The 60,948-nt window shown below is 35.1% G+C and overlaps 8 protein-coding genes across 8 annotated transcripts; 6 read left to right on the top strand and 2 right to left on the bottom strand.

Moving 5' to 3' along the window:
- The first annotated feature begins 1,502 nt into the window (after positions 1 to 1,502).
- LOC125186220 (prohibitin-1, mitochondrial-like) lies at positions 1,503 to 4,234 on the top strand. The gene is made up of 5 exons (XM_048082569.1): positions 1,503 to 1,686; positions 2,065 to 2,181; positions 2,695 to 2,865; positions 3,430 to 3,642; positions 3,827 to 4,234. The coding sequence occupies exons 1-5, from the start codon at positions 1,510 to 1,512 to the stop codon at positions 4,019 to 4,021; spliced, it is 873 nt and encodes a 290-aa protein (XP_047938526.1). The 5' UTR covers positions 1,503 to 1,509; the 3' UTR covers positions 4,022 to 4,234.
- A 1,361-nt stretch (positions 4,235 to 5,595) lies between these two features.
- On the bottom strand, positions 5,596 to 8,442 carry LOC125186887 (protein ECERIFERUM 16). The gene is made up of 4 exons (XM_048083371.1): positions 7,774 to 8,442; positions 7,303 to 7,412; positions 6,787 to 6,891; positions 5,596 to 6,269 (listed from the first exon to the last, which is right to left on the bottom strand). The coding sequence occupies exons 1-4, from the start codon at positions 8,177 to 8,179 to the stop codon at positions 5,763 to 5,765; spliced, it is 1,128 nt and encodes a 375-aa protein (XP_047939328.1). The 5' UTR covers positions 8,180 to 8,442; the 3' UTR covers positions 5,596 to 5,762.
- A 6,555-nt stretch (positions 8,443 to 14,997) lies between these two features.
- LOC125187274 (zinc finger protein NUTCRACKER-like) lies at positions 14,998 to 17,997 on the top strand. The gene is made up of 3 exons (XM_048083829.1): positions 14,998 to 15,266; positions 15,363 to 15,759; positions 16,738 to 17,997. The coding sequence occupies exons 1-3, from the start codon at positions 15,167 to 15,169 to the stop codon at positions 17,528 to 17,530; spliced, it is 1,290 nt and encodes a 429-aa protein (XP_047939786.1). The 5' UTR covers positions 14,998 to 15,166; the 3' UTR covers positions 17,531 to 17,997.
- An 8,115-nt stretch (positions 17,998 to 26,112) lies between these two features.
- On the bottom strand, positions 26,113 to 30,068 carry LOC125186320 (receptor-like protein kinase 5). Its single transcript, XM_048082671.1, has 3 exons — positions 29,502 to 30,068; positions 26,740 to 28,922; positions 26,113 to 26,662 (listed from the first exon to the last, which is right to left on the bottom strand). Exons 1-3 carry the CDS (start codon positions 29,945 to 29,947, stop codon positions 26,310 to 26,312), a joined length of 2,982 nt encoding a protein of 993 aa, XP_047938628.1. The 5' UTR covers positions 29,948 to 30,068; the 3' UTR covers positions 26,113 to 26,309.
- A 5,837-nt stretch (positions 30,069 to 35,905) lies between these two features.
- LOC125187459 (beta-amyrin 28-monooxygenase-like) lies at positions 35,906 to 37,739 on the top strand. Its single transcript, XM_048084057.1, has 4 exons — positions 35,906 to 36,419; positions 36,518 to 36,958; positions 37,052 to 37,221; positions 37,306 to 37,739. The coding sequence occupies exons 1-4, from the start codon at positions 35,933 to 35,935 to the stop codon at positions 37,603 to 37,605; spliced, it is 1,398 nt and encodes a 465-aa protein (XP_047940014.1). The 5' UTR covers positions 35,906 to 35,932; the 3' UTR covers positions 37,606 to 37,739.
- Positions 37,740 to 47,595: 9,856 nt separating this feature from the next.
- LOC125191313 (beta-amyrin 28-monooxygenase-like) lies at positions 47,596 to 49,349 on the top strand. Its single transcript, XM_048088837.1, has 4 exons — positions 47,596 to 48,022; positions 48,128 to 48,568; positions 48,654 to 48,823; positions 48,916 to 49,349. The coding sequence occupies exons 1-4, from the start codon at positions 47,764 to 47,766 to the stop codon at positions 49,213 to 49,215; spliced, it is 1,170 nt and encodes a 389-aa protein (XP_047944794.1). The 5' UTR covers positions 47,596 to 47,763; the 3' UTR covers positions 49,216 to 49,349.
- Positions 49,350 to 53,466: 4,117 nt separating this feature from the next.
- Positions 53,467 to 54,343, top strand: LOC125191257 (protein DMP7-like). Its single transcript, XM_048088772.1, has one exon. The coding sequence runs from the start codon at positions 53,598 to 53,600 to the stop codon at positions 54,189 to 54,191; it is 594 nt and encodes a 197-aa protein (XP_047944729.1). The 5' UTR covers positions 53,467 to 53,597; the 3' UTR covers positions 54,192 to 54,343.
- A 5,847-nt stretch (positions 54,344 to 60,190) lies between these two features.
- Positions 60,191 to 60,661, top strand: LOC125188223. The gene has a single exon (XM_048084985.1). The coding sequence runs from the start codon at positions 60,191 to 60,193 to the stop codon at positions 60,659 to 60,661; it is 471 nt and encodes a 156-aa protein (XP_047940942.1).
- Positions 60,662 to 60,948: the final 287 nt, after the last annotated feature.

The raw sequence follows: 60,948 nt of genomic DNA, 5'->3' as shown, positions 1-60,948 counted from the left end.
ATCTCATTCATATAATGATGGATAACCCTCCTTCTTATAAGGCATTTTAAAGGGTGAATGACCCATTTTCTAATATGGTATCAGAGCGGGCTCAAATCGATGATGGATTTTATCTCTTTATCTCTTCTCTTGTCTACCCACGTGATGGAAGTCCGATGTGCCATTCCGGCCCACACGTGAGGGGGCGTGTTACAACTATTAAATCTTGTTCCATATCGACTTGATGATGATCCTATCTCATCTATATAAGAATGGATAACTCTCCTCCTTATAAGGCATTTTAAGGGTGAGTGACCCATTTTTTAATATGGTATCAGAGCGGGCTCAAGTCGATGATGGATTTTATCTCTTTATCTCTTCTCTAGTCTATCCACGTGATGGAAGTTCGATGTGCCATTCCAGCCCACACGTGAGGGAGCGTGTTACAACTATTAAATCTTGTTCCACATCGACTTGGTGATGATCCATGCTATCTCATCTATATAAGAATGAATAACTCTCCTCCTTATAAGGCCTCTCCTCCTTATAAGGCCTTTTAAGAGGTGGGCGATCCATTTCTAATATATTCAATTAATTGGAATGAATTATTCAGCACGAGGTATTGTTACTGAGTATGCCGACCCTTGGTCTAATATAAAAAAAATGAAATAATGTGCTCTTAGCTTATCTCCTACATTTATATTAAACTCAAATCCATTTTAAATATTAATTTATTACAATTATTTACACTAAACTTAAATTTTATATACCATCTTTCAGTATATATGAATCACAAATTTTTTGCAATAGCTACAATACACACCCTTATTTGATATTGTTTCGTAAAAAAATGTAAAAATGAATTTTGGTTCGTTGTATGATTGGATTAGTTTTTTTACAAGGAATTTTGATTCAATTACGTTTCTGAGGTGTTGGATCCTTCAATTTCAATATCGCCCCCCTTTGTATTTGGTTCCTGCTGAAGCAGTCTCTGAGCATAGTTTCTTTTCATTTTTTAAGCTCAAAATTAAGGATATTGTTAACTGGAAAAATCATATGCTTAGGCTCTCTGTGTTGGTTGTGTAATGTGATGATCGGCTCGTCCTTTGACTGCTAAAATTGGATATGGAAGCCGTTTGAACTCATTGCATAATTGTTCGATCTGTCTTCCACTGGCAAGGAACCCTATTTTAGTGTTTTTTTGTTTTAAGTAGGAGGTTTTTTCAATTGGACTTAATAATGCGATGAGAATATGAGATTGTGCATGATCTGTTGAGTTTTTGTATATACTGTGTATTGCTCATAACACTTGTTTATAGGCTAGTGTTCAAGCTATACTAATAATCAACCCTGCAATTATGTAGTACAATTTGTGACTGTTAATCATTGATTGCTATGTAGCTTTATGTATCATAGGTGGTAAACTTGAGGATTTGTTCAGATATGGCTTTTTTCCTTGTATTTGATCATCCTATTACATGGAAAACGAATTGATGACATGTCTCTCTCTAATATGCAGCAGATTAAAAGATGAATTTCAAAAAGGTCAATGTTCCCCAGATGCCTAGTGGGAGTGGGGCATCCAAGCTAATTTCCTTTGGGGCTATCGCTGGGCTTACTATATACGGACTTAGTAACAGTCTCTACAATGTTGACGGAGGGCACCGCGCCATTGTTTTCAACCGCCTCTTGGGGGTCAAGGATAAGGTATTGTTACATTAATCTCTGTGAGACTTTGACCCTGAATGCTCTTTTTATAAGATTATGCTTCCAATTTCTTTTTCCAATGCTAAGAATTGTTGCCTCGGTGTGCTTGCTGTCTCATCACTGTAACTGCTATGGTACATTATTTATGGCTAATAGGTGAATCCTAGTCAACCCTTAGAGATTGAGATTCTTTGGTAAAGTCAATCCATGTGAAGTGTTGACATATATGGAAGACCACTGCCTTGTTATTTGGTAATGGTGTGGTCAGCAATATCTCCCCCCCCCCAACCAAATAATAATAATAGTAGTTACATTAACCTCAAGCAAAGCACATTTCCGAATCCCTGATTATACTATTTTTTAATAAATGACTTACAGGTCTATCCTGAAGGGACACACATACTGGCCCCATGGTTCGAAAGACCAGTAATCTATGATGTCAGGGCACGACCTCATCTTGTGGAGAGCACATCAGGAAGTCGTGACCTTCAGATGGTAATCCTTATTCTCTGTGTGTGCGTCTGAGTGAGTGCATGCATACCTCTCCTCATCTTTCATTGACATCCACCCTAACACTGCCTCTCTGCCTGCATGTTCACATAAGCCTTTGTTACTCTGGTTGTCATCACTTTTTTGGAGCTAGAGAAAGTTTGCTTTTCTCTGTCTATCTTGACACCTTTCAGAAAACAAGCTGTAACAAATATTTAGTTTGTACGGCACCATTACGTATAATCCCTGTCACTCTGCAGCCATTTTCTTCTGTTGAGAGGAAAGGGTTCTTGCCGAAGTTGTATCATGTGACTATGCCCTTGCAGCATGATGGCCTCCCAATTTCTAGTCACACTCCATACTTTCCTAGGTTCCTCTATTCCTCTTGTACCCTCTGAAGATGGTTGCTGTCAATGCTGTCATATCTATAGTGCTTGGATTGTACTTTTCATACTATCAGATCAATGACTGACTACAAAGCACCTAACATCCACTTGGTCCACTCTATGCTTGCTACAGGTCAAAATTGGTCTCCGAGTTCTCACCCGTCCAGTTGCTGATCAGTTACCAACTATTTACCGAACCCTTGGTGAAAATTACAATGAGAGGGTCCTACCTTCAATTATTCACGAGACTCTGAAAACTGTTGTTGCTCAATACAATGCTAGCCAGCTTATCACCCAGAGAGAGGTATAGTATGGCGAAAAAATTGGAGAAATAGTCCTTTGTTTATATATTATGTTTTCTGTATCTTATATCAGCAGAATAGAGTCTATGAATGATTCACGACTTCCTCTTCCCAGGTCTTTACTCTTACTTGACATAAGTTTCAACTACTGTTTGGTGAATGGAGTACTTTATTCCTTCATATAATTGATAAACTAGAGAATAGGGAATATAATTGATGAACTAGAGAATAAATACTTGGTTGATGACATCTCCATATCCGAGTCTCAATACTACCTGGATAAAGTAATGGTAATTTGTCTATGGATGTTATAACCTTGAGCGATACATAGTATAAGAGCTGAAATTCCCAGTTGATAGGACTTTTTGGAATGGAGTTTGAAATGAAGACCTTTTAGTATGTAACTTTGAAATGTTTTGAACAATGAATGCCTTTTTTTTCACCAGTAAATATAGTTGAGTCTCATAATTAGTGCTATAAGTGCTATATTGATCGTAATATAGCACTTAGGTTGATTTCATGTTTTCACTATAAGTGCTATATTGATCGTAATTTGCTTGGTGTAGAATGTCAGTAGGGAAATACGGAAAATTTTAACAGAGAGAGCTGCCAACTTCAACATGGCACTGGATGATGTGTCAATTACCAGCCTGACCTTTGGAAGGGAATTCACTGCAGCCATAGAAGCTAAGCAGGTAGCTGCACAAGAAGCTGAGAGGGCCAAATTTGTAGTTGAAAAGGCTGAGCAAGACAAACAAAGTGCTATAATCAGAGCACAGGTAAAATGCCTACCACTAAATAGAATTTTTTCTTATCAATTATACTTTTTCTTGCTCTCGGATAGATAACAACACGCTCTATTTTTTGGAATCTTCTTGGTTCAGTAAGCTTCATTCTCTATGTAACATTGAGCTTTTATGGGAGCATAAAGTATTAAAATCTCACCCTCATTGTTGTTTCCAGGGAGAAGCTAAGAGTGCTCAATTGATTGGTCAAGCCATTTCCAACAACCCGGCGTTTATCACACTGAGGAGAATCGAAGCATCCAAGGAAGTCTCACACACTGTTGCTGTTTCAACCAACAAGGTGTACTTGAACTCTGATGAACTGTTGCTCAACCTTCACGACCTCAACCAAGAGCAAACCGCTAGGAAGTAAATAACCCTCGAGATGATCGAGCTTCATATTTCGTTCCCACCAGGTCATATTATAGGAGTCTCACTAGGGATGCTATTAACAATTGGATGTTCTCTTCTTCTACTCTGCATCACGTTTTTGCATCTGATGCTTAAATAATGTAGTCTCTTACTGCTGTTCTTGGGGGTTTCCAGCTTTTGCCTGTGTTACTTCAGTTTGCAGTTTAGCTTCTCAGATAATCGTGTTTTCTTAATTGCATCCGGAGTAGCTTCTTCGATATGAACGAAGCTCCATGCTTGATCTAAATATGCAGTGTATTCAAAGTTCACAAGCTTACTTGAGCTGTGCTCCGATGCCATTTTCTGATGGAGGGCGTTGTCTCCTCCACTGTTACCTTCAGTTTTCTTTTCGTTTTTTTTGCCTGAACTGAACTGAATCAGAAAACCTAAATTTTCTTAAAATTAAAATCGAATCGGACCAAATTGTTTGAAAATGGAACCCATAAACTAAATCTGAACATGGAGCCATTTAAATAGTACTCCCTCTGTCCTAGATAATTCGACCCAGTATTTCATTTCGGACCGTCCCGTATAATTTGTCCCACTTTACTTTTACTATTTTTGGTAGTGGATACCATATTCCACTAACTCATTCCTACTCAGATTTTATTATAAAACTAATACTTTAGGACTCACATCCCACCAACTTTTTCAACTCACTTTTCATTAGATTTCTTAAAACCCGTGCCGGTCAAAGTGTCCCAAATTATCTGGGATGGAGGGAGTAAATTGTTATTTAAATCACAATTTTTTATTGATTTTTAGTTAATCACCTAATTTTCAAAATCAAACATTTAAATCATAATTTTTGTGTATTTGTCAATTTGTCTCGTACGATTAAATTTTTTTTATCAAAATTATCCTTTAAATAATAATATTTGGTTTTTCTAGATATTTAGCATTGTTCTATGTTGTGATAGTCGGTGTCTATATATTACTTCATCCGTTTCACCAAAAATAACTCACTTTACTTTTTAGTTTATCTCTTTATCTCTATTCTTTCTCTTTTACTTTATTCTTTCCACAAAACACAGCATAAAATTTCGTGCCATCCAAGGAAGAGTTCATCTTCCTTGGAACGGAGGGAATATTTTGTAAGCAATAATGATATAACAACGAAAAATATACCAGTTATAACAAATTTTATAAAAGTTTTAATCGTATGAGACAGTTGAAAAATGTACAAAAGTTCAGATTTAATTAGGTAATTTTGAAAGTTATAAAATTAAACATTAGTCAACTAAAAGTTTAAATTGTCAAAGTTATGATTTAAACGACAATTTTTTCTTTAAATTATTGTCTACACTTCTTGGGGCTAAATATAGTTGGGCTAAATATAGTTATATTTCATTGGTGCTTCTGCAACATGGTTTCGAAAGAGAGAACAAAAAAAGCACTTACACCAACCTAAGACATTCCAATAGAAAATATGAACTTAGGTACATACTTATCATTTTTGCAAAATAGCTACTAATACAAATGTCTCAACTTTCAGTTGAATGTTTCTGGATTTAAAATTTTGTTTGTATAAAATGGTGCATACAATAAATTGTAAACCATAGAGAAATCATTCAATCCTGACTTGGAATTGATAGTTAGCCTTTACATTAGCTCGACAACATCTAAAGGATATTTAAGAAAACCGAACAAACAAAATAAGGTTACAACAAAGACAGCCTTGTTGTTTGCATTTTGAAAAAACATTAAATGGTATCTAACCATGAATCAAAATCATCAAAAAATTCAGATTTTGATGTTGGATTCTTACTGGATGATATAGTTGCAATGTGTGCCTTGGACACTTGCGGTATCTGCTGGTCTGCAATGGTAAAACTCGAAGTTTCCTCAATAAGAATATCAACAGCATCGCCAGTCAACGGAATGCTTCCACCCGACTCCTCAGGAACTGGAGCCTCGCCGAATGAGTTCAGAAGCATGTCAAGTTCTGCTTCTGCAGTGGCTGCCTCAAATGTGGATGGCTTCCCGGAGCTGGAATCTGCAGGGTGTTCAGAAACTGGCTTTGGCGAAATGCTTCTGTTGGTTGCTTGCGGCTGCAAGATCTGATCTGTCGTTTTCTTTGTAGGATACGGTTCTTCAGAGGTTTGAACAAGAAGATCTCCTGTGGTGGTTACTGCCTGATCATTAGTGAGGGATGAAGACGATGCAAGAGTTTGAGGATTATGTTCGTCTTCATCGCATGCCTCGTCTAGCTGGAAAAATTGCAAGGATATAGCTTGTGAACTTTGGTAAAGATACAACTCAAAGAGAACAGAGAGTAATAAACATTGGAGATGAAGCTTGTCATTTGGAATAAGAATTTAGACCGTCTATTGTTTTTTTTCGTTTCTCCTGTTCCATTCTTCTGATGGCACTAGTTCATACAAATTTTACTGAAGTGGAATCAGCTAATCTTAGGATAATAGCAAACATGAAATTTACCAGTTATAGCAGATAGGTATACATAGAACTAGAGCCCAGTCATCAATTCTTAAGCAGGAATGTTGAAGCAGTTTAGCAAGTATTAGATGTAGACGAACTTGATCAGTAGATGACTCATGCAATCAGATGCAATAAATATTAAAGGTCAATTGTCTTGATAACTAAGAATAAATTTCTAAATTGATCTACCAAACAACTGAAGACAAGTTATGTTAGTGACTCCATTTAGATCACCAACATATAAAAAAGCGAACAAAAATGAGCAAAAAATGAAAGAAATCATGATACCTGCTCCACGAGTAAAAGGTCTGATTGTAGATATAACCTCTCTGACAGCTTTGCTTTTGCAAGTTGTTCGGCAAGTGCATCTAGATTAAGGGAAAGAAATGGTGGCTGCATGACCAAGAGAACATTGAGAAATATCATCAGACATAATATCTCATGCATGTCCTCTTACAGACAACTAAAAGACAGGTTTTGGGATACTAATGAAAGTATAGCAATCAAAGTTAAGAAAAATGATCTGAAGAGGAGAAATATTCTGATTGCCATAGGTTAATTTACGTGGGCTGGAGTATTAATGATTTTTGTTAAACAAACAAGAAAAATAGTAACACTTTTAAATGGCATATCTTAACAGGTCATTCATTCTATGATCCTGCCATGAATTAGAGCAAAGAATATTGTCAAGAAAACATGCTGCAGAGTTTATTCAGGATAATTTTGACAATTATTAACGAAATATATACTGCTCACATTCATTAACAACGGCTAGATTACCAGCTAAAGCCAAAAGAAAATCACCTGAGGTGCGATGCTTGCCTTGTCTTCAAACTCAAAACTATCATCCGCAGTCCACGAGAGCATGCTTTGCCCCTTGGCAGCCAGCATTGGACCAAAATCCTGCATAAAGTCTTGAGATATATCGTTATTAATCACCTGCTAATATCTGCCAAAGTAGTCATTTCTGTGATTCTATAGAGTTTATCACTAGACTCATCCAGAACAGTTTATGTGAGCTCGATACGTAGTGGTTATTTCCACAACGACACATCATTCGAGAAACGTAGCAACAACACATCATCATACTACAAATTCTTCCTCGAAAAAGATAGCTTAAAGTCACGGTTCATTACCACATTTATGCATAAGTTTCAATCTATGATTTTCAATGCAATCAAACTTCACAATCATCAATCCAAACAGGAACTTTACCACACTAGATTTCAATCAATAAGCCATATTGCCAAATAAATTCAAATACAAACGACATACCGCCAATGAAATCATCGAGCAGAGGCAAATCATCTGAAGAATAATGCGGCTGAGATTGAGCCTTTGCCTCTGAAATCATGTGAGCATAACCCGCACCTTTACTCTTAGGCATCACAAACTCAGCTAACTGACTCGAGCTCGCCTGTGCATTTCCAGATGCAGAATCCAAATCTTCATCATCGTCATAGCGATTCCAATTCGAAGGAAGTGCCCTCGAGCCTTGACGTTGCGGAGTTCTCTCTTTAGTCTGCTGACCCTGAGATTTCTCAGGTCCTTCACTAGTCTTCTTCGCAGCATCCGAACCAACTGAAGGTGAAGGCACTTTCGACCCGTGGTGTGAATGGTGCTTCTTCTTATGATGCAGAGAATGAGCTCTTTTCGATTTCGCCAACGCTTTGGAATCCATCTTATCCTAATTTAAGGTGAATTGAATTGAAGTTCCGAGATACAGAGGATTGTAAATCAACAAAATCCCTAGAAACGTGGCTTTCCCCCAATTCAATTTGTCAGTGAATACGTATATTACTTCACATCAATTCTTAAATTCAGCCGCTCCAAAACAGAAAAAACGCCTTAGCGTAATTTTCCTCGGCGCCTATGTTGCTGCTGCTGTCTCCGGCGAAGGACGGTGGCCGTAGGCGGCGATTTTGGGAGGCGATGATAGGTGAAATGAGAAGAAGGAAAACTGGAGTGAGAGAGAGAGATGGGTTTTATATGTTGGGCTATTTTTAAACACATTGGGCCTTTAACCGAAATAATCTAATTGGGCCTATAAATAAAGCTTATTCTTTTGGGCTATGAATGAAATTGGGCCTTTAATGGGCAGGTTTAATCGGGCATAATAAATATTTTTCTATTTTACGAAATATTGATGTTGTTATTTGCATATATTCCGTCCGGCCTAAGCTAAGAGCATCCCCATCGGTGTTTATGGGGAAGGATGGCGTCCGTGCCGTTAGCACGACATGCCCCTGTCCGTCGTTGTGCTCTTGCCAACGGCACATCCCTGATCGATGTATAGAGCACGTCCGTGCAGCTGAACAGGGCAGCATGACACGTTTTTATTGGCCGTTGGCATTTTCTTTCAATTTTTTTAAAAAAATAAAAAATAATACCAAAAATAAAATTTAAAAAAATCCGGATTCGCAAAAATATAGCCGTTTTATTACCCTTTATTTTATTTTATTTTTTAAAAAATTTAATCCCAATATCATCTATAAATACACACACATTCATCATCTATTTTTCCATACAAATTATGTGGGTATTTTTAATGCATTTTAATATTGTGAAATTTTTGTTATTTAAATTGAATAATTGAATAGTGGGACTCTTGAGCATGTTCTTGCGGAAGAGCATAGATGTGAGTGTTGTGCTCTTGGGAAAGAACAGAGAGTAAAAAATGAATAAAAATGGGTCCAGACCCACTTCCATGCTCTTGTCAAAGAGCATGGATGAGAATGCTCTAAATAATTCGTATTTCGTTCTATAACGTCCTAAGATAAGTGATGCATTTCCTCTTCAACAAAAATTAACTCATATTCTTTCTTCCCTCTCATACTTTGTTATTTGTAAACACTCATTTCTTAATCTCGATATCTAAAGAATTGCATCGTTTCACTTTGCTATTGATGTTTGAATTTTGAAATATTGGGATGTTTGCTAAATATTTGTATATTCAAATTATTTTAAAAGTGGATCAAAAAGTTGGAGCATAACATATGATTAACTAATTTTTACAATAAGAGTATTTAAAGAATAAAATACTAATGATAATATAATTGATCTGATTTTCAATAATTTAAATAATTAAAGCGAATTAAAAAAGAAAATGCCACTCTTGAGACTGGCCGACAAAAGGGAGAGTCCATAATATTGTGGTGACATATTGCATTTTGAGAAAAATAATTTCTGTAACTATCGTAGGACTATAGTATAGTATAATAGTATTAATTTGAACATAATGCTGTCTTAATCGATTTTGCTTTTTATATTTATCTTTTTTAACCAAAATATCAAATTTAGCCTAGCTAGGCAACATCTTCCTAGGTTTTAGTAGCATTTTATAGTGGCAATTGGACCCCTCTTTCATAATTGATTATGACATTCCCATAAATATAATATTTAATTTTATCATGAAAATAACAAATTAACTGAACTTTGTTATCCATCGACTTTTTGACTTTAAATCTACATCATTAGGAAATAATTGTGGGATATATTGCAATTAATTTTACGCCAATATACTCGCATTTATTACAAGTATAGTGATATTTAACTATATTATAACTGAAATATAAAATATCTGGTTAATTTCTAATCCGCCCCAAATTTTATAAGAATTTAAAAATAAATCACCAAGTTTATGAGATACTACCATTTGCAATAATTCGATTCTTCTATTTTCTGGCGAATTACGCGTTGATTTGACGATCGGATTAAAACACGTGAACAAAGTATTGAACACAACGACAACGTCTAATTAACGTGTTTCTTTTTTATTTAGGGATACACGACTAGATAAGCAAGTTATTGAGAACAATATAGAGGGTGGACCATGCACGAGAGACAAATTTATGATTGTTTTGGTAATAAAATTACCTCGATAGATCAAAATAAAGTATATACATACTTGAGAAATCAACCATTAATTGTCAATTTATTTGATCAAACCAATTTTCCTTCCCCGCCAAAAAAACAAATTACAGTTATGTATAGGGCTATTACTAGATTATATTTGATGTAGAATGAAAGTGGGAACTTTATAAAGCATAAAAGGGACTTTTATTAATCTTTTTAGATTAGATATGAATAATGATTGCCTTATCATTGTGGTCATTTAACTTATTTTATTTCATTGCCTAAATGTCCATGACAATTGACACACTACTTTATGGTCCACGAAAGTAATTAATTGAAGCTTTGATTGGAAATCATTCGAATAAGTTTGCTCTCTAAGTATCATATGGTGATTTTTAAGAATTAATTAATTAACAAAGATTCGTATGATTAGTGTTTGATTGCTTTTTCTCCCTCGAAATAAATCTTTGTTGATTGCTTTGTCCCCCTCTCATATACAGAGCATGCATGGGATGCTAAAAATTAGCATAAATCCTTATTTATTAGTCTAGCCTAAAATAATTAGTAAGTTGTAAATATATACCCCACACATATGTATCGATCTTGCAGTATACATCAAAATGAATCAAGTGACGCCCGTATGGCAAACGATACAAACGTCGTACTTTCGAAATGTCATTGAATTCGTTGTTTTTCTTAAATATCGTGTGTGGCTAAATTTCTTCGCACGAATTTGCAAACACTATACTTTTTGTTTAGCAATAAATTTATCAAAGTGAAAAAAGTAAAAGAAAATATAGTCCCTTAGCTAAAGAGGTAGGCAACTGTGTTGCGCATGTGATGGCCTAACGACGCTTAAGATAAAAAAAAATCTCGAATTCAAGTTAATCGTGACACAGTCTTAAACTTATCGTCACCTCCTGGATTCGAAATGAAAAAAAAAGAAAAAGAAATAACTTTTCTCAACAAACACAAAGTAGAACATACACACATTTTAGTCAAAATTTTGAGCACAAACTAACAAAAGTCTCCATGCATATATGGAAGTCTATAACCTCGTATAAATAACCTCATGTCATACATTCCAAATCCTAGGATACAAATACAAACGCATGGAGAGAATGAATAAGACACTACTCAAATTTAGCATTGAAACTCGAAGATAACAAAGAACAAATAATATTATAACATCCAACATCCAATTATATACTCCTATTAGATAAGAAGACGACAATTAAACCCTAAAAAACAAAGAAGCAACATTAGTTATTTAGATTTTCGAAGTGCAAGAACTTGGACTAAAATACATTAACTAAAAGACAAATATGGGAAACAAACATGCCCTTGATGACAAGGTTTTACTTTTCCCTAAATACATCATGTATACCTAGATAAAGAGAGTAGTTACAGATATACCTTTACAAACTTTTAAGAAATAAATTCTTATTCCTATTCAAATTTAACATATTTTCTCGATGTAGTATAAACGCTCTGGTCATGTAAATGGCGGACGAAGGAGGATATTTAAACGACAACAAACCAAAGCCCTAAACTATGTCAGGGGACAGTTTTTGAGAATTTAAAAGTGTCTTATGTCAAGCCAGTTGGCAACTACAAGATAATTTAATTGCAATATGTAGCGTACGAACACAAGAAAACAGAAGCAAACAGGTAACACATATCTTGGCGTTATCCGTCGACTCATCCACCAGACTGATTGGTCTCACAACAACATTGAGCTAAATGAGAGGAATAAGAAGATCTAAACAACAATCACTAAACACATAAAGTAAACAACAACCAACAAAACCTTAAATTGTGTCCCATTTCCAAAAATTTAATAGCATCATATGTTGAATTAGTTGGCAACTACTAGGAAATGTAACATAGCAACACAAATAACTTTTAATGCCATAACTAACAATTCCAAAAGTTTCTTTATATATAGATTAATTAACACCTTATACACATGCACTTTACTTCTCTATCTTAATTTGTTCAGATCAAATCGAATATTTCTTTTGATTCAATTTCAAAATTCAGTGTACACTGCACATGATCATGAAACATGGTGGATCAACCAAGAGAGAGAGGGGAATAATTGAGCAGTATATATGCATATATATATTTAAAAAGTATGTATGGAAAAGCAAGAGTTGGATCTTGAAAGTCGAATTAGCAGGCTGTGAGAGTAGTGTGGGAGATGGGAAAGAATATTCGAAAATCACTTAAATTCAACAGCTAAACTCCAAAGATTAAATTCTAAACAAAGGCATAAAGCAAATGCACACATCTATATAATTATTAGATTATGATTAAAGGGTGTGTGCTGGAAAAGTCAGCCACAACTACTAAAATTTACGAAATTTATATTCTTTACAATATCACTAGGAATCTGTATTTTTAACACTTTAAATCTCATTTTTTCAAGATATAAGTATGATTTCATTATGCTTGCGAGAACCAAAAAATTCAATAGATTATGCATCCGATTTAATTATTTTACGAGTCATAAAAGTAATTCTAACCAGTTCAAGAAAACCCTAAAATTAATCTTAATTTAACTATAGTATTTTATTTAGTTGAGGTTTAATAAAGTTATTGAAATCAAACATAGGAGTATACATTTTGGATTCAACACAGTATTACTTTATTAAACTGAAAAACAAATTTGTTGAATTAATAAGAGTATTATTAGTTAATTAGGAAATAATTAATTAAATACAGTGCTTAAATTAAAATAACTCCAGGGCATATTCCTCAAAATCTAAGTGCTTTAGTAACTGCAGTTCTCCTAGAGAATAAATAAAGTGGTCATCATCTAACATTCTTTGTGAATGAAACCATCCAACTGTATATCAAACTCTCTCTCTCTCTCTCTCTCTCTAATAATATACATCTACTAACATTCTTTGTGAAGAAAACCATCCATCACTCTCTCAACCGACCCTCTAATACTATATTTTGAGTGAAAACTTTATATGTTTTGATCAATATTTCATATAAAAATTGTAAAATACTAAAAGAGTTAGCTAGAGACACAAGTTTCTTTGAAAAAGATAAATTACACGAAAATAGTGCATGATTGATATCCACAAGAAATATATATGTAAACAATTAGAAACCACCATCCAAATCCAAAACTACCTAAATAGAGTATTTATTAGGAGGAAGGTCATCCTCCCATGATTAATTATAAATTAATTGAGGACGCCTGAGTCACTAAATGAATTAAAAATACAAATATACTATTTTAAAAAATGGTTTGGCATGGATATAGTTAACATTACAACTTGTTGTGAGAGGTCATAAAAACCTCAATTTATGATAAAAAGAAGAATATACTTTATTAAATCAAGAACGCCCAAAGAAATTGGGAAAGTGGATAGGAAATTAAGAGTGGATTCTCACATTTCCGTTGTCGTTTTTTTCTTGGGAATACAAAATGGAATTATTATTATTTTTTTTTGAAAAGTAAATTAATTATATATACTTTGTTAGTGGGGCAAAAAAATTGTTTATCGAAATGTGAGATGGATTTTGGTAGCCAATGGGTTTAGTCTGTCGTTAGGACGATTCTTCCCTTTTTATGCTAGTTTTGCTTGTCGTTCTCTTTGGAATTCAACTTCCTTTGACTATAAATATATAATGCACATATATATACCAATATTTTGTGTAAAACTGATCTGGTAGTAATTAATTTCTTGTTCATATCGATCGTACCATATATATATATTTATTTATTTAAATGAAAACATAGATGAAAAAAATTAATTAATTAATTATAGCTAAAATGTGGCTATTTAACGTTTTACTAGCTATTTTTCGTTAGAGTTTGAATTTAGAATGTGTCTGTGTAAACGACTTCAGTTACACGCGGTTAAATTTATATATAAATGGTAAATAACAAAATAAAGGAGCCAATGAATTTATTGTAGAATTCTTATTTGCATAATTATATATTAGAGGCATCATAAAGATTATACGCTTCAAGTAACAATTTGAAAACAACAAATTAAAACTAACTCATTTATACCTATGATTCAACACAAACTTAATTTGAGGTGATTCCCAATTTCAACTATTTTCATAAATATAATTGCATCGGCCATTCGACTCAATTTTGAAATTTAGTTGATTTAGAATCATATACTAATAGACTAATTGGCAGTCAAGACGGACTATGAAACAGTAAAAATGTACAATAGTAGTAAAATAATTACAATATCGCATGTCAATGTCAATCAAATCAACCAGAATTACATAATTTGGAAGTGGGGCTCTTTTACACATTTAATCAAACACAAGAATTCACAGGAGACCATATTTTTGTAACTATGTTCTAGCATAATAATATTAATTAATAGTAGTAAAAATATAAAAAAACATAAAGCAAACAATTATGGGGTAATCATTCCAACCAGAAAGCCATACACTCACATTCTTTTTTGGACCTCATCATATGTGTCATCATCCACTCTCTCCCACACACACACATAATATATAGTAACATTTTTTTAAAATTTTTTTAAAATATGTACACATAATAATAATAATCCCTAAACATAAAAATCTCACCCAAGTCTGCCAAATCCACAGTATCACCAACTTGAGTTTGTTAAATAAGATTAAAAACCCTTAATCAACCCACTCATAATTCTCTCTACTTTGGAGCCTAAGAGAGAGAGAAAGACCTAATGTTAATTCCTTGCATTTGATCACATCACTTTAGAAAGTTATCTTTTAGCTCTTCCCTTCTTACAACAACAAAAAAGTCCCATCCCTTAGCTAAATTGAACCAAATAACTCAAAGATGAGATCTACGGAAGAAGAAGCAATCTCGGTCACATCAGCTCAAAACGACGTCGTTCAGCCCCCACTAAAGAAGAAGCGGAATCTCCCCGGAAATCCAGGTATAAACACAGACTTCTGTCTATCACATCATCGCGTATTTTGAAAAATTAACCTAAAAATTAAAAAAAGGGGGTTTTGTTTTCCGTGCCAAACAGACCCCGAGGCGGAGGTGATCGCTCTGTCGCCAAAAACCCTAATGGCGACGAACCGGTTCTTGTGCGAGATATGCGGGAAAGGGTTCCAGCGGGACCAGAATCTGCAGCTGCACAAGAGGGGACACAACCTGCCGTGGAAGCTGAAGCAGAGGACGGGGAAGGAGGCGAGGAAGCGGGTGTATGTTTGCCCGGAGAAGACGTGCGTGCACCACCACGCGTCAAGGGCGCTGGGGGACCTCACCGGGATCAAGAAGCACTTCTGCAGGAAGCACGGGGAGAAGAAGTGGAAGTGCGACAAGTGCTCCAAGCGATACGCGGTGCATTCGGATTGGAAGGCACACTACAAGACTTGTGGCACTAGGGAATACAAATGTGATTGTGGTACTATTTTTTCAAGGTATGTGTCAAGTTTCTTTTTTCTTTTTTTAAGAATTTGTTTTTGTGATTAACTTCTATATATGTTGGATGTCATGTGCATGTGTGTGTGTTTCTTGAATTGATTTGTAGATTATTTTTGAATAGTTTAGAAAGATTTCACCCAAGAATTTGTTCTTCAATATCCTCAAATGTTATTGTGGTAGTACTATTTTTTTAAGGTACATATGTATGACTAGTTTCTTTTAAAAAAATCTTTTTTGTGTTTACTTTCTTGAATGGGTTTGGATGAATTAGTTGTTTTTTTAATGGTTTTTGTTGAATGAGTTGTAGGTTTGTTCTTGAATATGCTAAAATGTTTGATCTTGCAAAATTTTGAAACCCTTCTTGATATATGAAGGTTTGTGATATGAAACTGAATTTTGCATTGGAGATCCTCTAATTGTCTAGTAGTTGTCTCACTAGCTAGCACTATTATTTGTCATTTTTTTCATGTTGGTTTCTTGATTCAGTTCCATTTTTTGTGTGTGTTTTAGTTTAATTTTTAGAGTTGCACTTGGGATTCGTTATATTCGATCACTACAGCTTTTTTTTTATGTTAGGTCAAATTATTTTATAACTATAATAATATTAAACTTCAATTTTTGCAATAAACAATAACTAAGCTTCATTAATTATAATTATGTGAAGTAAATAGTAGTATTAATATAATGAATTTAGTAGTGGGACACTAGAGGGTAATAAAAATATCATAAGGCGGTGCTTTCAATCAAAGAATTAATATTTGCTCATCTTCCTCCATAGTGAACAACTTGTCTTTGTCACTTGAGCAATATGGTAGAAAACACAAATGAAATTAGTAAAATAAACAATGATATAATGACTACATTGGACATTAGGTTTGGATACTTTTTATTGATTACATTCAACTCTTTATATAGAATATTATTCAATTATTGATCTTGATTCGTTCCTCGATCTTGTCTTCGTTCCAACACAGGAGAGATAGCTTCATCACTCACCGAGCCTTTTGCGATGCCCTAGCCGAAGAAACGGCTAGATTCACTGCAGCATCACACATGAACCACAACAATCCAAATCTCAACTACAATCTCATTGGCTCATCTCTAGGGTTAGGGCAACAAAATTTCCCTCCAATCTTCAAATCAAACTCAATCAACAACCTTTCAAACATCCCTAAAAACCAACCCCTATGGATACCCCAAACCAACCACCCCAATATACACATCCCCCAAAACAACCCCATCCCAAAAAGCCTTCAAGAAATGCACCACCATCAAATCACCCTTGACCACCCACTCATCCACCAAAACCCTAATCCACCACCCTCTTCATACCACATGATGAATTGGGATTTCGGCCCGAATCAAAACCCTATGATGAGCAACAAAGAGGTTAACGCTCCGTCCCTCTTCAGTGCTCAGCACCAGAACCAGAACCAGAACCAGAACCAGAGCTGTGCGGCCATCTCTGCAACGGCTCTATTGCAGAGGGCCGCGCAGATTGGGTCCACCACCACAACTACGGACTCCTCCAACATCCTTGGGAAGTTTGGTCGTGACGAAGACGGAGACAAGCTTTGTGGGTTGTACAGTACAACCAACTCGGGGACAAGCGGGCTTGGGAGCGATGTGGAGGTCTCATTGTACCCTCCCGTGAAACGGTGTCGTAGGGCGATGACCGGTGATGAGGAGATTGGGTTGGGAGAAACGAGGGATTTTCTTGGAATGCAGAGGATCTGCAATCCTTCATCAATCAATGGATGGATATGATATGAATCATATGATTATTGCATAAAGAAATATCAAGAATATTGTTGTTGTTGATGGATATGCATATCATAATATTGTACCAAGGGAATAAAGTGGAGTTTGATGCTGAAAGAGAGAGAAGACAAAAAAAGGAAAGTAAAAGGAGAAGAAATTTAGTATTGCAAGCTTTGAGGAGAAGGAAGAGGAAGATGCATAGAAATATTTATTTGGAGAGAGAGACATAACTAAGATTCATGCATATCCTGTCTTAGAAAACATGAAAATATGTGTTTATAATAATATTTCACCTTTTGAAAATTGTGGGCTACACTATATCTTTTGGTGGAAAGGGGGGTTTAATATTTCGTGGGGGGCAAAGAAAAGAGGCTCCATTATTGCTTTATTTAAATTGTGCCCTAGTTGTTATCTTCTCAAACCCCATATGTACTTAGAAAGATGTGTAAATATATTATTATTCTCTTTTGTTATATAGCCTTTCCAAAAAAAATATACTAGAAAAGAATACATAAATGTTTCATGCAAGAATAGAGGAAAGAATCCTAGATAAGTATGGTTAATTGACTGTATTCTCGATTGTGTGAGGCAACAGATATGGAGTTTATGGACTAAATCGAATATCGCTACATGGGTCAAACTCCGAATTATCTCTCAAACGTCACAATATGACTGGCTCCTTTTTCAAGCCACCGCCTCGAGCCATCAGACGTCTCGATAAACACACACCAATGTCACTAATTACACAACCGATGTGGGACAACACTAGAGTTTGTAAATTGTAAGGGAGTAAAATGCACTAGTTACATTTACATATATTTGGCTTGGAATTAGTCACTAAATATTCATCAACTCGACTTAGACATATGAGATCTGTTTAAATTTTATTTTACCAATTGATATAAATTAAAAAAAAAAAAAGAGTCGCCCATAACTTCAAAGAATATAGTAATATATATATATATATATATGTATGTACGTGTTTCATACACAACCCCACTGAGGATATAATTTCAGTATAAATTTTCAATAATTTGTTTTAGTGGTAGGCTCAGTTTTGTTTTCGTGTTATCACCATTGTCCAACTCATTAGCGACCCACCTTGTTTATTAATGCACGCACTTCAAAAAATATAAACCAACGAAATATATCGTCGATATTAAATATAATTACGATTTTATCCATAATATATTTTACATCAGAAATACTTATCGTCAATTCGTTACTAAAGTTTAACGATGAAAGCCCACGTTGTTAAGTTTTTCCAAGTCTATATAGTTATAATCAGACACACAAAAGAACCAAACGACAAAACCACGACCAACAGACCTTCCACCAACAAATAAAGCAATAAAAAGAGTGATGATACTTTTTTTATAATATAATTCATCTAATTTTTTAAAGGTGGAAAAGAAAATAAAATCGCCACAATGAAAATAATGATCAAAACCTCTTTATTCCATATTATAGAATGTGACCACTTATTATAGTGCAGTTAATGGGCCTTATGCTGCTCACTTTAGCCCAATAAAGATCCAATTAGGAAATTTTTCTGTGGTGTGGTTTGAACTCGTTAATGGGCCTTATATATGCTGTCCACTTTAGCCTTGATTTTTAATTAATACTTGCATCATATTTAATGAAGATTTTATAACTTTCGAATTTAAATTATGACTTAGCTTGTCTCTACTAATGAAAAAGGCTGGCACCTTCACATAAATCATTTATTGCTTATTGCCTCTTAACGTGATGTCTCATCCTCTTGACTTATACTTCCTTTTTTCTACATAAGTCAAAATCACTGTTGGATAAACTCATAAAAGAATAGTATGTACTCTACTCTTTCTTATCCCTATTTATCTTTTGGTTTGGATTTTAACGAATTGATTGAGTGTTCTGAGTTGGATAAATGAATAAAACGTTAACTTGTAGTGATTTTATAAATAGAATGTCGTTTAATTTGAATGGATTATTAGAGTCTTACTTAACAAAAAATGTAAGGTTTAGAAAATCATGATATTTGGTCAATTTGTTCTACGATTACATAAATCAATCGAAAAACTGTGCATTTTAATTTCGTTAACAATTATGCTACGATAAAAAAAATCTACTACTTACGTGTACTATATTACTGATGTTTTTCAATCACACAATATGATATCTGAACTATCATATCAGATACAGTTTCACGCATAAAAATTGACATGCGAAAAAATTTAACTATTCAATATGATATCTCAGCCAAGATACAGTTTCACACAAAAAAAAAAATTGGCATGCGAACAAATTTAACTTTTACAGATTTTTTTTCTAGGTTAGGTATATACACTTTGACTAAACATGCATCACCATTTTCTCGACAATTTACTCTTAATATAGTGAGTAGAGTATAATTTACTAAAATGACGAAATATATTTGAGTAGTGGTCGAAGTGTCACACCACACCCTCCATAAAAAAAATATTTGCAAAAACTTATAAATCTAACACCCATATATACAATATTTATTGATTCCACCTAAATCTAGAGGACCCAATTCAATAAATGAGGGATGGCAAAGAATGACTAAATGCACCAAAAAATAAGACAAGACAACTTCGATGCTGAAATATAAAGAATAATATATCCTTACAGATTTTTTGTAACTGAACTTTTTTTTTTTTTTTTTTATTGATCCTTTTCTACGGATCGACTATATATGCACAAAACGAATAAAAGTAGGTTTGAGGAGTAAACTAACAATGGCGAAAAAGCAACGGAGTCGACTCGAACATTTTAATGATTTCAATTGTGAAATTAATGATTTCGATGGTGAAATTATGATCTAGGTTTTGATATAACTTAACCATAGCAAAAATACTACTAACAATCATGATCTACGCTTTCTTATGAATTCATGTTTGTCCTTTCTTTTTTACACATATGAACTTAGGGTAGTGATAAAATGCAAACTTATATATTGTACAAATTCAAAACTCCTCAACACAGTTTCAATACAATATCAACACAGTGTAAAATTTCAAGATTTTAATGTCAACACAGTATCAACACAATATCAACACAACATCAATCATTGACTACAGTTGAAATTCTATTGATGTTTTTTTGTGATCTGTTGACATTTTTCAATTATAGTTTTCATTTGATCACATCCCTATGAACTTAATCCTTGTAATTAAACCAACCAATAGACATATAAGTCACAAGTGTTTAGTTTTCACTTTCAGGGTGATCGAATTAGCAAGCTTGCTGATGAGATATTAGGGTTAATATTATCTTCGATGAGCTTGAAAGAAGCTATAAAGACAAGTGCACTCTCCTCTCGATGGAGGAGCTAGTGGATCTTCACACGCAAACTAGATATAGATCTAGATTCGACAACAATACTAGACAATCGGAGAAACTCCTATAACATTAACAAATTAAGGTTCAAGTATGTTAGATGGATTGATCGTCTATTCACCATACTCCCGAAATCCTCCACGCTCCACTTACTCCTACTCACGAGACGAGTGTTACTATTTCCCATACCAAAAATGGAATTTTCCCGACAATCTGAAGTTGCTCAAGAAGCTGAATTTGCATTATGTGAATGTGAGTGGTATGGCTGTGGCGTTTTTGTTGGGAAACTGTCGTCTCCTTGAGCAACTGTCCTTGTCCTGGTGTGGAAATGGGCTTTCGTCTTTGGAGGTTGTTGGGACCTCGCCGGTGTTCAAATGCCTAGAAATCACATGTTAATTAAGATGATATACATATATTGATATTGTGCAGGACACTTTGGAAAAGATAATGCCTAAACTTAAGGAATTGGTGGTGGTTCTTAGCAGTGAGTACAAGGACAATTGTTCTCTCGTGCTAATAATAAGCTGGTTTGGTGTGGCACCTTGCTTGGAGAGATTTATTCTAGAGGTAACTATCTATTTATATTGCCAAGGTTGGTCAAATTCTGTATTGTTAAATTATAAACTTTGCATGATTATCTTTTCACTATTCATATGTAATTTGAGTCTTCCGAACATAAGCCTTCTCTTCTGCAGCGATTTCAAGGTTGCGGTTATAATTTTATGCTCATCATCGTGTATCTTCACAGCGGCGGTATCCTCGATTATCCGCGTCTTGACGTTCGACGTCACTTCCAGTAGCTCTAGCCTCCTAGTAGCGGCGACATTGAGGTCGATACTGTTGCAAAACATTGCCGGGAACACCCCATTGGATCTTCGTTGGTATCCATCCGAATTTGAGAATGAACACCCCATTGGGTCTTCATTATTATCCATCCGAATTTGAGAATTTGGGGAGAAAGAGGGATTTTTCTGAATTTGAGAATTTGGAAAGAAAAAGGGAGTTATTCACGTCTTGATGTTCGACGTCACTTCCAGTAGCTCTAGCCTCCTAGTAGCGGCGACGTTGAGGTCGAAAATTGTTGCAAAACATCGCCGGAACACCCCATTGATCGTCATTGGTATCCATTCGAATTTGAGAATTTGGGGAGAAAGAGGCAGTTTCCTTTGAATTTTAGAATTTGGGAAGAAACAGGAGTTTTTGGTGGGGAGAGAAGGAAGGGAAAATATATAGGATATATGTTTGGAGAAGTAATTTAGTTTGGAGGAAATATTTTAGAGTAGAATGGGTGAAATATATGAAAAATGTTTTAGAAACAAAAGAAACACTTTTTTTTCTCAAACTTTTCAACTTCTAAACTTATTCAACTTATTCAACCTGTTCAACTATTTTAAAATGGTATAACTCTCACATATTTATAGGCATACATCTCATATTCTAGAATTCTCTACTAGAATTCTACTTAAATGATAATTCTATAATATCTAGATATTTGTATTATATCTAGATAATTATATTAAAAAAATCAAGTTTATTAATTTTAATTCCAACAATATATCATATAAATAGGAAGCTCAAATACCCGCCAACGATTTATCCCTTTCTTTTTTTATTTCAATTTTTATTCCTAGCGTAGAATTTGAAGCCCAATTTTTATTCCAAGGGGAGAAGGTATGCGTAGAATTTGAAGCCCAATTTGTCGTTGAGGATATTAAATGGGCCAGAGCCCAAACACAAAAGGAAATTAATTAAATTGTAACAAAAATAAAAGGGAAAATGAAATGAAGGATTTAGAAATTAGAGAAAAACCCTTAACCCTACCATACTAAACCCTTCCACAAGCTCTCTCACTCTCTCTAAAACCTTCTCATCATTTCATCTTTTCTCGATCCTCTCCACACATTTTTTTTCCGATCAATGTATATAGGTCTACCGTTATTCTCTGCTTTCTGTTGTATGAAATTGTTTGTGCATAAATGGCTGATTGTTTCTACATGCTTTGCGTTTGGATGGCTTTGTCATTGAGCGAGTAATTTCTACTACATTTCAATTTTCATTATCTCCGTTGAGAGGAGTAATTTTGATTCTATTGCATTTATGGGGTGTTGGATCATTAATATAATATTTTAACTATAATATTATATATATTCTATTAATTAATATACTATATAATATATATTACATTATTATTTTTATATTTTATATATATATATATATAATAAAATAAATTACACATATATATTACTAATATATATGATTTTTTTCGGTTTTTCGGATATTTCGGTTTTGTTCGGTTTTTTAAGTTTGGTTTACGGTTTTTCTGTTTCGGTTTTTCGGGTTCGGTTCGGTTTGGGTTTTGAACTAAATTTGGTTTTTCGGTTTTGATTCGGTTTCGGCAAAAAACAGAACCGAAACCCGAATGCTCACCCCTAGTTGCAGAGGGCCGCGCAGATTGGGTCCACCACCACGACTACGGACTCCTCCAACATCCTAGGGAAGTTTGGTCGTGACGAAGATGGAGACAAGCTCAGTGGGTTGTACAGTACAACCAACTCGGGGACGAGCGGGCTTGGGAGCGATGTGGAGGTCTCGTTCTACCCTCCCGTGAAACGGTGTCGTAGGGCGATGACCGGTGATGAGGAGATAGGGTTGGGAGAAACGAGAGATTTTCTTGGGATGCAGACGATCTGCAACCCTTCATCAATCAATGGATGGATATGATATGATTATTGCATGAAGATATATCAAGAACATTGTTGGTTGATGGATATGCTCATATGCATATCTTAAGAGAGAAGACAAAAAAGGAGGAAAGGAAAGGAAAAGGGGAAGGAATTTAGTATTGCAAGCTTTGAGGAGATGCATAGAAATATTTATTTGGAAAGAGAGACATAACTAAGATTCATGCATATCCTGTCTTAGAAAACATGAAAATATGTGTTTATAATAATATTTCAGCTTTTGAAAATTGTGGGCTTCACTATATCTTTTGGTGGAAAGAGAGGGCTTAATATTTGGTGGGGTGCTAAGAAAAGAGGCTCCATTATTGCTTTATTTAAATTGTGCCCTAGTTGTTATCTTCTCAAAACCCATATGTACTTAGAAAGATGTGAAAATATATTATTTTTATTACTATTATTTTCTTTTGGTTATATAGCCTTTCCCAAAAAAATATAGAAAAGAACGCATAAATGTTTCATGCAAGAATGGAGGAGAGGAATCCTAGGTAGGTATGGACGTATGGTGGAACAAGCAATGAATATAGAGTGTATTCTCGATTGTGTGAGGCAACAAATGTGGAGTTTATAGGCTAAATAGAATATCGTTATATGTGTCACATTCTGAGTTAGCTCGCAAATGTCACAATATGAATGGCTCCTTTCTCAAGCCATCACTTTGAGCCGTCGGACGTCTCAATAAATACACACCAATATTACTAGGTACACAACTGATATGGGACAACACTAGAGTTCGTAAAGGAGTGAAATTAAACTAAGTACTGGTTACATTTACATATATTTGGCTTGGAATTAGCCACTAAATATTCATCAACTCGATTTGAACATATATATTGAGGTCTATTTAAAATTTATATTACCGATTGATATAAATTAACTAATGAACTAATATTTATAGCAACAGAATATTTCTCACTATATAATTTATTTTTTAGCTGAGGCCTACCTGAAGTGGCAAAACCAATATAGTATAGTGATACTACTTTTTTTCTAATTTAATTCATCTAATTTTATAAAGGTGGAAATGAAAATAAAATCGACATAATGAAAATAGTGATAAAAAAAAACCTCTTAATTCCATTTACAGCATGATCACTTATTATAGTGCAGTTAATGGGCCTTATGCTGTCCACTTTAGCCCAATAAAGATCCAAATAGGAAATTTTTCTGTGGTGTGGTTTGAACTCGTTAGTGGGCCCTATGCTGTCCACTTTAGCCTTGATTTTTACTCCTTTCGTCCACGATTAACACTCTCATTTCTAAATGACGCGGGTTTTAAAAAATGTTAAAAAAAGTGGGTGGAAGAAAGTTAGTGGAATAGGGTCCCACTTGTATATATTAGTTTTAAATGATATGTGAGTGTAATGAGTTAGTGGAATGTGGGTCTCTTTACCATTTATGGTAATTATGAATCGGGACTCTTATTCATGGACGGAACAAAATGGAAAAATGGGACTCTTATTCGTGGACGAAAGGGATTAATTAATACTTGCATCATATTTAATGAAGATTTCATAACTTTCGAATTTAAATTATGACTTAGTCTCTACTAATTAAAAAGACTGCCACCTTCACATAAATCATTTATTGCTTATTGCCTCTTAACGTGATGTCTCATCCTCTTGACTTATACTTCCCTTTTCTACGTTGGAGACGACCAATGATTTATTGATTTACTTAAGTCAAAATCACTGTTGGATAAACTCATAAAAGAATAGTATGTACTACTATTTCTTATCCCTATTTATCTTTTGGTTTGGATTTTAACGAATTGATTGAGTGTTCTGAGTTGTATAAATGGATAAAATGTTAACTTGTAGTGATTTTATAAATAGAATGTGGTTTAATTTGAATGAATTATTAGAGTCTCACTTAACAAAAAAATATAAGGTTTAGAAAATGATGATATTTGGTCAATTCTGATTTGGTCCGCGATTACATAAATCAATCGAAAAAATTGTGCATTTTAAATTCGTTCGCATTTATATTGCGATAAAAAAAATTATTACTTACGTGTACTATATTGTTGATGTTTTTCAATCAAATAATATGATATCTGAACTGTCATATCAGATACAGTCTCACACAAAGAAAAAATTAACATGCGAAAAAATTTAACTATTCAATATAATATCTTACCTAAGATACAGTTTCACACAAAAAAAAAAATGATATGCAAACAAATTTAACTTTTACAGAATTTTTTTCTATTTTTTTTTATTGTTTTAGGTATATTCAATTTGACTAAACATTCGTCACCATTTTTTCGACAATTTACTCAAAATATAGTGAGTTATTAAAATGACGAAACTATATTTGAGTAGTGGTCGAAGTGTCACACCACCACACCCTCCATAAAAAAAAATATTTGCAAAAAATTATAAATTTAACACCCATATATACAATATTTATTGATTCCACCTAAATCTAGAGGACCCAATTCAATAAATGAGGGACGGCAAAGAATGACTAAATGCACCAAAAAATAAGACAAGACAACTTCGATGCTGAAATCCAAATTGTGACATCTAATTAAATGATATCATATCTCATATTCTAGAGAACAATGTTGCATAAGTATATTTAAATCTTGTGATTCATCACTTTACTAGTTAATTTCAGATGAATTAAATAAAAACCCCACCAACAACCACAAGTTGATAGTATAATCCATATCATTTTTTCTATCTAAAATTAGACTAAATTCAAATGGTATTCATGGGCTTCTTTTCTTGAGATTTAGGTATCAAAGCAATTAATTCCTGCAGCATATTCACAACCCTACGCATGGAAGGCCGAGTGTTGGGGAGGTTGCTAGTGCACAGCAGCCCGATGTCGAGGAGCCGGCCAACGTGCTCCTCGAACTTCTCCAAGCCGAGCTTCGGGTCCACCACGTCGCTAGTCCCGTGCGACTCCAGTGTGGACCGCAACCACGCGGCCAAGTCCTTCTCCCCGAATTCGGGATCAATTGGCGGCCTCCCCGTCACTAGCTCGAGCAGCACGACTCCAAAGCTGTATATGTCGCTCTTCTCGTTCACACGTAGCGTGTACGCGTATTCTACAACCAAAACACATTTTTTTTTATCATAATCGTAAATAATACCTAATAACAACAACAATTGTGTACGGACATACCGGGCGCAATGTAGCCGTACGAACCAGCAATAACGGACATGGACTCGAGGCCGTTGTTGGCGGTCTTCTTAACCACTTTTGCAACGCCAAAATCCGCAATCTTAGCACCGAAGTCTCCATCGAGCAATATGTTGTTCGACTTCACGTCCCTGTGCACGACCGGAGGGACAGAGTCGTGGTGCAAGTACGAGAGCCCCTCGGCAGCATCCAGCGCGATCTTGAACCTCGTTGGCCAGTCCAATATCCTCTTCGCGCCCTTGTGCAGCGCGTCGCCTAGGCTCCCGTTGGGGAGGTACTCGTACACCAAGAGCTTGCATCTCCCCGCGCTACAGCAGCACCACAACCGGACGATATTCTTGTGCCTGATCCTCCCCAGCGTCTCCACCTCGGTCTCAAACCCGTCCCCGTCCGAATCAAGGCTGCTGATGGTGGCGTTGCTGCTCGCGTCTCTAATAGCCCGGTCGTGCAGCTTCTTCACAGCGACCGTCTCCCCATTGCTCAGCACGGCCTGGTAGACCTTCCCTGAGGCGCCCCTCCCAATCACGTTCGCCTCCTTCAAGCAGTCGCTGATCTCACTCTCGCTGAACCCGAGCTTGTAAAACGACGTCCACTTGGTCACAGCGCCTCGATTCCTCTTCATCCGCCCGAGCTTCCTGTACTTGATCACGAAGCAGACAACGCCAACGAGGAAGACCAGCGCAGCTGCAGCGAAGATAGACCTCAATACCCACTTAAAGACTCGACCACGCCCACTCCCTCCCCAGCTACACGAACCAGAGGCGCGAACACAGAGCCCCGGGTTGCCAAGAAAGCTATCACTGTAAGCATCGCTAGCAAACACGGGAGGGGTGATCCCGGTGAGCAGATTGCTCGATAAATTCAGCTTATTGAGCCTCAAATTCTGCAACGAAGCCGGAATCTCCCCGGAAAATCTGTTACCAGAAAGATCAAGATAGTTCAACACAGGCAAGTCCCCAATCTCATCAGGGATTGGACCAGAGAGCCTATTTTGAGCCAAATTAAGCTCATTCAACTGTGCTAATTCATGAATTCCAATAGGAATTCCACCAGATAAATCATTGTTGCTTAGATCAAGCCTCCCTAGCTGCTTCAGATTCACAATGGAGCTCGGGATTTCGCCACTGAACGCGTTATCACGCGCAGACAACTCAATCAAGGCCTCCAACGATCCAATCTCACGAGGCAGGCTCCCCGAGAAATTATTGCTCGAGATCGACAGCGTGGACAGGTTCGTAGCCCCTGCAATCAGCGGAGAGACACCCCCCGAGAACAAGTTCCCGTGGAGCTCGAGCAAGTAGGCATTAGGCAGCCCCCAAAACTCATCCGGAACCTCCCCGGACAACCGGTTCCCACGCATCCTAACCCTCTGCAGCGTCCTGCATTTGGCAACACTCGCGGGAATGCTCCCCGAGAAATCATTGTATATCAATATCAACGCCTCGAGAGCATTATTCGAGCACAAGAACTCCGGGATCCCACCGGTGAGATTGCAATACGACACGTCTAAAATCTGCAAGGCCGAGTTCTTGCCAAGATCCCTCGGAAGCAAGCCGCTCAGGGGATTCGCAAACAGCTTAAGCTCAACGAGATTCTCGGATAAGGCAATGCTCTCGGGGATCAGCCCCCCGAGCTTGTTCTCGTACAGGTTCAACGACTCGAGAGGCAAGGCACAGAGCTCGGCTGGGATGATCCCACTCAACATATTCATGGAAGCATCAAATCTCCTCAAATTAGCCAAATGAGACCATCCAAGCTGAGGCAATGAGCCACTGAAAGAGTTGTTGAAGAGCTCCATCTGCTCTATGCTGGTGAGCTCCGTGATCTGGCTCGGGAGAGGCCCGGAGAGGAGGTTATCCGAGAGGTCGAGGTTCCTGAGGCGCTTGAGCCGGCCGAGGCTCGGTGGGAACGGGCCAGTGAGGCCGGAGTCGCTTATCCAGAGCTCCTCTAAGTTAATGAGGCTGCCTAGCTCCGGTGGAATGGGGCTAGGTGAGAAGTGATTGTAGGCGAGGAGTAGCCTTTTGAGGGTGGTGATGTTGCCGAGACCCGCCGGAATCGGGCCGGTAAGGAGATTCTCGGTGAGGATTAGGGTTTCGAGCTGCCGGAAAGTGCCGAAAGAGGGGGGAATTTGGCCGGAGAAGCTGTTTCCCTCTAAATTAAGGTACCTGGATTGAAATTCAATTTGCAATTGATTAGAATTGCATCTGAGAATCTATGGAAATCGGAATTGAAGTGAAGAGGCGTTGTAATCACGATCATAAATGCTGATGGAAAAGATTGTTCTAGAAATTAAATGAGAGTTAATAATGGAGAATTCAGATAGGCTAAAAACATGATCTTTGCGTATACTTGACGACATCTGATGAAAATTCAGACTCAATTAAAAAGGTGATTTGCAGATGAACACTAAATTTATCTTTTTTAACCGTAAAGATTGAATCTTTTTTACTGATTTTTAACCGTAAAAATTGAATCTTTATTACGATCTTTTACTTAAAAAGGCTGATTTCTATTTAAACATTTTTACCAACTGGCTATTTGCAGAAAGATGAATTCAAATGAAGCTAACAAAAAGAAATTCTCCCTTTTTTAACTGTAAAAATTGAATCTTTTTACTTAAAAAGGCTGATTTCTATTTAAACCTTTTTACCAAGTGGCTATTTGCAGAAAGATGAATTCAAATGAGCATTAAATTCTTGCTTGATTTCGAAATTAACAGTAAAGATTGAAACTTTATCGCATACCTGAGGAAGGGGAGGTCGGAGAGGGAGGAGGGGATGGGGCCCACGAGGAGATTCTGGGAGAGGTCGAGGCTGACGAGATTCCGGCAGGCGGAGACGGCGGCGGGGAGGGAGGAGTTGATGGAGTTGTTGGAGAGGGAGAGGTTGGAGAGGGAAGGGAGGTCGCAGAGGGAGATGGGGAAGTCGCCGGAGAGGGAGGCGCCGGAGAGGGAGAGGGCGGCGACGGAGCCGAGGCCGTTGCAGGCGACGCCGGTCCAGTTGCAGGGGGTGGCGGCGGCGGCGGACCAGCCGGGGATGGGGAGGTTGGCTCGGAGGAGGAGGAGGCCCTCTTGGTTTAGAGCAAGAGAAAAAAGGGGTGTGGATTGGAGAATTGAGAAGAGGAGGAAAAGGGGAAGGAATGGGGAGAGGGAAGGTGATGGAGGCATTCTTGATGATTGAGAATGAATCATGCAAGAAGATGAAGAAGATTAAGTATAAGAAGATTCTTGCTTTAAGTGTGTGTTGTGTGTTGTGTGTGTGAAGTGATGTGTTGTGTGTGTGAAGTGATGGAGTGTGGAGGGAAAATTTGTGGGTTTGGAATCTTGGTGGTGGTGGAATTAAATGAGGAAAGTGTTGGTTTTGGGACTAGAGTAAACCTTTTAATTGGTTATTGTGTTTATTTATATTGGGATAATAGAATTTGTGATTTTTGCATAGTGATTAAAATTTTTATGTGGTGATTTATCTTATTATGGTAGTGAATCGGATTCGAGACGATTTAATGATGCATTAAAGTACGAGGTGGTCGAATCGGCCGACATTGTTTACCGAATCTCGTTGTTCTTAGTGAAACTATATGTGCTTAACTGGAAATGATTTTTATATGAAAGCATATTTTTGCATAAATTCGATTATGTTAGGAGAATCAAATGAAAGCGAAAGTTCGGTAGTTATAAGATGTATTTTTTAATTGTCGTATAAAGCTCGAATTTAGTGAAGTTTGCCGGTTCTGTAAAATATGCTCTTTTTCTTTAGATTTTTAAGTTGTCGTGTAAAACAAAAATTTAGTGAAATACGCTATAAGAATATATGATCTCTTTGTCCACCGACACTAGTCTTGATATTTGATTACGTAAATTTTAATATACTAAATTGACAAGTATTAGAGAGATATAGAAGAAAAAAAACTGTTTAAAGATTTTATTAGTGAAGATCAAGACCCGCATTATTAAAGATGGAATCTAATCATAAATGGAACACAACTATTTTTTGTTAACGGCCCGAAAAAGAATAAAATGGTTATCGACAAATTAAGTAGTATGATATATCATAAAACTCAATATTATCTAATTTGTGAAATCGAAAACCACTTTTAACATTGCACTGAGTGAGCATATTCTTGTCATCCCAAATTAATCGAAGCAGTTTTTCATCACGAGGTTTAAGAAACGGATATTTATTCAGTTAAAATAAGAAAAAAAAAATAGATATGCAGAGAATATAAAATATGAGCAATAATATGATAAGAAATATTAAAAGCAATGATTTTTGTCAAAAATGATTCATTTAATTTGAGACTTTAGAAAAAATATAATGACTCGGTTAATTTAGAAGGAGGAACGAAATATACATCTTTTGGAATTAGTTTAATATTGTTGTGATAGGCTTTAACTTTTCTTAGGAAAAGTTCGTCTTTGGGATAGATTGGGATTGGAGGAGGTGAGAAATGTGACAAATTTATTTATGGGAAAAGGAAGGAATTTGAAGAGTTGAAATAAGTGTGAATTTGTTATGAGTGGGATCCAGCAAATTTTTATTGGGACTATTTGGATGGGATAAAAGCAAATCTGATAAAAGTTTGTCTCGAATTAGTGGGATAAAGACAATGAACAGAATTGTATCATTAATTAATTGTATTTTGATAAATTTCAGTTTTGAAAATGGAATCAAATTATTAGACACGTCTGGCTCTTGGTATATAAAAAAGATATGGCTGAATTTATGTTCTATTTTCAAAATATTAGTGTAAATGGAAGATTTACACTTTTAAAGAGCAGCTATAATTAAATAATAAATGTGGATGGGTTTTATTTGAATTTACTATTGTTCGATGATTTTTTTTTCACTCAAGTATTTTGAATTCTCGGATAATTCACACGTTTGAATTGGAATGTGGTAGATGATGATGGTTTTCTAACTATAACTACTATTTGGACTAAACTTGGAAGTTGGAATTACATATTGTACCAGTTTTACAATATTGGCTATGATTCTAGTGTGTTTAACATTGTACAAGTCGATTAATTGTCGATTTTTAATTTAAAATTGAGAAAAAATATAAAAAAAATGTGAAACTTCGAAAAGAAACATTGGCAACGTGAGAAAAGGCAAAAAAAAAAAAAAAAACCCGACACAAGCCATCGATGCTTTTGTCTGGTCACATGCTATTCTAATTTTTCAGAACTATAACTGTCATTTCACAATTGAAACAACCAATTATCCCAACCCAACAGTGGCTCATTGAAGCGAGAAAAAGGCAAAATCTACGCAAAAATCAACAATTTTGAAGTGAAACTGACGATCAATGCCTTTGTCGAGTTAAATACCATTCCAATTTTTCGAAACTTCAACAGCTAGTTCCGAATCAAATTCAACCCAACAGTGGTTCATTGAAGCGTTGGAGAAAAAGACAAAATCTACGCAAAAATCAACAATTTTGAAGTGAAACTGACGATCAATGCCCTTGTCGAGTTAAATACCATTCTAATTTTTTGAAAGTTCAACAGCTAGCTCCGAATCAAATTCGCCAATGCATCCATCCCTACCCAAAAGTGGCTAAACATAATGTAAATAGCCACCTATATTTAATAAATAACTAAAATGATTTTCCAAACTCGATTAAAATACAAATTGATATATGATGGTTAAGCTCCATTGAAAAAGGGAAAAAATAAACAATTGAAAATAGCTGCTCATAAATTTACTGCTGTCGCTCTCAAGAAAATCAAAATTATTGTTGTTATGACTGGAAAAGGCCAGACAATACTTTATATATGAGTTACTATCAAATTATTGAAATAGCAATAAATCAAGTGAATAAAACATAGTAATTCTTACATATACAAGTTTCGAATATAATTTAGGGGCTAAAGGCTATAGAATATGAGGTAAACTGTGGGGCAAAAATCAAGAACATTGATTAATATATGGTCAGTTCTATGATTTTAAAGATTAGGAGTAAAATCACTAAATTTTGTTTGTTCGAAATTATTTTAGGTGAAATTGTAGTAATGTGGCAGCGGAAAATATAAATAATTATTTAATTTAAAATTTTAGAAATATATTATATGTAGTGTAGGGGATAAATTTTTTTTACCATCGCATAATTGTGAACAAATTTATCAAAAATATTAAATAGAGTCAAAAAATTAAATAGAGTCAGAAGTTTATATTGAAATAAATATGAAAGTAATGTAGTGTCGGTGGCCCAGTGAATTTAATATTGATCCCACTCGTGGGCTTGAAGTGATTTAATGAGAAACTTCACATCATAATTGATACCTTAATCTACGGATATTTTTTCATTTAATCAATCAATTATTTATATATTTATTTTATATTAATTCAAGTTACATTTTTATCAAAATACTTTGAAATAATAGCCTAGTAGTGTGGTGAGTATTTTTAAGACTAGGTTTTAATAATGTTATAGAAGTGTAATAGTACTATGTACTTATTCATTAGAGATGTCAGCATAGTTCGAAACTCGCAAATGGATCAAAATAGCTTGTCAAATTTAGAGGATGTGAGTATAATCCATTTAGTCTTTAATGTGAGTAAAAATGACCCGAAATTCAAAAAATAGTCCAGTTATACGTTAACACTTTTAAAAACACACAATCTTAATTTTTGGTTGTTAGTTTTTAACTCGATTAATCAACTTGGTTAGCTCGAAACCTGAACATTTAGGCTAGCTCGAAACCTGAACACTCAGGCTGATTCAAAATCAGATGAATTGACTCGATTGGTCTCTCATGTTTTAATATACAAGCATAATGAGCATAACAATTGTAAAATCAACCAATGAATAATGAATAGAATCTAAGTTAGTCCATAATTTCAAACTTCATTTCAAATGTACTAATAATTGGCGATGGAATTGTGGAGAAAGTCTTCAATTTTGAACTGCTCTTATTTGACTCTACCTAAAAAAGCACAGAAATTAATCCAAACATCAATCTTTTCTTCCTCTGTTTTTCTTCATTCAAACATTATTAATTGGTCCAATTAGCCTAACTGTTTGGTTTGTTGTCAATCAGTTTAGATTGACAACTAATAATAATAAAATTAAAATTTTTAATGACAATAGAATGGAATTGTATCAATCACTATCCGAATTAAATTGATAGGCTTGCTTATAAATGATGTGGGCCAATGAGAAAGCAATAAGTCATTTGGGCCTCAAAGTTTATTAAGATCCATATAGAAAAGCCCATATATGTGATTGGATAAACTAAATTTGATCCTTTTCTCCTGAAATTAAATGAACTTGCTCATTTAAATATTCAAATATTGTGATGTTAACAAAATTAGAGTAATATCTGTGCGATTAATAAATCATTAATTTTTTATATTTGTTTAATTTTTAAATAATTAAGTAATGACATAAAAAATAACACTGTAAATAAATATACATACAATACCAATTTTAGCCTTGTACAAAATAATAAAAAAAATAGTAAATTCATAAATAATAATAGTAATACATTAACACTTGTGTTAATAAATCTGAATAAACTTAAAGTTTAGAATTTTAATTAAAAAGAAAGCTCCTATAAAAAGTGAGTTTTTGACCTTTTAGAATATTGCTCTCTATTGAAAACATGATTATGAATCGAGAAGGTGAGACGACACACAATAAAATAAAATAAAAAAAACCCACGAAGCCAAAATTGAATATTCCCACCCAATGTGCTAAAATTTGAAGAGATTAGCATTGCTGATGAGTGAGAATGAATCATACTACAAGAAAATGGAGCACTTTCTTGTTTAAATTGAGTGGATGAAGCCAAATATGACTAGTTTTTTGTGAATGACCCCCCAAAAAATAGATGACTATTGGTTATGAACCGACAAAGTATATTTCTTTTTCTTTTTCAATGGTCTAAGATTATTTTTTCTTGAGATGGTATGGAATCGAATTAACCAAGACCAAATTTTTCATCGGGAAAAGGTTGAGACTTTTAAGTCAAAATCAATCATTCATGTCACTGTTCCAAGATTAAGTATCAAACTTTATCTAATCAATCAAATAACATTCATAAAATTCAACCTTATCTAATTTACAAATCCGAACACAACTTTTACATTTGCGCTGAGTGATTATACTTTCATTGTCTCATATTAATCAACATGTTTTGTTGCGAGATTTAAGAAACCGGTGTTTAATAAATTAATAAGATCATTAAGGTAAAGTATGTAAGAAAAGATGGATAAATAGGAAGATAGTAAAATACTACTAGTATAAATTATATAATAAATAAATAATAAAACCACTAATTTTGTTGAAAATTGATTCATTTAATTTGATACTCCATGTCAAAAAAAAAAAAATAACTCAGTTGATTTAGCAAGAACCAAAATCCTACTCCATATGTTTTGGCATTAGTATAATACTGTCACGAATTACGATAGCCTTGAATTCGTTTCCAAAAAAAGTTAGCCCCCTCTGAATGGAATTGGTTGGGGTTGGGGTGATGAGAAACGTGACAATTTTATTTATGGGAAAGGAAATGAGTTGAAGAGTTGATAATAAGTGTGACTTAGCATTTTCCAATGAGTAGAAACGTAGAATCCAACAAATTTTTCTTTTGACTTTTTAAGTTTGAAAAAGCCAAATTTTGTTAGGAATGGAGTTTTGGAGAAAATACCAAAAATGTCCTATAAATAGCAAAATTATGAATAAGAAAAAACAATATTACTACTAAGTACTATTCAAATTTAGGAATAATTTTAGAAATATACTCTCTCCGTCCCGCTCAGTCTCATTGACTTTTCTGTCATTTTTTTGTAAAAATGATAAAAAATAGTTACAGTGGAAAAATGGTAAAATAAGAGAGACAATAGTGTAGATAAGATTTTTCTCTATATTAGTATTTATCATTACATATGGCCTAATTAAGAAGGTCAAGATTTCTTTCCCCACTACACATTGATAATGCTGTTTATCATCAATTAGAAATCAATGATGGCAGGAATTGATTAAGAGCATAACAAAAATCTGAAAAATCGAAAGTATTTAGTGGTGGGGATCACGGCTGCACCATTACCAACAGAAATGGTACATGAGTAATGTGACTAAAACGACAAAATCAATTAATAAGCATTAGTTGTTAATGCTGTATATATATAGAAGAAGTGGTAACCAATTCAATCACAAACACATACTCAAAAAAATGGATTCAATTATGTTTTTCACCATTGCAACTCTTCTAATCTCCACAATTTTTGCGATGATTCGAAGGTCGAGAAATCGGAATCCGAATCTGCCCCCGGGCAGCCTCGGGTGGCCGCTCGTGGGCGAGTCGCTCGAGTTCCTCCGCGCCTCGGTCGACGGGGAGCCGGAGGAGTTCGTGCGGAGGAGGGTGAAGAGATATGATTCTCAAGTTTTTAAGAGTAGCCTAATGGGGGAGAATATGGTGTTCATGTGTGGGGCTGCCGGGAACAAGTTCTTGTTTAGCAACGAGAGCAAGGCGGTGACCGTGTGGTGGCCGGGGTCCGTGAGGAAGCTGCTCGGGCCGTGCTTGGCCACGAGCACGGGAGAGGAGGCGAGGCTCGCGAGGAGGATGATCGCGTTGTTCTTGACCCCGGATGCCTTCTCGAAGCTCTATATCAAGACTATGGAAACGGTCTGTCACCAGCATATCAAAACTCACTGGGAAGGTCTTAATTAGTTTCTCTTATTTTATTCTCTCTTTGTTTATTTTTTTAAAATATTGTTATCTCGTGGTGTGTGTTTTATTTTTTTTTGCATTGACCAGGTAAAGATGAGGTCAAAGTGTTTCCGACGATCAAGCGGTACACGTTTGGGCTTGCGTGTCGGCTTTTCATGGGGCTCGAGGACGAGGAGCATATCGGGAAGCTAGCTTTGATGTTTAATATTTTCCTTGCAGGTTTAATCTCGTTTCCGATAAATTTTCCCGGGACGAGATTCTGGAGGGGAAAGTTAGCAACACATGCGATCAAGGATGAAGTGCTAAAGATAGTGAGAGCGAGGAGGTCTAGTTCCGAGCAGAAACTAGACCTTCTTAATCATCTGATTACCACCCCGGATGAGAGAGGCAATTATATGACCGATTCCGTCATTGTCAACAATATCCTCATGTTGCTTTTCGCGGGACACGACACCACTAGTGTCACCATCACCATGACTTTCAAGTGTCTCGCGGCACGCCCAGATATTTATGAAAGGGTTCTCAAAGGTATATATGTTTGCCTATCTATCCCTCTTAATTTATCAATTTTATAATTTTATAATAAAATAACGACTGTTGATGTTGATGATGACGTTGCAGAGCACGAGGGCATAGGCGAATCCTTGCAGTGGGAGGACCTACAGAAGATGAAGTACACGTGGAGCGTTGCGTGTGAAGCTTTGAGGCTTACACCGCCCGTCATTGGTGGGTTCAGAGAAGCCTTGGTTGACATAGACTACATGGGCTACCACATTCCCAAGGGATGGAAGGTGTAATATAATCTTCATATACATTGTTGCATCTTATATGATATGATATAATATGATATGTAATATGATTGATATTTATGTTAGTTGTTTTGGAGCGCCTCCAACACACACATGGACTCGGGCTTGTTCCCGAGCTCGGCCGACTTTGATCCATCGAGATTTGAGGAGTCATCGGGGCCGGCCCCATTTACGTTTGTGCCATTTGGCGGGGGGCCGAGGATGTGCACCGGGAAAGAGTTTGCTAGGCTGGAATTGCTTCTACTAATGCACAATTTGGTGAAGAGATATAGGTGGAAGCTTGTGTATCCTGATGAGAAAATTTCATGTGATCCAATGCCCACACCTCTCCAAGGTCTTCCTGTTCGTCTTCAACCGCATAACTAGTTGAAGTCTTTTCTATTGGAAATCAAGACCGGGTTTTATTTTGTGCAACTGTTGTGTTAGAACTTTTAATTTTAATGTCAAGTTTAATTTTATGTAATGTCTTGAAATTTGTCTATCATTCATAAGTTTACTGATGTATGTTTCCAGAAAATAAAAATTGTTGTTTAAGTTAGAAAAGGCCAAACCATACTTTATAACCTTACTTTATAACCATACTGTTATCGAAGTCAACTAAAATCACGTTATGTTTTAGGCAACAAATCAATTTGTACTATGCTTCACTTTCCATGCTTTAGAAACTTATTCTGGCTTGATGTTGATTTTGAAAAAAATGTTTAATTTTGAAGAAAAAATTTACAGAAAAAAATTTGTAGCGAATTCGTGATAAAGAGGGGTGGTTCAAATAAAAGTTTCTTCTGTTCACAAAATAAAATTAAGATGAGTGGTTTTGGTGTAATTTATGATGATTATAGAAATAAATACACTTATTATGCGATTAATTGTATACTGGATGTTATTATGCGATAAACAGTTGTGTATAAAATGCATTGAATCTATCTAATTTAGTGATAGTATAATACTTTCGTCATCTCATATTAATCAAAGCGTTTTCACGATTTAAGAAACTGGTGTTTAATAAATTAAAGAAATAGAAATTAAAGTATGTAAGAGAATAAGGTTTATAAAAATGAAGATAATAAAATACTAGTATAAGTTGTAGAATAATAAAGTAATAAATTAATAAAACCACTAATTTTTGTTTAAAAACTTATTCATTAGCACACGTAAAAAAAGATGACTCAGTTGATTTAGGATTAAAAGTTTGTCGCATCTCACATTTTATCATTATGGGTAGTAGATCCATATTCTATTAACTAATTATCACTCTTATTTTATTATAAAACTAATACTTTTGTTAAAAGTAGAATCTACATTCGAATAACTTTTTTAATCCACTTTTTATTACACTTCTTAAAATATGTGCCCGATCAAAATGTGACAAAATTTAAAGAATTGGAGAAATGCTACCTATTAAAATACGTTATACTATTATACTTACTCTTGTGATTAGCAATAACTATACAAATTCATTAATAAGACCCAAAAATAACTTCTCTCTAAATATGCTCAAGCATCTCAAATTTTACAACAATCAATCATTCGATAATATAATTGAGAATTAACGAATGAATCACACTAAATTAACAAAGACCATCCCAACAATTATATAAACATAATATCTATAATTTTAAGATTCTAAATATCCATTGCTAATAAAAATACAAAAGAATCAATATCTAGAGTCTAAAAGTTAATAGTAACTCCACTAATAAATTCTCTCGCTTTAAATGGATAACAATTTCAAAGTTTCGTGATTGAATTATTCGGGCCTCACGGGCATGGGTTGGGCCTGCATAGCCCATTTGGCCAATTTAGCTTCACTATCAAATCACCCATTTTATTAAATATTATCTTCATCAACTAAAAAAATTGTCTCACATCTCCATTTCCACCATCCAAAAAAAATAGTCTTATAGTACTTAAAATGAAAAATGACTTCTAATTTATTACTCATTTATTATGTTGTTCTCTTTTACTTTATATTCACATTTGATCTTCGTCTTTCATATTTTATTCACTTTATTTCTTTATATCATATTTTCTGAATTTCGCATTGGATGCAATTTGCACAAACTACTTTTCCATAGTTAGTGCAAAGTTAGGTTAATAAAAGCAACACAAATTGAACTTATATCTAATGGACTCGTATTGAATTCGATGTTCCGCCTAGTGCCCATTTTTGGAGAACATGTATTGGGGAGCAATAAATATTACACTCTCCGTCCCTAAAAATTTCACTTATTTTCTTTTTCGTCCGTCTTTAAAAATTTATCACCTTTCATTTTTATCATTTTTGGTAATAGATCCACATCCAAAAATTAGTCCCTACAAATGCAGTTTTGAAAATACAATTAAAAAAAATTATAATAAATTTCTTGCTAATCTATAATCCATAACTTATAATATATCTATATCTGATCTATAATCTATAAATATGTAAAGCAACAATCTTTTTTGAGAAAATTTTTGGGAGGAAATGAAAGAGAGTTTCTGCTAATTTGCTAGAAATTTGTATGATTTTTATAATTGTATTTTCAAAACTGCATTTATAATTCTTAAGACCATTTATATGGAGTATGTAGAATTGACAAATTATGCAAAAATGTATTGAAATATGTATTTTAATCCTTTTAATGTCATTAACCAATGATTTATTTTTATCTCACATAAAAAAAAAACTATAGAGATTGTCTCAATGTATACATTTGTTTCGCTCAATGTATACATTTGCCTTTTATTTATGTTTTGTGCAAAACTACCTAAACTTCTTCAAGGAGCTATATAATTGATGTAACTTTTGGACTTTTTAATTATCTTTGATTAATTGTAAACCAATCAATCAATCAAGCTTTTGTTTTGTACAATAGACAATTTACATTTTATATGTATAACATAACCCAAAAGAATGAATTATGGAGTACTATTTTTTAAGATATGTTCAATATTCATCCAACTCAACTATACATTTTTTTATGCTTTATCAGTGACTATCCAACCACGCCAATATATATTTATTGTTATATTTTTTATAATAATATTATTACATGAAATATTTATTATTGCAAAATAAAAATTGATAAAAAGCACAATAAATGATATATTATTTTTATGATAAAGAAAGATAGCAAATGTGGTCTCTATTTATAGAGGATGAAAAATTATAAATTTTTGTATAATTTTTGTAATTAATTAATATAATAGATTAAAGATATAAATTTTTTTTAAAAATATTTATCAACCAATGAAATTGTGTCATTTGGTACATTGATTTATCTATTGACCATTGTTTATGGAGTAACATCTATTTAATCACATCAATAACACTCCACATTTTTTGTGTATTATCCAATGTATAATGATGCTTTATTCAGTTACGATCTATGATGTCATGCATCTTACATTAAATTTCTATAAACATGCTAAAAGATTTATACAACATACTCAAAAAAATTTATGAAACCGAGCGGGAAAACAAAATTTTTTCCAACTTGACTTTTATGTATGCATAGATGCATAGATAGATAACTATTATTCTTATTATTATATTATTAAAAAAATTATAAGAAATTATAAAAAATGACAAAATAAAATTGAAAAAATAAACAAAAGCCATAAGTTGCAATAGTTACAATACAAATAATTTTAGGAAGGTTTGAAATTTTAGAATTAGAGAACATATTATTCTTATCATCCATGTGACATACTTGGATTTTGCTTGGTTTTAGAGAGTAATCTTGCATGGTTTTGATCTCATTTCGTCTATTATCGGATATGATTATGATTACTTCTCTATTATTTTGGTATTTGACCATTTTCTTAAGAATGTGTAGAAAAAGGTACTCCCTCCGTCCCACGGAAGATGACCCTTTTCTTGGGCGGCACGGGATTTTATGCAACTTTATTTTGTGTGTTAAATGGAGAGAGTAAAGTAGGAGAGATGGGATAAAGTAGAGATAAAGGGGTTTCTATTTTAAGTAATGGGTCATCTTGGTTGGGACAAACCAAAAAGGAAAGTGGGTCATCTTTAATGGGACGGAGGAAGTACAAACTATGTGGATGTGCAGCAGCCTTGGTTTGAGACAATTTTTAATAGAGATTTTGAAGTCCAATCAGCCACTAATTTATATCAATCTCTTTGTCTTTTAAAGAGCTTCGCATTGATATCTCGCACGCCTCAATCGGAGTTTAGAAGAAGAAGTTATGGCCATTACAAGAACATTGCGATGTCCAGAAACTTTCACGCGGCCGGGTGAATTATTACACTGTAAATTCACCCGGCCGGGTACCGAAAATCTGCGCTGAAAGAAGTCAGAACGGGGTCGAAAATCTTCACGCGGCCGGGTGAATTTATAGTGTATTAATTCACGCGGCCAGGTGCACTGTTTTGGCGAATTATATTGCAGAAAATACGATTTTTGAGAAAAGAAAAAAAAGAAAAAAGGCTAGGGTTAAGGGATTTTTCGACAGCTACCGCCTCTCACTCTCTGATCCGCCTCCGAACATCCCAATACACCAATTTTCGTCCAAGAGCAAGAGAAGGGCGAAGAGTTCAACCATCAAGACGAAGGATTATCAACCCCCAATTCATCTCTGGGGCATTTAGTATCAATTTACTTGTGTTTTCCATGTTTTCTACCGATTATTTTGTGGGATTCTTGTAAACATGAGTAGCTAGATACATTTGTGGAGCTTTGGGTGAAGATTACTTTGAATATGTTTTGATTTAATTGAATTGAACCTTCGCCTAGCTCTTGTGGTTATTTTGCTTGTTCTCGTGCTTTTATTGTTCTTTTTTTTGGCCAACATTAGAACTATGTCCGTCTAACTAGATTAATCGAGAGATAGCTAGTTTTACGTGGTAAAAGTAACGAGTACAACACAAAGGTTTATCTACACTCGAGAGAGGGGACCCTTTGTGAGGGTTTGAGTCTTAGGAACTTAAGGAATTAGAATCTAATCTATTGGAAGGAGACTTTGATAGTTAGAATCTAATCAACTGGGTAGGTGCACTCGAGAGAGGGCTTATCCTATGGTAGCGACTTTCTTAATAATCCTAGAGACACAAATAGGTGAATCGACCTTTGAATGTTATGCTTGGCTCATGTAGTTATTTTGTCATTTCCGCACCTTTACATTCATTGGATTAGCTACCCGTTTGAATGCATCTTTACATTGTTACAATATACGAGAGTTGATTAACAAATGTGTGATTTGGGAGTGGACGGCACCTTAATCAATATCATCTGAGAGGAGTGAGGTTTTGTGTGAGGATATAAATCTTAGGAGCCTTTTGGAGTTGTGTGCTTACACTATAAGGAGACTTTGGGCCTATTATGCAACCTACAGGTCATGTGCATTCAAGAGAAGGCATGATCCTACCTTCGTGATAGCTTAGTAACTCTTGAGACCCCAGTCGACATAACTCGAAGATTGATTTAGAGGTTTAGTGAGATTAATCAAGACTATAACCTTGTAGTTGGATCCCAAAGCTCTACTCTTTCTCCACTTTCTCTTCAATTCACTCATCTTCATTTTATTTACTTTGTTTTGATTCATTGTTCTTAGGATTTAAATACAAAAACCTAATCTTAGGTTGTCTAAATAGCGAATGATCTTGATTCGAGGTACTTAAGCACTTGATTAGTCTCTGTGGATACGATACCCTTGACTTGCCTATACTACGATAGCCCCGTACACTTGCGGGTATTTCTCGTGTTAAAATAAGCTGAGTCACCATGGTGAATAAATTGAAAAAAATGAGAAATTATAAAATACAAGAAAGATTATATATTGAGAAAAATAGAGAATTTTTTTTGAATAAATCTATAGCAAATGTGATCTCTATTTATAGAGGATAAAAAATATGAATTTTAGTATAATTTATATAAATATTTCATTTAATATATAAAATATATTTTAATATTAATTAAAGTTTATTGACCAATTATATTGTAACACTACAAAAAAAAGTCTATTTACTAGCGGAAAATTTTGTTGCTAATAGTCATAATTCCGCTGCTAAAACTGGTTAGCAGCGGATTAACAACAGATCTACACCGCTACTAAATCGTTTGCTGCTAAATTTTAGCAACGACTAAATTGTGCTACTATTATTTTAGTAACGAACTAGCAACATAATGACTTCGTTGATAATTGTTGGAATAAAAAACAGATCAAAAACTTTAGCAACAAACTCAGTTCATTAGTAACTATTAGCAACGGATTAGCAACGTCCTAAATCTTCCACTAAACTTTTGGCATCAAAAAGAGATCATAAACTTTAATAGCGGACCTAGCATGTTACTAATTGTTAGTAGCGGATTAGCAATGCACCAAATCCGCTCCTAAAATGTTGGCATCAAAAAGGGATCAAACACTTTAGCAACAAACTTAGTCCGTTATAATTTTTTACCAACGGATTAACAACACACTTAATCCTCCCTAAAATTGTCGGCACTAAAACCATGGAAAACTTTTGTAACATACTCAGTTCGTTACTAACTATTAGCAACAAATCAGCAGCAAGCTCAATTTGCCCCTAATGTAAGTATTTTTTAAAAACATCATCGATTGGTATTTCGCTATTAAGTTCAAGTTACACATTTCAATTATTTGCTTGTTGATCCAATTATAACAAATTGCTTACAACAAACCAACAAATTATCAAATAAATAAACATCAATCTGTAGACAAAAAAAAGAAGGGTAACGGTTAAACTACAAATGTATTTTTTCAAAAAAATATGAAGTTTAAAACCGTTCTGAGTTTAAATTATAAGTCTATAAATAAAAAAATTGATGTCAATCTCCTAATTCTGCAAAATCATCCCGACCAGATTGAGCAGTAGAGTTACTCGAGTGCTAGGACTGTTGGGGCATGTATTAGTCGATCATCTCTTTTATAGTCTTCACTTCATATGTTCTGCCATGAACGATTCATACACAATCACTGATAGGTTCAGCAGGTCGATGGAAACTGGTGAGGGGTGGCGGCAGCAACGGCAGCAGAGAGGAAGTGGTGGCGGCGGCGGGATTGAGTAGAATTCTGTACAGTGAAGAATTATGTGCTATTCGACTTGACCTATTGTGGGATATTGACCTAACTAAATAAGATTTTCGAATAGAGGAAGAAGATATACCTGATTTATGGAGAAGGAAGAACTTGTTTGTTGAAGAAGATGACCCAGAAACGCTATGTAAAGAAGAAGTGGTGGCGCCCCCTTTTTTTAGGTTTTTATTTGTAGGTGTCAAATGGGCTTTGGGCTGATAATTTCAGTAAATAAGGTAAAGCCATGTGAATTAATTTGATTGGAGATTCGCATATTTATTTTGGAGATTGGCGTAATTTAAACTTTTTTATACTACTATTTAACTAATATTATGGGCAGTGGGCGCATACTTTTTTTAAGTTAGGCACATATTTCTAATATTTTAAATTCATTTTACAATAAGTCTTAAATAAATTATTAGTAGTATTAATTATTTTTTTAATAATATGTGATTAAATATAACATGATTTAATACTATAAGTAAATAAATTATTGATAAATATTGGGGGGTTAATGTGTAATTTAGATAAAATATGTAGGTAAGATTGAAAAAGTAAAGTAGGTGAATATGAAATATTCTTTTGGATTTTGTGATAATGGTTGGCATAAATTTATTGTTTAATGTGATATATATTGAAAATGGGTTTGAGTTTGGTGTAAATGTTTGGAGTAATATAAATAAAAAATCTCTATATTTACAATTTATACTATTGATCACTATGAATTAAGATAATAGGGTCAAGACCTACTAACTCATTTCACTCACATTTCATTTATAACTAATAGTATATACAAGTGGAACTAATATTCAACTAACTTTTTTTACCCACTTTTCTTAACATTACTTAAAATCCGTACCGCCAAGAAATGAACTCTAAATGACGGAAGAAGAGAATAATAGATTTCATAATATAAATTTCATTAGCGACAGTTAGGGCTGGGGAAAAATACTGAAAAAATGATATATCGCTCGTATCGTATTGAAAAATATCGAAAAATTATCGAATTTTTGGTATATCGTAATTATCGATACGATACGGTATCGTATCGTAAGTTTCCGATACGATAACGATATGAATTTCTTTGTATCGCGATATATCGTTTTATATCGAATATATCGAAACGTATTGAAATTCAATACATATTGAAGTTTAAAATTATAAATATATATAAATCCATTTAATTCATTCATATATTTAGAAAATATATATGAAACCCTAATAAGAACACTATTTATTTTATTGTGTTGAAGTTTTATTAGTTTTTGTGTTATTTTTCAGTTTTGAAATTATATTTTTCGATATATAGGTATTCGATACGATAACGATATTTCGATATATCGTATCGATCTTACGATATATCGAAATATCGATACGATAACGATATTGATATTATCCATTTCGAAAGTTCGATATATCGAAACTTTCGATACGATAACGATATGAAATTCTTTCATATCGATATTTTCGATACGAAACACGATACAACGTTTTTTATACGATATATCGTATCGACCCACCCCTAGCGACAGTAGCAATGTCCCGGTACTAAATTTGCGTTTCACTCATACTGAATGTTTATCAAACTTTTCATAATAGGTATAACAAATTGCTCGATATTAGTTTTTCTTGATGCGATTGATTATACATAATCTGCTTTTGTTCCTTTTTGTCATACTTCTTAGTCCTTGCGTTTTGTTATAAATGATTGATTTCTACCGTAGACTAGATTTTAGAGTTATTATTCATTACTAATATTTTGCAATTTTTTGTTATGATAAATATCGACATCCGGCTCCAAATTTGAGTTTGGATTTGTACATACCTTTTTATTTCTTCATGAAAGAGAAAATATCACAAACGAATTTTTTTCGTTGTTGACCTTCCCACGGACCATTCTCTGCTAGTACTTTTGGTAACCAAGATCCACTACAATTCTTCTGATAATTTATTGCCAGCGGTATTTGTCCGTTGATAATTACATGTGGACCATTTTTCGTTGCTAATTCGTTAGTAATTTATTACCAGCGACATCTTTTATGTTGTTATTTAGTAGCAGACCATTCGTAGCTGCTAATCTGTTGGTAATATATTACCAACGACATTTATTCGTTGCTATTTACCAGTGAAATTTGTTCGTTGTAATTTCGTTGGTAATTTATTACCAGCGACATTTTTCCGTTGTTGATTAATCGCAAACCTTTTGTCGTTGCTAATCTGTTGGTAATTTATTGCCAACGACATTTCTCTGTTGCTACTTACCAGTAAACATTAGTCCGCTACAATTTTGTTGGTAATTTATTGCCAACGAAATTTGTCTGTTGCTACTTACTAGTGAATATCATTCCGCTACAATATTGTTGGTAATTTTTTACCAACGACATTTGTTTGTTGCTATTTATCGGTGACCATCAATCCGTTGCTATATACGTTGCTAATTATGACACGTGATCGAGGCATCAAAATCCACCATAAATTTGCTGCAAATTCCGCTTGTAAAATTACTAGTGGACATTCCGCCGCCAATCCGCTACTAATAGCAACATACTAAATCTGCTACTAATTTTCGCTGGTAAACCAACTGTTTTTTGTAGTGTAACAAATGGCATAATCATATTAGTCAATAAATAAAGGGAGAGATCATATGGTCTTATTTTATGCAACATAAGAATAATCTTTAAGAGAATTTTCATTATAGCCATTGGATATATATAAGTGTGATTTGACTGATTTAATAATTCTTTATAATATATCTCATATCAATCATGGGTTAATATACCATAATATATGCTATTGAAATTTTTTAATATAGTGAATAATTTTCTATGAAACTGGGCGGGAAAATGCATTCTTTGAAATTTTGCTTTTATATATTTATAGATTAGAAATCAGCATTGATCACGGCTGCACCATTACAAACTGGCATCACTAATGTGACTAAAACGACAAAATCAATTAAAAAGCATTACTTCCTTCGTTCCTGAAAGTTTGTCCCATTTTTCTATTTCTATCAGACTCACAAAATTTGTCTCATTTCATTTTAAACCATTTGTTGTAATGGACCTCATATTTCACTAACTCATTCCTATTCGCATTTTATTATAAAACTAATATATAAAAGTAGGACCCATATTCCACTAACTTTTTCAACTCAATTTTCATTATATTTCTTAAAACTCGTATCGAGTCAAAGTGAACGATATTTGGGGGATGGAGGGAGTAGTTGTTAATGCTGTAACCAAGTCAATCACAAACACAAACACTGACACTAACAAAAATGGATGCAATTATGTTTTTCACCATTGCAACTCTTCTAATCTCCACAATTTTTGCGATGATTAGAAGGTCAAGAATCCCCCTGGCAGCCTCGGCTGGCCGCTCGTCGGCGAGTCGCTCGAGTTCTTCCGCGCCTCGGTCAATGGCGAGCCGGAGGAGTTTGTGCGGAGGAGGGTGAAGAAATACGACTCTCAAGTTTTCAAGAGTAGCCTAATGGGCGAGAATACGGTGTTCATGTGCGGAGCTGCCGGAAACAAGTTCTTGTTTAGCAACGAGAGCAAGGCGGTGACCGTGTGGTGGCCGGGCTCCGTGAGGAAGCTGCTTGGGCCGTGCTTGGCCACGAGCACGGGAGACGAGGCGATGCTCATGAGGAAGATGATCGCGTTGTTCTTGACCCCCGATGCCTTCTCGAAGCTCTACATCAAGAGTATGGACATGGTCTGTCAGCAACATATCAAAACTCACTGGGAAGGTCTTATTTAGTTTCTCTTATTTTATTCTCTTTTTATTTTTATTTTTATTTTTTTTTATTATTGTTATCTCGTGGAGTGTATTTTATTCTTTTTGCACTGAGCAGGTAAAGATGAGGTCAAAGTGTTCCCGACGATCAAGCGGTACACGTTTGGGCTTGCGTGTCGGCTTTTCATGGGGCTCGAGGACGAGGAGCATATCGAGAAGCTAGCGTCTATGTTTAATATTTTACTTGCAGGGGTAATCTCGTTTCCGTTAAATTTTCCTGGGACGAGATTTTGGAGAGGAAAGTTAGCTGCGCATGCGATCAAGGATGAATTGCTCAAGATAGTGAGAGCGAGGAGGTCTAGTTCCGAGCAGAAACTAGACCTTCTTAACCACCTGATTACCACTCCGGATGAGAGGGGCAAGTATATGACCAATTCCGTGATTGTCAACAATATTCTCTTGTTGCTTTTCGCGGGACACGACACCACTAGTGTCACCATCACCATGATTATCAAGTGTCTCGCCGAACGCCCTGATATTTATGAAAAGGTTTTCAAAGGTATATATCCTTACCAACCCATCTTTCTTACTTTATTAATTTTATAATAAATAATGATTGTTGATATTGATGACGATGATCACAGAGCACGAGGGCATAGGCGAGTTCGTTCAATGGGAGGACCTACAGAAGATGAAGTACACTTGGAGCGTTGCGTGTGAATCGTTGAGGCTTACTCCGCCCATCAATGGTAGTTTTAGAGAAGCCTTGACTGACATAAGCTACGGGGGCTACCACATCCCCAAGGGCTGGAAGGTATAGTAATAAACACTCGGTATACATTACTAGTTATAGTTACATCTAATATGATATAATATGATATGTAATATGATTGATATTTATGTTAGTTGTTTTGGAGCGCCTCCAACACACACATGGACTCAGGCTTGTTCCCGAGCTCGGCCGACTTTGATCCATCGAGATTTGAGGAGTCATCGGGACCGGCTCCCTTCACGTTTGTGCCATTTGGCGGGGGGCCGAGGATGTGCACCGGGAAAGAGTTTGCTAGGCTGGAATTTCTTCTACTAATGCACAATTTGGTGAAGAGATATAGGTGGAAGCTTGTGTATCCTGATGAGAAAATTTCATGTGATCCAATGCCCACACCTCTCCAAGGTCTTCCTGTTCGTCTTCAACCGCACAACTAGTTGAAGTATTTTCTGTTGGAAATCATGATGGGGTTTTATTTTGCAATTGGGTTTAGTAATAACTGTTGTGTTAGAACTTTTAATTTTAATTTTAATTTTAATTTTATGTAATGTCTTGAAATTTGTCTATCATTCATAAGTTTACTGATGTATGTCTCCAGAAAATCAAAATTGTTGTTATAAAAAAAATTGGCTAACCATATTTTATAAGTTATGATAAAACTATTGAAATGGTAACAAACAAGTGACTAGTACAGTTTAAGTATAAAATTGGTATAATTATCCTAGTTGTTGGTTTGATGTCAATCAGTTTACACTGACAACTAATAATAATATAATAGTCCAAGTTGCCTACCTACTACCAGTATTTTACACGTTATATGTATGTTTAATTCATTCTATATATCAAAATAAAAATGATACGAACAATTAGCACATTCACAACTGGCATAACATGGCATTTGTGACAAACTGACACCCCACCACATGTTAATATCTTAATATATGAATATATGTTTTATCTAAGAAAGCTGTTACCCTCAGGCCTCAACTAAGTGAAATGTACGCATGAGATCTTCTATCTTAGAATATTTTTTATTCAATTGGCGTGGACAAATCGACACAGAGAATAGTAGAGTTCGCTAGCGATTTCCCTAGCCAAATAACAAAAAAAATGAAATGAAATGAAATAATGCATTCTTAAACTATATGTCAACCATTTACACTAAACTCAATTTTATTTTTAAGTATATACTATCACACTTAAAAATACTTTTACTTCAACCATTTATACCGAACTCAAAATTTACACCGTTTTTTTTTAGTATATACCATGTCTCACAAAAATTTGCAGTAGCTATAATACACATTCGGTGTTGTTCTGTAGAAAAACGTAAAAATGAATTTAAATTTACAGTTTAATTGAATACTCCCTTCGTCCCTAAAACTTTGTCACTTTTCACTTTTACCATTTTTAGTAGTGGATCATATATTCCACTAACCCATTCACACTCACATTTTATTATAAAACTAATATATAAAAGTAGGATCCACATGTCACCAACTTTTTCAACCCACTTTCTATTACATTTCTTAAAATCTGTGTGCCGGGTCAAATGGTGACGAATTAATGTAACACCCCCTGCCCGATCGCTGACCGCCCGGGTAAGAGACGTCACAATTCTGATACCGTAAAACCCGATAAATTTAAAATCCATTTTAACGAGCATATCATAAAAATATTCATAGCAAAACACATTAAGTCTAATTCTGGAAGTAGCAAAATCATATGTTTTTAGATAATTTACAATGTAGCTAAATCTAATATACAAAAGTTAGATACATATATTCTCTAGTCTGAAAAAATTAGATTTATAACCAAAAAATGATAAGTGATCACACATAGCGCACGCAGTGTTGAGGCAGACAAAACAACTAAAGGAATCCAGAACTTAGCCACCTGCACTATATTCACCATTAATTCCAAATTCAAATAAAAACAATATGTCGTAGTAATAATTTTCAACATGTACTTTAATTTACCATCAACAACCATATTGTCCGATCTCAATAGTAAGTACTTGGTCAATCTACTAACCATGACCCATATGAGGGTGCCAATAACCCACATGGGGTGACGATAACCCATATAGAGTGTCGATAACTTGTATAAGGGTGCCAATAACCTATATAAGGTGCCAACTGCCAATAACCCGTGTCCGGGTGCCAATAACCCGTATAGGGTGAATAATCTTCACATACAGTCATGTATACCAAATAGCATAACGTCGACTATTGAAGTGATGGGATTGTTACCTCAAAATAAACGAGCTTCCATGCTCGCCGATTCCTACTCTTAGTTCTTTTCTAATTTTGCTAAGAACTTAGAAACCAAACCACCTAGCATAAATCCTATACATGTTTTCGGACATCATCATTTTTGTCCATAATTTCAATTTAATTTTATAATTCTTACTAGTTCTATAACTAATTTCTTCATTTTTATCAATAGAGCTCTAATAAACATGATAGTTAATTTTCTTACCTTGTCTTTTGCTATAATCGAACAAAGGGATAAATCCTTGAGCTTGAAACTTACCTCTAATGGTGACTAAAGAGAAAGGAAGAAGAAATAAGGGCTCGTGTGGGTTGGGGATAAATCGCAGCTACTCAAAAGCTGGAAGAAGACTTCGAGAAGATATCACTATTGTTTTCTCTTCCAATTTGTATCCAAAAACAAGAATATATGGGAGATTATATCCATTCTCTATATCCGTTACTTACTACTACTATTAAACTATTAGTTTATTTTAATTTTAATGCCTATTTATTTAACATGTGGCACCAATAAAATTTGATATTCTTATTTATATAATTATTCCATCCTTTCAACATTTGTGGAGACAAAATTATTGACAACTCCATAAAATATTTGTTTAACATAATTATTTACACCATAAAAAGTACTTCCTTTTATTATTCTATAATAGTTTTAAAATCACTTTCTTTTAAATCCTTAATACTCCTATCTCATGGTAATTAACTCTCTACTTATTCTTACATGTACTAATACTAATTTTAGCATTTCATAACTATAAAATATAAGTACTAAAAAAATGAATCATGTATAAATGAATAATTTCAAAGTTTTTATCGATGAACTCCAATTTGATAATTTTTTCATTTTTTTTTTTGTTCTTTCTTAAAATAAATTTGGCTAGTCCTATTTTCGGGATGTTACATATTAGGGACGAAGGGAATAAGTTTTTTATACCAAAAATAAAATTCGGGTTGGTCTTAGTCCCTTGCAGATCTTCATACATGTAAAACATAAAAACCAACTCCAATATTTACAATACGTTAGAATTCGAAGCCCAATTTGAATATTTTAATGGGCCAAAGCCCAAACACAAAAGGAAATTAATAGACTGGATGAAATTAATTATACTAAAAAAAGGGAAAATGATAATGAAGGATTTTGGAATTAGAGGAAAACCCTTAACCCTACCATACTAAACCCTTAACCCTACCATACTAAACCCTTCCCCAAGCTCTCTCTCTATCTCTCTCTCTCTCTCTCTCTCTCTAAAACCATATGATATGATATTCTCTGTATACATTACTAGTTATAGTTGCATATGATATGTTATTATTATGATATAATTATTTATGTCCGTTATTTTGGAGCGCCTCCAACACACATGGACTCAAGCTTGTATCCGAGCTCGGCCGACTTTGATCCATCGAGATTTGAGGAGTCGTTGGGGCCGGGCCCCTTTACGTATGTTAATTTACTGCTGTGTGTCTCGTGAATCAAAATTGTTGTTGTTATGAAAAAAATAGGCTAAACCATGTTTTATGTATTATGATCAAATTATTGAAATAATAACAAACCAAGTGACTAATGCAGTTATTGTTACGATTTCTTATCAAAAGCACATACAAGTTTCCTATAAAATTGGTGTAATTGGCCTAGGTGTTGGCATTGGTGTCAATCAGTTTACATTAACAACTAATAATAAAAAAACTTTTAAATAACAATAATTGATTGAATCAATCTTTTTTTTGATACTCACTCCTAATTAACTTGATTTGCCTGCTTATAACTAAGTATGGACCTATAAAAAGTAATAAGCTATTTGGGCCTCAAACTGTATTAATTCTCATAGAAAAGCCCAAACAGTGACTGAAAACCCTGTCACCAATGGGGCTTCTTGCTGTGATAGAATGGAATGTGATTCCTATTTTCATTCTATTCATTTGCTTGGATAATGGAATTGTTGAGTGAATGGATGAAAATGCAAAGAAAATCCAAGAAAATTGACATTTTATTCCTATCTTCAATCCATTCCAACCTCCATTCCATTTCACTCTCATTTCATTCCATCATACCAGAGTGATGGTTGATTTAGAGGTATTGTGTTAATGATTGTTTTAATATTATAATTAAATCTCCGTTATTCACTTATTCTTTCCACAATTATTTTTAAATAAATATTATAACCATAAATTATGCAGTTAATTCCTTTTATCCTCATAGAGATATAATATATGAAAATTTTGAAAAATAGATGTAATTAACACTACTAATTAATTGCACCTATATGAACCAGTGCTATAAACAACAAAATTAAAATCGACACTAAAAATTTAGCACTATAAATAAATTAATAAAACTCCATAAAATTTATTGACGGTTGAAAACGCATTAAACTCCCTAATGAAACGGTCCTTTAATTAGATTAACTCCCTCCAAACCTATATATACATTTAAACCCCATTTATCAAACAAAACTCATTTTAATTAATTCCTCTCACACCATTAACCTTAACCGGAATTAATTAATCAAAATCAAATCCCCAAAATCAATAAAAAAAAATTAATGGAAAATTCAGAAGCTCCGCTCCTCGAAGCGGCGGCGAAGCCGGCGAAGACGCCGCGGCAGAAGGTGGTGCGGAAGGCGTTCAAGGGAACGGCGCACCTCTCCAACCTCCTTCCCACCGGATCCGTCCTCACCTTCCAATTCCTCTCCCCGATCGTGACGAACGAGGGAAAATGCCGGTCGATCGCGAGCCAGGGCGCCACCGCCGCCGTGCTGGCGTTCTGCGCCGCCACGTGCTTCGCGATGAGCTTCACGGACAGCTTCAGGGACGAGCGGGGGAAGGTGCGGTACGGCGTCGCGACGCTCCGCGGCCTGTGGGTGGTGGACGGCGCCGGCGGGCTGGCGGCGGAGGAGGCGGCGAAGTACCGCGTGAGATTCGTGGATTTCGTGCACGCGTTCCTGTCGATCGCGATCTTCGCGGTGGTGGCGATGCTCGATAAGAATGTGACCGGGTGCTTCTGCCCCTCGCCGTCGGAGGAGGCGATGGAGATGCTGGCGACGCTGCCGGTGACGGTGGGGGCGGTGTGCGCGATCTTCTTCGTGGTGTTTCCGACGAAGAGGCACGGGGTAGGGTTTCCTCTGTCGCGGCAGTGATTGGATTGGATTGGATTTTGGGGATTTGGGGATTTGATTTTTGGAGATTAATTAATTAATTGATTAATTCAATCTTAAAGGTTAATCGTTGCGATTAATTTGTGTTTTGGAAAATGATTACGTATTAATTATATTAATCGTGAGTTTTGGAATGAATCCGTGCATGATCATTGGCCGCATATGTTAATTAACTTCTTAAACATAGAAAATTTGATAAAAGTAGGGATGTCAATCGGGCTAGTCCGTTTGGGTTTGGGCCAGCCCACTCGGGTCGCCGAGCTATTTGGGTGCGGGCCATTCGGGTTATGGATTTTTCGGGATGTAAATTTTCAACCCTAACCTGTCGGGTTTTGGGCCAACCCATCGGGCTATTCGGGCCTAAAAGCTTTCGAAAATAATCTCTTGTATCAAAAAAAATTTCAATAAAATGATTTTAAATTTTAGATACTTTTTTCTTTTTAGTTTAGAATCATATAAAATCTTCAAATTTTCATAGTTTTCTTCAATAATACTTGAAAAGAAGCCTTTCCTCTCGATCAACTACAATATAAATTAAAGTTTGTGTTCGTGTCATTATTATGACATTATTCGTAACTAATTCTTTATGAAAATTAAAAATCATATGTTACATGAATCATTATTAAAATGATAAATATATTAAGATTTTGATGGGTTAGTTCTTAATTTTGTCTTAATTGGCTTTGGTGGTGGTAAGACACTAGTGGCAGATGATGGGACGGTGCAATAATGAGTTGAGATGGAACTTGAAAGCTGATATTGTGGGATCGAGTGGAAAAGTGTAGAATGAAGATTGAATAAGACTAATGATTGTTTAGAATGAAGATTGAGGATTCAAAAATAAAAAAAATTCCTAAAACTTGATATTTTATAATTAAAACTCACAACCCATCGACCCGACCCGCAACCCGTTCGGGCCAACCCGTCTAACCCGCCAACCCATTCGGGCCAACCCGTTTAGCCTGTTTTCTATTCGGGTAATAAAATTACAGCCCTAACCCGTTCGTATTATCGGGTTGTTCGGGTCGGCCCACGGGTTTCGGGTTGAATTGACATCCCTAGATAAAAGTAAGTAAGGTTTTCATCTAACTAGGGTTGGCAAATGTGTTGTGTCGACATCGTGTCGACACAAACACGACACGATAACAACAAACACAAACACGACCCGTTAAGAAAACTCCAAACACGAACACGACTCATTACCCTCAGACACAAACACGACACAAACTCATTAACGACACGAACCACTTCGGGTCAACACGACACGATACAACACATACATATATATATATATGACATGACACAATAACGACACTATAATAATAATATTATAAGTGTATTAATATTATTTCTAATATTAAATTTTAAATTTTAAAATTTAAAATAAATAAATAAAATAAAATTATTATAATATATTAATATTTCTTTGCGTATAACACGACACGAACCCGACACAAACCCAATAAGCTTTGACACATACCCATTAATTTCGTGCGTGTTCGTGTCGAGTTATCGTGTTGTGCCACAAATTGACAGTCCTAATCAGAGACGGACCCAGGTGGGGTCGAGTGGGGTCGACCGACCCCACCGCTGGACCACCGGGCACTGCCGGAGAATGTCAAAATCGACCCTCCTCCCATCACAAATCCACTCCCGACCCCATCCATCCAATCCTTCGGCCGAAATAAGAAGAGAGGGGGACAATACTGAGAAGAATAGAGGAGAGAGATTGGCGAGGTGAGACAGTAGACTGAAATATTCTATGGTGGTGAGTTAAGGAAGACGGAGGTAGTTAGGTTAAATGGCCAAAAGTTTTTGGCCTATTTTTTATTATAGGGCTTCAATTAGTTTTGGTACTGGATTAGTTAAACATAGTAATTTTCAAAATTATTATTTTATTAGTTTATTTAGTATTTCATTTCATTTTACTTTTTTTTTCGAATTAATAAAAAAAATGTTAGGTACTAAAAAATTAGTCACTTTTTATATTCAAATAAATCAACTATCCCAAAAAAAATCTCGGACAAAAATTGTGGCTATTGTAACGTTTTTTTAAATAATTATTTAAATATTAAATTTTCATTGTATTCGACCCCACGGGTACTATTTTCTGGGTCCGTCATTGGTCCTAATAGTAACGGAATCAAACAAAGATTAGAAGTATGGAGGAAATAGGGAATTCAAGTTGCTTAACAAAACAAATAAAGCAACCGAATTAGCAAACTAGTTAACTACTGTTTAAAACTAAATTTATCCTTTCTAGCTTTCTCCTTCCCTTATGCCACCTACTCATCAAACGGTATGACGTTCTGTAGTAGGAATTCCTCGAAAATAGTAGATGCCTTAAGGCACCAAATAGCTATCTCTTGGCTTTCGTGGTAGCGCTCAGTCTTCTTCTTGACCGCAGCATCTACCCACAACCAAAATCCGGTGATAAAATACGGAATAAGAGGTATGACGGCTATGAAGGATGACGTGAGTGGTATGTAGTGTGCTACAACAACGGATATAAGGAGGCTGATGATGGCGTATACGAAAAACTTGAATATCCAACCCATGACAGTGACACAAAACGCTTTCCTCTTGATGTCATTGACGACGGCTTCAGCGTTCGCCCTTGCGTCGCGGAACCTCAGCCATACTAGCGTGAGGTCATCTGGGACCAGGTCTGGGTTGCTCAAATCAGCTTGCAGATCCGCGAGTATGTTTATCACGAGCACGGCGAGATGGAAACAGGGCATAGTGCAATGCCCTGTCACCCGACGAACTGCAAGCATCTCCTGCGCCTTGGGGGCTAGCTCAGCCACATAGTCCTATTGCCTCCTCAAATCCGGGAACACAGGCGGTGCCGGTGCAGGTCGTCCAACTTTTAAGTGAAACTCAAGTATGTCGCGGGAATGATAGCAAGTAGAGATGGTGTTGACCAACTCTCATACGAGCTGTGTGGGCTGAAAAGCCATCTGTACCAAGTGAAAATTAAGTGAAAGTAAGAATAAGAGACGCATAAAAAGCCTGTATTTATGAAAATTAATTTTCTACGCATACAGATTATGAGCTTCCAATACAGAGATACATAAAAATCAACAAAAATCTGTACCACTCTCATAACTCATAATTTCATCAGATAGAACATATATCACGCGATGAAGTACAAAAGTCTAAATCCAACTAATCAATAACATTTGAAGTGACACGCGTAAAAATTAAAAAATCTGAGACTATGAGATTGTGCTGAGAGGTTGCCTAAAAAGAGCACATAAAAATTATAAGATTTCTAGCGTTTTCTTAACTCAGATTGAATAAACTTAATCACATAGAACATATATCACGCGATGAAGTACAAAAGTCTAAATCCAACTAATCAATAACATTTGAAGAGACACGCGTAAAAATTGAAAAATCTGAGACTATGCGATTGTGCTAAGAGGTTGCCTAAAAAGAGCACATAAAAATTATAAAATTTCTAGCGTTTTCTTAACTCAGATTGAATAAACTTAATCACATCAGTGCAAATGAACTATCGAACCTCCACCAAAAACTAGCATTTTGGAATCAGAAGTTAACTTCGAAGAAAATTAATAATTCCTACACATCTAGATTAAGAGCGATACATATTGAAGAGATGTATAAAAATTGAAAAATCTGGATCGATAATCCGATGTTCTATCATTTAAAAATTGAGTGTTATTTTCGTGTGAGCGACTGTACGTAACTATATATAACAGAAACGGGAAAAAGTTTATTCTTTAATTTTGATTATTTGAAAAACCATTTTATAGCATTTTCACGATAATATATTTCTCCCTCCTATAATAATTGTCACTCTTATTGTGGGCACGGGCAGTGGCGGATCCAGGATCCGGTAACGGAGGGAGCGGAATATTTTTTTCGTTGTTTTCGGGACGACGTCGGAGGCAAACAGAAGGGGCGGACGTGGTAATTTTACGTCCCGATAAGGGGAAAAATAGTCGCACGGGTTTTAAGAAATATAAAGAAAAGTTGGTTGAAAAAATTAGTGGAATGTGGGACCCACTCTTTTATATTGATTTTATAACAAAATGTGAGTGAGTAAGTTAGTGGAATGTGGGAGCTACTTACCATTTATGGTAAAAATGAGTGTGACAATTATTATGGGACATACTAAAATGGAATAGAGTGATAATTATTGTGGGACAGATCCCTTCTTCCCCTCATTAGGAGTCTCGATTTGTGATATAGGGAAGTAAGAAACACTTTCTTTTTCAAATTTCTCAACTGGTTAAAAAGATATAACTCACTTCTATTTATAGGCATTCATTGGTTATTATAGAATTCTCTACTTCATTATTTAATATTCTATATCTAGATTTTTTCTTATAAAAATCTAGATATTTTACTAAATAACCATATGTAGATAATTTTATGAAAATATGTAGATACTCTACTACATAATTCTAGATAATCATAATACAATATCTACATACTTGTATCATATCCAAATAATTCTACCACAGAATCAATTTTATTTATTTTTATTCTAATAGCCTCCCTCCCGATGTCTTCCAAGACGGCTTGAGCTCTCATTCTTGCCAAGTGGAGCCTCCTGAAGATTGGCATAAGCTGAACGGGGTTGGCCAAATCTGCCTGTAGATCGGAGAGTATGTTTATGGTGATCACAGCGAGACGCAAACAGAGTATAGTGCAATGACCCGTCTCCCTACGAAGAGCAATCATGTCCCTGCCGTTGTTAGCTCAGTCATATACTCCAATCTCCTTCTCAATTCCGGGAATAGAGGCTGATACGAGCATAATATTTCTCATTTATCCTTTATTTAGTCTATTATTGATTTACCATATTTTTTCATATATACTCTCGTTAAGTTAGGTATTAGCATTATGAATAGGAGACATTGTCAATTTAGTATTATACCAGTAGCTACGATTTTCGAATTGTAATTAGTTTTGACAAGTCGAACTGGAAACGGCTCAGTGCTACTAGTCCGATGCAAATATCTTGAACCGTTATTTGACGGTTAACTTTCTATCTTGGTTTGATATTTGGAAAAATTATTAAAAAATGATAAAAATTCGTTAGTTTTTAATTGAAGCTATAACTGTTGGTTTCGATGTAAAATGCATTTGCAAAATTTCTTTATGATTTAAATTGTGGTTACCAACCGTTGGAGTTGGAACCGGCAATTTTTGAACCGGAATCATCGCTATGAGAGCGGCAATTTCATTGGGCTAAGACACTTTTCAGATTCATTTGTTTAGACGTTGAGCTATAATTAATCAGCAAATTGGGCTTATATTAATTTAATTTATAGACTAGATTAGGTTTAAGTATGTTATATTTTCCAAATGTTGTGCCTATAAATACTCCTTCAATATTCTTCCCTAGAATTTCACCTTGTTTCGCATTTGTATTCTTAGAGCACTCCCAATGGCGACGGCGAAAATCCGGCGATTTTTCGCCGGATATCGCCGACTTATCGCCGGCCATTGGGAGGAGTTCGGCGATTTTTCGGCGAAAATCCTACCGATTTTACGCCAAGCGGCGTTTTAACGCCGGGCTATCGCCGGATCATCGCCGGCCACTGTGGGAAGCTGTTCGGCGATTTTTCGGCGATGATCAATTTTATTTTATTTTTTTTTTTTCCTCAACGGTCATATTCTAATTTCCACCCCTATAAATATTTCATCCTCTTCCTCCATTCATCACCCACAAACTTCATTCACACAAATTTTCAATCTTTTTTCTCTCCATCTTTATTAAATGAGTTCTGATTCATCGTCTCGTGCTCAGTCCGACGAGGAAATATCACATTCTTCTTCCGAAGAAGAGGTACCTCCCGCTCCCACCGGATGGGATGTAGCGGGTTTCGCCAACAACCCAATCAACAACTATATCTCCCGCTGCATACAAAGCGAGATCGCTCGAATGCAGCAGCCACCGGTTAGGCCCCTCCATCGAATTCACGGCCAATGGCAATGTGCATAACATGGGGTACTACCTGGCTGACGGCATCTATCCGCAATGGCCCGTGTTTCTGAAGACGATCAGATGTCCACTCGGAGATAGAAGAAGGTATTTTGCCCGAGCGCAAGAGTTTGCGCGCAAGGATGTGGAGAGGGCATTTGGGGTGCTCCAATCGCGATTTGCACTGGTAAAGGGCCCGACGCGCTTTTTCTACCAGGGGGATATTGCCGATATCATGTATGCGTGCATCATCATGCATAACATGATCATCGATGATGAACACGAAGGCGTCCTCGACGTCATCAACGACCCAAGTGTTGCATCATCGAGTCACGGTGTCTCAACCGAGTCCGCCCGCCAGGGTGTACTGCACAACGAACATGAACGGTTCCAGGCGTTCATGGACATACACCAGAAGGAGGCCCATCAAGCACTACAACACGATATCATCGAAAAATTGCGGGCAAATAGAAACCGCGCCCACCGCCCTTGAATTTTTTTTTCTTTGAATTTTTTTTTTGATTTTTTTTTTCCATTCGTGTACTTTTTTTTTTTTTTTAATTTTCTTCGTTGTAATGTGTACCCGTGTTTAATACAACGAACTTTATTACTATTATTTGTTTTATCTTATAAATTAAATAAGCTAGCTTTATTATATATAAAAATAAAACAATTAAATTAGTGATGATGTAAAAATGAAATGTTGAGTTAGGGAGAAATAAGGGAGAAATAAGGGAGAAACCATTGCAGAGGTTGGCTAAAAGTTGGCTAAAAACTGGG

This window comes from Salvia hispanica, chromosome 5 (genome assembly GCF_023119035.1).
Source record: "Salvia hispanica cultivar TCC Black 2014 chromosome 5, UniMelb_Shisp_WGS_1.0, whole genome shotgun sequence".
In the NCBI taxonomy this organism is placed as follows: domain Eukaryota; kingdom Viridiplantae; phylum Streptophyta; class Magnoliopsida; order Lamiales; family Lamiaceae; genus Salvia; species Salvia hispanica.
This window is presented reverse-complemented; position numbering and strand designations above follow the sequence as displayed.

Coding starts and splice junctions, on each gene's coding strand:
- LOC125188223 (XM_048084985.1), top strand. CDS start 60,191: ATGGGGTACTACCTGGCTGACGGCATCTATCCGCAATGGCCCGTGTTT.
- LOC125186887 (XM_048083371.1), bottom strand. CDS start 8,179: ATGGATTCCAAAGCGTTGGCGAAATCGAAAAGAGCTCATTCTCTGCAT. Junction 6,892..7,302: donor AGGCAAGCATCGCACCTCAG/GTGATTTTCTTT, acceptor TTGGTCATGCAG/CCACCATTTCTTTCCCTTAA. Junction 6,270..6,786: donor ACCTTTTACTCGTGGAGCAG/GTATCATGATTT, acceptor CAATTTTTCCAG/CTAGACGAGGCATGCGATGA.
- LOC125187459 (XM_048084057.1), top strand. CDS start 35,933: ATGGATTCAATTATGTTTTTCACCATTGCAACTCTTCTAATCTCCACA. Junction 36,420..36,517: donor TATCAAAACTCACTGGGAAG/GTCTTAATTAGT, acceptor TGCATTGACCAG/GTAAAGATGAGGTCAAAGTG. Junction 37,222..37,305: donor ACATTCCCAAGGGATGGAAG/GTGTAATATAAT, acceptor TATTTATGTTAG/TTGTTTTGGAGCGCCTCCAA.
- LOC125186220 (XM_048082569.1), top strand. CDS start 1,510: ATGAATTTCAAAAAGGTCAATGTTCCCCAGATGCCTAGTGGGAGTGGG. Junction 2,866..3,429: donor AGCTTATCACCCAGAGAGAG/GTATAGTATGGC, acceptor TGCTTGGTGTAG/AATGTCAGTAGGGAAATACG. Junction 3,643..3,826: donor GTGCTATAATCAGAGCACAG/GTAAAATGCCTA, acceptor TGTTGTTTCCAG/GGAGAAGCTAAGAGTGCTCA.
- LOC125191313 (XM_048088837.1), top strand. CDS start 47,764: ATGGGCGAGAATACGGTGTTCATGTGCGGAGCTGCCGGAAACAAGTTC. Junction 48,569..48,653: donor TTATGAAAAGGTTTTCAAAG/GTATATATCCTT, acceptor CGATGATCACAG/AGCACGAGGGCATAGGCGAG. Junction 48,824..48,915: donor ACATCCCCAAGGGCTGGAAG/GTATAGTAATAA, acceptor TATTTATGTTAG/TTGTTTTGGAGCGCCTCCAA.
- LOC125186320 (XM_048082671.1), bottom strand. CDS start 29,947: ATGATTCATTCTCAATCATCAAGAATGCCTCCATCACCTTCCCTCTCC. Junction 28,923..29,501: donor TCCGACCTCCCCTTCCTCAG/GTATGCGATAAA, acceptor ATTTCAATCCAG/GTACCTTAATTTAGAGGGAA. Junction 26,663..26,739: donor GTACGGCTACATTGCGCCCG/GTATGTCCGTAC, acceptor TTTTGGTTGTAG/AATACGCGTACACGCTACGT.
- LOC125191257 (XM_048088772.1), top strand. CDS start 53,598: ATGGAAAATTCAGAAGCTCCGCTCCTCGAAGCGGCGGCGAAGCCGGCG.
- LOC125187274 (XM_048083829.1), top strand. CDS start 15,167: ATGAGATCTACGGAAGAAGAAGCAATCTCGGTCACATCAGCTCAAAAC. Junction 15,267..15,362: donor GAATCTCCCCGGAAATCCAG/GTATAAACACAG, acceptor CGTGCCAAACAG/ACCCCGAGGCGGAGGTGATC. Junction 15,760..16,737: donor TGTGGTACTATTTTTTCAAG/GTATGTGTCAAG, acceptor GTTCCAACACAG/GAGAGATAGCTTCATCACTC.